This window comes from Callospermophilus lateralis, chromosome 10, assembly GCF_048772815.1.
Source record: "Callospermophilus lateralis isolate mCalLat2 chromosome 10, mCalLat2.hap1, whole genome shotgun sequence".
Classification (NCBI taxonomy): domain Eukaryota; kingdom Metazoa; phylum Chordata; class Mammalia; order Rodentia; family Sciuridae; genus Callospermophilus; species Callospermophilus lateralis.
Window position 1 is genome coordinate 105419269 of NC_135314.1, and position 70660 is coordinate 105489928.

Here is a 70660-nt window from a genome sequence, read left to right on the forward strand (position 1 = left end):
AGCCGGATTGAATCCAAGTGTTCCCACCCGGAAGCCGAACTCCTTCTCTCGAAGGTCCTGCCTGAGAGTGGCCCCTTCCTGCCCACGCCCACGTGGAAGGCCTCACCTTGCGCGTGACCGCCCCCAGCCACGCCCCCAGCCACGCCCCCTGCCGCTGTTGCAGGGATGCTTACTCCACCAATGTGCCCCACCCCCTCCGTCACTGCAGTTTGACTGCAGCCCACTCAGCACGTCCTCTCCGACTAAGGTCCCCGTGACGCCTCTGTTGCTTAACCGCATGGACATTTCGTAGCCATCATGTCACAGATGACCTCTTGGCACTTCCAGTAATGGGGCTCACACCTGCTGGGAATTCCTCCCTCTGGCTTGGAGACTGCTCCCTCTCTCCTCCTGCCTCTCCACTGTCTGCTGTCTGATCCTCCTCTCTCCAGGCCCCTTCTCTCCTGATTCCATACCTTTTCCCCAAGTAAGCTCACTGCCACCCATTTACCATCTATACCTTCGACAGAACGACTGGAGTGGCCTGGCTGACTGTGGCAGCAAGATGCTGGCCAGTCTTCTCTTGAGGCCACACCTCCGGTCTGTGGCCACTCAGTGGGGGAGAGGCTGAGGTGCTGGAACTCAGGGGCACCACCTCCCTGGACCAGGTTTCTGCAGCATTGCAAAATAAGCAAAAGAAGACAGCGCCAATCTGACCCCTGCCATTTCACCTCCTGACCCAAGACCCGAACAGTGCCGTTGTACTGCCCTGGGTGGTCCTGGTTGTGGTCCCTGCACCCTCTGGCCTGCTCCTGCTCCTCCAGCCTCCCTTCCCTGGTCTACATGCTGCAGCCACACTGGCCAGCTGACTGTCCCTCACACCTGCCCAGCTTCCTATGTCACCTGATCCCCACACACCAGCGCCTATGGCACCCCACCCCCTGACCACGGACACAGCCTGTCCCTCTCCCCTTGGACTTCTCTTCCCCTGAGAAGACTTCCTGAGCCCCCGGCAAAGCCAGGACTGTTCGTCTCAGAGCCTGTGTTGCAGCTCCTTCACATGATTCTACTATTCAACTATGTCAACAGTTGCTTAAAGTCATTCTATGGACAGAAGCTTAGCCTCCTGACGACGGAGAATGCCCCTGTGTGGCTCTGCCTGTCCCAGCACCAGCAGTCTCTTGGCTCTAACAGACGCTTGAGTGAAAGAACTAATGTCCTGCTGTCCCTCAAAACCTCCAATGATTCTTCTCTTCTGATTTGCCTTCCTCTGATTTCATCTGAGGCATTCAGAATACTAATAAAAGGAGAGTAGTTTAGAGTAGTTGATGCTAATGTGGCCTGTGTGGCTCTGTGTCACCAGCATCAGAAAGAAGTGATCTTACACCATGAGGTTCTCAGCGTCAGTAACTGACAAGGAGGCACTGAACAGAAACACTGGGAAAGGCTCCTTCATGTTAAGATGGCTGCAGGAAAAAAGACAGGCGAGGAGCCAGGAAAGAGGGCTGCGGTGGCTTTGGATCACAGTGGCGGTCCCTCTGTATTAAAGACCGAGTCACCACGGGACCCAGCAATGCCACTGCAGTCCCACCCGAGTAAAATGAAGATGCAGGTCCACACAAAACCTGTGCGTGAGCGTCCACCAGCATCCATCGTGATGGTGAGAATGTACCACGACTCAGCTGTCTTCCACCGACTGACGGCTACCCGGAATGGGGCATGTCATTCAGTGGGATGTCATTTGGCAATAAAAAGTAAGCTCTCACACATGCTGCATCATGTGGAAACTTGAGAGCATTGAGCCACACGGAGGCGGCCAGCCCCAGAGGACTCCATGGTATGAATTATGCATCAATAAAGCTGTTTTTAAAACAGGCAGTGGTTTACTTGTGAGGGCACACCGAAGACAGACCACCAGGCAATCCTGACAACTAACAGGCGGCTTGGACCCTCCTTAGCAGGTGTTCTTGCTTTCAATGATCTTCTCTGTAGAGCACAGTGCCCCTTGAATTTGCTTTGTTCTGATGTGATCTTTTTTTTTTTTTTTTTTTTTTTTTTTTAACTCTGCCCCTCCTTGAATGGTCAGGCACTGCAAGAGCTCAGGGCAACTGACAGTTCCCTGCTTAGGACTGCTGGGAGGATTAAGGGATTTAGCCCATGTAATGCACTTTAGCATCGTGCCTGGCGCATGGTAAGGAAGTGTTAGCAACTGTCCTGACCAAAAATCAACTATCTTTTTTTATTTGTTTGTTTCAGGAAAACAATAAGAGCTATGGACTATTTTGTAATGTAAGTCGCTACTACTTTTGACAGTTCCACCACATGTCCAATCCCTTTCCTTTCCCTTTGTGGACTGGGACCTCCCTCCACTCCACCCTGCACAACAGAGTGTGACAATGTAGGTCAACACTAGGGGGCAGCACGGAATTGCAAGAGAAAACCCAGCACATTGGAAACCCAGGCCAGAAGGCGTGAGCGTGAGACCGTGGGTCGCCTTCCCTTAGCGCGGGGTCTCGGGCACTCTCCCGTAGGAAGCGAGCTGCGAGGGCGTTGCTTCTGTAAGCAAAGCTGCAGCTTCCTGGGTTTCTCCCTGCACGCGCCGCAGAAAGGAGTGCGCACGGCCGTCTCTCTGCGCTCTCGCGCTGCTCGCGCTGCACGCCGGTTCCCTGAGGGACACGTAGCTGCTGCGTGAGTTTCTGCGGCGACAGCCCTGATGGGAGGCGTTTGCAAGCCTTCCTTCGCACCTGCGTTTTCACAGGTAGCGGCTCTGGGAGCCTAGAGTGGCCCGAGGAGCTCCAGTGTCCGCCGGCGGAGCGCAAGGGCAGGGACCACCCCACCTCCCCTACGCCCCTGCAGTCCCTGGGCGCGCCCTGGTGAAGTGGACTGGCCTGTGCTGGGCTAAGCTGAAGCCGGAGAACCGGGACGGGGCTTCACAGTCAGGATCTCCTAGTGGGTTGTCCTTATTATTTTTCTACACTATAAAAGTAGAAATATATAAAAGTCCAGAATATTTAAAATACTTATAATCCCACCTATCCAGTATTAACTAGGGGAATACCAAATATGTCATTGTGTGTTTACCTTTATGGCAACATGGGACACAGTATTCCAGTATACGATGATACTATCTTATGTAGCTAATCTCCCTCTTTTGTGAAGTTAGGCTATTTCTAAGTTTTTTATTTTTTTTAGTTTTAGGTGAACCCAATATTTTTATGTGGTGCTGAGGATGGAACTCGGTGCCTCATGTGTGCTAGGTGAGCTCTACCACTTAAGCCACAACCCAGTCCCCTATTTCTAAATTTAAAAAAAAAATTTTTAGTTGTTGATAGATTTATTTTATTTTATTTATTTATATGCGGTGCTGAGAATGGAATCCAGTGCCTCACACATGCCAGGCAAGTGTACTACCACTGAGCCACAGTCCCATACTCTATTTCTAAATTTTTTAAAAAATATTTTTAGTTGTAGATGGACACAGTATCTTTAATTAATTAATTAATTAGTTTTTTCTGTGGTGCTGAGGATAGAACCCAGTGCCTCACACATGGTAGGTAAGCTCTTTACCACTGAGCCACAACCCCAGCCCTATTTCTATATATGTATATTTTTTTCTCATTTAAAAAACAGTCTGGTGAAAACCCTTGTAGCTAGGTCTTAGCCCACACTCAGTAAGAGTGCCTTAGGGTAAATCGCACAGAACTTCTGGGTGATGGGTAATTTACTTTGTCACTAACAGTGACAGTGCCCTTGATCAGATGATAAGTTTTAATTAAACATCACACCAGAACTCTATAATTTTGTCTCTGCACTGTCATCCCAGCTCAAAACATTTGGTGAACTCTGTGTTTGGTGATCCAGGCTATGACTCACCAAGAAAATAAACCTTAATCTCACATCGTGCCTTTGATCTTTGCTCAGAGAAATCTCATTTACCACGAAAGGATGAAGAAAGCAACATGGAGAATATTCATATAAAGATGCCACTCCTCTGGAAGTAGGAGAGAAGCACTGTTCTGTTGGGGTTAGGGACACAGCAGAGAAGCAGCAGGTGACCTGAGGGTCAGCTCCAGTTGCTTGTGTCCTGATAGAATGTGTAAAATGTGACACCCCAGCCCCCTGGACTCTCAAGGTTCTGCTCTTGATTCTTTCATGATTTGAAGGGCCTTCTTTTTTCCTCCTGCCTATTTTTCTAAGCCTTTTTGGAAATTAGAGTTGAACTTCCCCATCATCTGAAGACCTGTTGGGGGTTATGATAGGAGGGCCCTTTCCACAGGTGTCTTAAGGTATCCCAAGCTCCTCTTCCTTCCTTCCTTCCTTCCTTCCTCCCTTCCTTCCTTCCTTCCTTCCTTTCTTCTTTATTTTTTTTTAAAAAATAGAAACAGATTAGTCTGGCGGCCTAGGGGGCATGTCACCCACAGGAGGGTGCCCTCTGGGCCTGTCAGCAAGTGCCTCTCCTGCTGGTGCTGACCTGGCTCTTTGAGGGAAGCACCCTGTAGTGGGTCTGTCTTTCTGCTGACCCCCGTGTTGGGCAACTGTGCGGCTCTTCCTGGGGGACTTACAGCCCCAGCCATTGGTGAAGGTTTAAAATTAAAGGTCACTCAGAGGACCAGGCCACAGCGGCCGGGATAAGAGGAGAGGTGAGAGAAGCCAGTGCGGCGGTGGCTGGGGAAGCAGGAAATGTGGCTGGGTCACAGGTGGGGGCACAGCACCCGACACTGGGCTCCACCCAGCCAGGCTCGAGGGCCCTTCGTTTCTTACCGCCTTCCAGACCCTTCTAGACTGTCCAGAGGGCTTAGGGTTGTACTTCCTGAAGGCAAAAATAGGCGCACCCTTCCCCAGGCCCACGCACACCTGCTGGGGGGTGGAGTCAGGGGCAGCTCCATGGCCCGGCCATCGTTGCGGGGACCCAGGCAGGGCATTGCCACCCATGTGCAGACTCGGGCAGGGCATATACAATAACTGGACTGCTTGCAGCTGTTCCTGTGGCTGTGAAGGCTCCTTATAGACCACCACAGGGGCTTCTGTGCATGCTGAGTGCCCCAGGACCAGGGCCTTGCCACCAAGGGCTCCTTGGGTCTGTAGCTGGAGGAACCCCTGAGGGGTGCCAGTGCCTAGGAGAGCCGGCTCCTGCAGCATACAGGAGTGGAGCTGCACTGGGACCTTGGGGAGCTGCTGCCTTAAGAGGAGCTGGGCTCTGAGTGGTCACAGAGCAGACTGCGTGTCACTGGGTACGGTAAACACTTGTTGGCAGCCGGGAGCAGAGGGCATTGTGGTTTAGGTCAGGAGGTGCCTGGCCCAGAGCCCCCCTTTCCTTAGTCTCCATTTAAGCCAAGCTCTGGGCTTCCCTAAATCTCCTTGGCTCTTGTGGCAACCCCTGGAACAGGCCACTAGGGCTGCACATGTTACTGGCAGCGTCTGGGTTTGAGTCCAGGTGCAGGTTCCGGAGCCTGAGTTCTTACCTGAGTTGGCGTTTTCATCTTCCCGGCCACCATTAGGATTTGTGTCCCTTCTGTTACTTCCTGACTTATTATTTACCTGATATTTTTCTTGAAATTGCCCTTTTGTATTTTACGCAATTCTGCTTGAAAAGGGAGCTCTTTCCACCACACATGATACCTAGACTCACCTATTGCAGATAGAAGTACCATCAATACAAATAAAAGGAAGACCCTGGCTGCAGCTGGCTCCAGACCCTGAATAACTCCAGCCCTAAACTGCTTGCCTTCTGCTGTCTGGGCCTCAGGTCTGGAGAGTTGGATTTGAAATGGGATGCAGTTAGAGGGGTGCTGGTGACCACTTAGCTACCAGCTCTACCAAACACGAATAGATGTATTTTCTTCCTCTACACACACATGTGCACACACACACACATGCACATGCATGCACACACACACAGAATTTCTAGAAAAATTATATGGCTGTAAAGGAACAGTGTGGCACATGATTACAAGTAATAGTAAGATAAATGCTGTTATTTGTTGTAAGGTCTATGTATCTGCTTGGTTCTTGCAGAATGTTTTCAGGGCTTTTTGCTGAACCTGGTGTTGCCAGCCAGCTTGAGGCTGAAGTGACAAGCGGGAGTCTCCAGGTCCTGAATGTCGGCTTCTCCAGGAAGATTAATGTGAGGCAACTTCAACCTGGAGGAGTTTCTCAGAAGCTCATTACCTGGGGCTGGGCTGGGGCTCGGTGGCAGAGCGCTTGCCTGGCACGTGTGAGGCACTGGGTTCCATCCTCAGCACCACATAAAATAAATAAACAAAATAAATTGTGTCCATGTAGAACTAAGAAAAATTAAAAAAAAAAAAAGAAAGAATTTCACTACGTCATTGATGCCATCAATGATGTGAGTGGCTTTTTTTTTTTTTCTTCTGAATTGGGTGATACTTTTGACTACTGGACAAATATTTCCTCAGTTTTTCCCCCTTCTTTTTGCAATGATTGATTCCCAGTCTGACACACTTTTTAAGTTAAAGCTCTACTATTAACATTTTCTCCTGGTCTTTGTGAAGTCTAGACACCCCCAACAAAACAAAATAAAACAGAAGCCAAGCCTCAGTTGCTGTGTCCCAGGCTGGTGCCAGCTGCCATGGAGCCCTCGCTGCACACGGCCATTAAGTTATAAATCTATATAATTCCTTTTTCAATACTAGCCAATACCAGCTGTGTTTACAGCCGGCTATCAGGTTCCTGTGAATGTGACTCTTGCAGGTTGGGATACCACTGATTACAGCCCTTATCTGAGACCAGGCAAGCTGCATGTGCCATATGCAGAATCATGTCTGCTACCCCGAGATGTGCGTACTCCATTCTGCTGTGCTTCACTAAAACAGAGAGAGCTTATCTCTCTTAGGCTGTGCCCTCTTCCCCTCCTCCTCTCCTCCTTTCCTTCTTGCTAACTCTGCTCCCTACATACTCCTTGAACACACCACACATGTCACCTCAGGGCCTTTGCACATGTGATTTCCCTACATGGCTGATGCCTCACCTTCTTCAGGTCTTTGCTCCAATGGCACCTTCTCATGAAGCCTTCCCAACCACCCTACTCATAGCTGCTCCCCTCTTCTCCTCTGTTCCCCCACTGACCATCCCTCTTCCCTGTTTTATTTTTCCCCATAGTGTTGATTATCCTCAGTGTATACTACACTGTGTAGAATACTTTTGATTATTTTTTTATTACCTGTCTCCCTTCTAAGACTGTAAGCAACACAAAGCTTACATTTTGGGATCTGTTTTGCTGGACCTTCGAGGTATAGAAAGTGCCTGGCACACCACAGGTAGTCAGGACACAGTGTTGAATAAACTGAAAGATTAAACAGCAGAAGTCTAATGTGTGTGTGTTGAATGAACCAAAGGACGAGTGAAGTGTTGCCTCAAGTCCTGGAGGCACCGGGTTACTTTGGTGAGATTTCCTTTGACCTATACATAAGATATAATTCATATACATGGAACTCACCACTTTGAAGTGTATGTCTCGGTGGTTTCTGGAATATTCAGAATTGTGCCGTCATCACTAAAATCATTTGTACTACTCAAAAGAACCCTGTGCCCATAGCGTTACTCCAGCCCTGCAGTCTGACTGCCCTAAGGGCTCCTTAACTCCCCTGCCCGGGAGACTTGCTTATTCCCCGAAGCTCATGGGAATGGAGCCGTAGAAGAGCCAGCAGTCCCCACCTGGCTTCTTTCAACTAACATAACGGTTTCAAGGTTCGTCTCTGTGGTAGACTATACCAGTGCTTCATTTCCCTTTAATGGTAATGAGATTCCATTATAAGGACACAGCGCATCTTATGGGTGCCTCAAGTGGTGAAAATCTGGGCCATTGCTACTTTTGACCATTGTGAATAATGCCGATAAGAACATGACAGATGGGTTTTGTGTGCTCCAGTCTCTCCCTTGGTGTACAATGGCTGGGTAATATGACCACTCTGCTTCTCTTTTGGGGAACCGCCAGACTGTTCTCAGAAGCAGCTGCACCAGTTCCTATCCCACCACAAGCCTGAGGCCAGGCCTCCCTACCTCTAGCCAGTCCTGTTGGTATCTGCCCTCTGGTGCAGCACCGGTGGGCATGCAACGAGCCTTCTCTCCCTGTGAATTGGTTTGTGTTTCTCTGAGGACTCATGATGGACGTCTTCAGAGTGCTTATTGGCACATGCATTTCTTCTTTGGAGTAATATCTCTTAGACCTTTTGCCAATTTTTAAGTTTGGGTTGTGAGTCTTTGTTGCATTGAAGAGTTCTGTATATATTCTGAAACTAGACCCTTATAAGATATTTTGTTTGTAAAAATGTGTTGTTTTTTTAATACAAAGTTTATTCTAGACATTCAAAGGATGATTGTACTAGTTTTTTAAATATTTATTTTTTTAGTTGTAGGTGGACACAGTATCTTTATTTCATTTTTATGTGGTGCTGAGGATCGAACCCAGTGCCCCGTGCATGCTAGGCGAGCGCTCTACCCCTGAGCCCCAGCGCCAGCCCCTGCAAAAACGTTTTGAGCATGTTGTCCCTTTCTTTCTTAATGGTGTCCTTTGAAGCACACGAGCTTTTGATTTTGATGTGGCCATATTTACCTCATTTTTTTCTTTGCTATTTGTGCTTTTGTTGTTATATCTCACAAATAATTACCTAACCTAAGGTCACAAAGATTTATGCCTACGTTTTCTTTTTAAGAGTTTAAGTTTTTCCTCTTACATTTGTCTCTGACACTTTTTAAAACTTCATGCATAGTGTGAGGTTGGGATCAACCTTCACTCTTTTGCATATAAATATCCATTTTCCCCCCCAGCACTATTTGTTTAAAAACGATTTTTTTTTCCTTATTGAATTGTCTTGGTTGGAACCCTTGTCTAAAAAAGGGGGTGGATTTTTTTGGGGGGGAGGGGATTTTAAATCAGATTTGTGTGGTTAGATTTTCTTCCTTGTTGATATATTTTGGTAGAATCATCAAAAATTCTAGTCTAAGTCTATCACCTACATGGTGGAAAGTCCAATCAACTGGATCAGGTGGGCATAAGGGGAACCCCAAAACCTACACTTTTTTTTTTTTTTTTTTGTACCAGGGACTGAACCCAGGGGCACTTTACCACTGAGCCACGTCCCCAGCCCTTTTGATTTTTTGAGTCAGGGTCTTGCCAAGTTGCTGAGGCTCTTGCTAAATTGCCCTGGCTGGCCTTGAACTCAGAATCCTCCTCCCTCAGCCTCCTCAGCCACTGGGATTACAGGCATGCGCCCCTGCACCCGACTCATAATGATATTTTAACAAATGCTACCTTATTGGTTACTTTGTGGGGTGCTAGGGAACTACCTCATTATTTTGAAAACCAAAAAGGAAAATACGGAAGTGTCTATCACACCTTTCCCCCGTGAGACGTCCCTTGGGGTGACTCAGTAAATGAAAGGGGAAGTTTCTCACTGTGGAAGTTTCCGGGTAATAGAGCTCGCAGACATATCTCTGCAGCCCTGGTAGATGATGTCAGTGGCTGATGACACCCCGAGAGAGGGAAGCTGGGAGACGGAGAGGCACGTGTCCCTTGTTGGGAGCACGCATGGCCACTCACTCCAGTGAGTTGGAAGACTCCCATCCTCTGTGACGGCTCCCGTCCTCTGTGACCCACAGAAGCAGCCGGATCCCAGGTGACACTGGTGTGCAGCGGAGCCGTGCGATCTCTAGCCATCGCAGACCTGGGTTCCTGCACATTGGTTTCCAAAAAGGAAGGAGATGGAGTGCCACAGTCTGGCTGGGCACAAATCACGAGCCACTGAAGCAGGAACAAACTTTATTTCTGAACTCTACCAGCACACTCTACACACGCTCCCCGGAGCTCCCCCAAACGCCACGCGGCTCCTCCTGGAACCAGCAACCGGAAATATCCCTCCTCCGGCACTTCCCCAACCAATGCGAACTCTCCAGGAATCCCCACGAGAACTCCAAAGTAGCGGGTGGAGGCGGGTAGTAATGGCTCGCCTCTCAACCAAAACTGTTGGCAAAATGCCAGGGGCCATTCCGACTCGGCTATGGCTCTCAGCAATGGAGGGCGAGTGTGTGGATTCAGAGTGACCTGCCTGTCACCAGTGGTCCCGAAGGACCTTCAGAGGATCTCAGTTCAAACCGACTGAGTTATTTGCAGGGCTGTGAGTGCTGTAGGGGTTTGCTCGCACTGAGGTGTCAGGACTGATGGATGGAGCGGGTGTTGAGTGCGGTTGTGTGTGTGCTCTAAACATTCTGCACTAATACGTGTGCAGGTGAGGTCCCGGGACTTCAAGAGAGCCACCTGCGGGTGTTGGTGAAGGTTGACAGCGAGGGTGCCCGAGAGTGGCCACCTGCAGGTTCTTTGTATTATCCCCCTTCCTCCTTTTATCCCCCATGTTTTGGGGGCATTAAGATCACATCTAGGATGGGGTTTGCTGCTTCGTATTCCTGCACACAATGTGACATAGCTTGACCGATCCCTTCCTTCTTTTGAAAACTTAGATAATAGAAGAGATTAAGAAACGCTGTGCTCTGGCCATAATAAAATAGACTCAAACCACAGGGGCTGGGGGAGCCTACTGGGGAGGGATCATAAACACAGGGGAAGGAACCGGGAAGGGCCACCAGGCCCCGCCAAGTCCCCCCAAGACAGGAGAGCCCTTGGAGGGGACTGGCAGCTGAGGGGTGGGGGCTGCTCTCGCCCTCCCTCCTTCTCCCTCCCTCCTTGGCACCCCCTGACCTTCCAGGCCCTGGGAGTTGGGGACCTGCCATCGACTGTCTTGGACTCTCTAGGAGGGAGGGATCGGCCTGCCCTGGTTGGCTCAGTCAGCCGTGGACCCTTGGTGACTTGGATTAGGGAGGTGTGCCGGGTCGGGCGGTGGATTTCCATTCCCAACACATGACGAGACTGATGCTCGGAGGCTGAGGACTGGGTTTCTGCGACTGTGAAGTCCTTGTCTCTAGAAGGAGCCGTGAGTCATGGACAGGGTGGTGGTGGCATCTAGCTGGCATGGGGGTGATGGCGGCTAGAGAGGCCAGAACCCAGGCTGCACTGTGGACCGGGGTTCCAACCTCGTGCAGGAGCACAGGACGCTCCGGGGTGGGAGCTGCGGAGGCCACAGTAGGTGACAGGGCTGGGCTGGGCATGGAGCCCAGAGAGCTTCTCCAGGAGAGGCGGCTCCTTCCTGGCACCTGCTGCGACACTTGCCCCGCAGGTCCTGCCCGCCTGGGGCACGCGCTGCCCCTTCCCCCACGCCTTCCCTTCCTGTCCTCCTCTGGCCTCCACAGCTGAGCATGTTCTCTTCTCACCTCAGCTGCCCTGAGAAAGCAGACTTGATCATTTCCTTATTTTCTGTTACTGCATGTTACCTTTCTGTCTCTGCTTGTAGATTTCTGCTGGACTCCAAAGTCCTTGTCCTCATCACATTTGCAGGCAGGACAGTAGGAAGGGCCACAGTCCTGGCTTTAAATCCCATTCTCTTGCTTATGCACTGTGTGGCTTTGGGGCCAACCTGGCACTGCTCTTGGCGCCGGGAGGCCTCTGTCCCACCTGGCAGCCTGAGCCTCACCCTGGGCCTTCCTGGCTGTGAAGAGCCCACCCCTGCCTCCTGCCTTTCCTTTCCCAGTGTTTCCGGGTGGACATTCCCCTTTCTGAGCAACCCATAGTTTCCTGAGTTTTATTCCCAAGCCTATTCTGTTCTTCTTACTGTGCAGCTGGAAGCGTGGAGCTCATGCACCCCAATTGTGCTGAGTTGGTTTATTGATTATTTCAAGCTGAGAACAATGGGGAGACTGTAGCTGCATAAAGGCTTCCTGACCCTGCGCTTCTTACAGCAAGCCACAGAGGCTCCTTCAGAAGGAGGCCGTCCCACACTGGGACAAGGAGTCCACAGCACTGGGGCTGGAAGTTGGTACCTCAGTGCACCTGAACAAACTCAAAGAGTGACTTCTCTTCCATTAGCTCACACCCCGTGACTCCCCTAGAATCACCATCCCTAGCCTAGACACCTTTGTCCTGCGATTCTTCACGAATTTATCATTCTTTGTCTAGGAAGTGGAAACGCTCCTGCTTTGGCTATTTCTTCAGATCTCTACTTCCTTGCAAGGGGACCCATTTATTTTAGTTCATTTTCTGTGGCTGTAAGAAAATATCGGATGCTGGAAAATATATGAAGAAAAGAGGTTTAGCCAGGTGCAGTGACACATGCCTATAATCCCATCAATTTGGGAGGCTCAGGCAGGAGGATTGCAGATTCAAGGCCAGTCTCAGCAACTTAGTGAGACTCTGTCCTAAGAAATACAAAGGACTGGGGATGTAGCTCAGCAACAGAACACCTCCAGGTCCAATCCTTACTACTGAGGGAGAAAAAAAAAAAAAAAGAAAGAAAAAGAGGTTTATTTGTCTTACAGTTTTGGAGGTTCAAGATGCAGTGTCTGCTCAGCTCTGGTGAGGATCCCTTGGCTTGGCTGAGCCACAATGTGGAGGATGGTATCATGGTAAGAGCTTGGGTGAGAGGAGAGACCCCTGACAGACAGGAAGCAAGAGGGATTCAAGGCTTGTTCTTATGACATCCTGGCTCTGGGGAAAGATAGGTCCCTGAGAGGTGCGCTCCGGGACATACCCACCTCTTACAGGCTCTGCCACCTCCGCAGCCTTCAGCCTGTGAGCCTCGGGGGGCAATCACAATCCACACCCAGGCCACCCCTGGGGGGCACCCACAATCCACACCCAGGCCACCCCCAGGCCCAGGGGATCAAGCCTGCATGCTCTTGTCCTGCGAATCTGCCTTGTGTTGATTTGGTTCCCAGACCCAGCTGGAGAGCCACCTGCAAACCCAGAAGGGCAAGGTGATTAGTGGTCTCCCACTCCCACTAATGCCAGGGACGTGTGCAGAGGGAGTCTGCCAGCTTCCAGACGCATGTGTAACCCCCTTCTCTGTTTTCTCTCCCAGCGCCATACCCCCGTCCCGGGGACACCGTGACAGTAAGCGCGTGGGTGTGTGAAGAATTGGGCAAGAAGGTTGAAGTGTATCCACGGTTATGTCTGGGAGAGGTCTGCGTTTTCCGTATTAGACCTTTTGATAATAGCTCACCGTTAATTCTATAGTAACTTTTTTTCTTAGAGAAATGAGCGTGGCCTTTGGAATCCTGCAGACTAGATGTGGCTTCTCTGTGACTGTGACTTAGGGCTCTGGGCCCTGACCTCAGCTGCCCCCTCTGTGAAGCACAGGTGTGACACCACCTCCTTCACAGGGCTGCTGAGAGCACAGGAGACCTGACACAGGACGGCCACCAAATGCTCTGCTTCTGGGAAGGACGCACAAGGGCCCGGGCTCCTCTCCAGCTCGTTCCTGTTTACACGGGGAACTCCCAGCACTGCAGATGCGAAGCTAGTGTATATGCACGTGTGTGCAAGGAGACGAGGGAAGGGAGGCTAGTGTGTGTGTATGTGCGTGCAAGGAGATGAGGGAGGCTAGTGTACGTGCATGTGTGTGCAAGGAGACAAGAGAAGGGAGGCTAGTGTATGTGCTTGTGTGTGCAAGGAGATAGGGAAGGGAGAGGAAACTCCAGCAGACGCCTGGCTAGCTGACTGCATGTCCTGCCCTGAATGTGCCTTCTCGGTGGCCCAATGGCACACTTTACCACCAAAAAACAGACAAAAAAACAAACCATGAGAAAACCAAAACAACTTCAAGGAACGCGTCTCAGGGAGGAGGGGAGTATCTCTCCTTGCCGCAGGCTCCGGGCCTCAGCCTTCTACTACGCGGTGCAGGAACCACTTGGGCTGTTTTAAAAGGTGCCACCGTGGTTATGCATCCTCTGCCACGGGCACAGCTGGTTCCTGGCAGGGCAGCGAGCTGGGGAAAGCTGGAGATGGGGACATGGAAGGGGAGCCCTTCCGACTTCCTGAGGGCCTTAGGGCCTGTCCCCGGCCACTTCCTCTGGCCTCTCTTCCTCAGCCCTGTTGCCTGAGCAGGTTCTCTGCAGTTGTGGAAGAGGGAGGGACGTGGCATGCAGCCCCAGGCTCCTCCCGCAGCCTCTGCTCCTGCCTGGGTGTTCTGACCCTGCCACTGATCAGGGGCTTCCCGTGAGCGGACGCTCTCTCTCCATGCTCTGCGTAAATGTTCCTCACAGTGGGCCTCCATGTGGGTGGTGTTACGTCCATTTGACAAGTGGCCCTGGAGGCCAGTGGCTTGCAGGCTTCCTACCCAGGTACAGCCAGAGGCTGAGCTGGGATCCAGATTTGACCTGTGAATCTCTGAAGTCCACCCTCCCCGTGGTCCTGGGTAGGCCTCTCCTCTTTCTTTAGTTGCAGGATAAAACTGGGCAAAACCAAGAGGAAGGTGGTGGGGTCTATTGGCGTCTCCTGGGAAGCTCTGCAAGGCACAGGGAGCTCCGCCTTACTGCCAGCCACGTCTAGGTCCCGTGTGCAGAGGGACACGGGGCTGAGCCCCTTGTCTAGACCAGGCTCTGCAGACTTGAACACGTGTCCACATTGCCTGCACCTTGGGTCCGAGTGCAGATCCCCCTCAGTAGGTCTGGTGCGGGCGGACGCTGTGCTCCTAAGCAGCTCCTGGGTGATGCTGAGGTGCTCAGGAGGACGGCACCTTGTGCAGAGAGGGTCTGAATGAGCCCTAGGTGTGCGGCTCCTGTGGATGCTGTGGCGGTGCAGGAAGCAAATCTGAGGCACAGGTGTTCCCTGCACCCGAGACCCTGCCCACCCGCATCTGTGACGTACAGCAGCATTTCTGTTGGTGGTGAGAATGTGTGAAAGGCCGACCAGATGACCTTGGGCCGTGAGATCTGGCTTTCTCCACTCCATAATGGGGAACGTGAACCCTGCGTACCTCACCGGGAGGACTGAACAGGTTCACCCAGACAAAGCCCAGGCGCACCCAGGCTCTCAGCGTGTGACCTCAGCAGACTTTGAAGCTCATCTCAAGCCCCAGCTCCTTGCAGGCTGGAAAGCCGTGTGCTGGGCAGGGTCTGCTGGAGTCTGACACCAGGTGCCTGACCACAGATGAGACGTCAAGGCCTGGAGCCCTCACCAGAGATTCTGTCCTTGCTGACAGGGTGACGGGGCAGAGGAGCCGGCTGTGCCCTCCCTCTCTGCACCACTAGATGATCTCTTTTTCCCTACCTACCTGCGGCAATTTTCCCAGTGACTTTTGGCACCAAAACAGAGAATGTTAAGTCTTAGGATATTGGTTTAAGTGCTGCTTTGAGACAAGGTCATTAGTAGTAGTTTGTTCAGTCAGATCTTAGTTCAGTGCTTGGTGCCAGAGGTCCAGGGTTGCAGGGAGACCTCACCATCTACTACCAGGTGTTGAGCAGATGGATGTGGTGGCCGTCGTGCTGAGCGCCGTTGGAGAATAGGCTGTCTGACCCGGGTGTGAGGAGCTGAGACGCCTGGGACTCCACTCAAGGGCTTTCTGATGGCCTGCATCCCATGCACTGGAGCAGGAGGGACAAGGGCTAGGGGCTCTGATGTGGTCTGGACCCAGGCGGGGGCAGTGAGAGGGGGGAGAAGTTGGCGGGTCCTGGAGGGGAGCGGGGTCCCTCTATTTCCCTTATTATGAATTGGCGCCTGGCACGTCATAACCCCCCCCCCCCCCTTTTTCTCAGTACAGAAGACACCATGCGACACCATGCGTCAGCCTAGACTATTCCAGCCAGCTGCGGGGTTTTGAGGCAGCGACTTCCTCTTTTATAGAGCTTTTGATTCCTCAAATGGCAGTGGGAGTGCACGTTGGGGTCAGTGGGATCCCAAGCTGTTCCTGCCTCGCCATCTGGGGACTCCCGACCACAGTATTAGCAGAAGGAGATTTTAAGCTTCGAGTAAGCAGCAGAAGCAGAAGGGTCAACAATAGAGAAGAATCTCCCATCCTTGAAGCATCCGTGCCCTTTCACAGGGTGGTGGAGTCACAGTCACCCTGTTATAGTGGCAGAGGCCATATGGATCAGGAACCCCTTAGGACACAGCCACAAAGCAGACCTGGTCTCTGGGACAGACCCCGCCCAGCTCCAGCCAGGGGAAGCAGAGAGGTGGCTCACCTGCCGACACACACTAGGTCAGGTGTCCGGTTCCGGGGACACTGATTGGACACACAACTCAACTTTCAATGGCTTGTTGTTTCCAGAAATTAGCACTGAAGTATGAACATCTAGAAAGCAAACCTCCTGAATTTGCAAGTCAGGAAACAGGACCAGAGGCCATCTGGTGGACTTGGAGTCCTGTGGCTGGCTACCTGGAAGTCCCAAAGCCTGAAGGGGTCTGTGCAGGGACAGCTTCCTCAGGAGGGTCCCTGGGGTGGTGGCACAAGGCAGTTGCTGATGCTGTCAAGCAGACTCGTGGCCAGGAGCTGGGGTGCCCTGGATGACCGCAGGTGCTTCCTGAAGGAGCTCCCGGGGGCAGGGGCCTCAGTGGCTCTTCTCTGAAGTCTCCTAGCATTTCCACGGGGCAGTTCACCCTGAGAACTGTCCCCTCTCAGTCCTCCAGTCTTTGGGACTCAGGGAGAAGACTGATTCTTCCCCTCCAGGAACTGGGAACCCGTTCTCAAGGTTGGTTGGTTTTTAAAAAATTGGTGACCATCCACATTTTCTCTTGAGGTTCTCTGAGCTACTTTTTTCCTTTAAAATGACTCCAGCATCACAAGACATGGTTGAATCTACCATCTTGTTTGAGCAGTCAGACTTTTATCAAATTAGAATATTGAACGAGGACAGGAAGGGGGAAGAGATTTTCATTGTTTTATTTTTAGAAACATGATACTTATGTGAATCACGTGACCAGTTTTGACAAAAGCCTCTTTGGGTTTAAAAGTGCATTTGCAATTAAAACTATATAAAAATAGCACATAAATCCACATGCTTTTTTTTTTTTTTTCACTTCCTTTTAAAACAGGGAATAACCTGGGGATTTTTTTGTGTTTTCCGGCAGAAACTTCAGGTTTTTCAAGGAGGTCAGAGAGTGAAGGTCAAGATTGATGACTTCTGGGGACAGGTTAAAGGGAGCTACATGGAGCTGGGCTGCTCCTGTGTGGGAAGCTCTGGAGATGCAGAACGAGTGTGAACGGGCGTTGAGAGGCTGGACACAGGTCCTTCTGCCGCCTGTGCCCTGTGGCACCCTCATGGTTCCTCTGGGGGCTGAAGGATCTCGCCTTCAGTGCTCTCTCCCTCCTCAGGCTCTCTGTTCAGAGCTGTGCCCTTTGGGGCACTGCTGACCCTCAGTCCCAATTCCCACCATCCCATGTGACCAGGAGGAGAGCCGCGGACACACGGACGCTGTGGCCTGCTGGCTTTCGCTCACCCTGCTGCCGGGGCCAAAGGCAGGCGCTGGATGCCATCTGGGAGCAGCCCTGAGGGGGTCAGCGTCCACCTGCTCCAGGGTCCTCCGGGATTGAGATGTGCCTCTCCTGGTGGTCATGGCTGTGGCTGTATCCTATGGATGTGCGGCGCACACCCGCAACTAGCAGCCTGGAGTCACCGCAGCGCTCCCCTCCCGCCAGATCCCTAGGCAGCCTGAGACTCAATGCGGCAGTGTATTTGGAAAACAGACAGCTCCAAGCCACGCTCCTGCCTGGTGCTGTCCTGATGCCCCCAGGCCACCGAGGTAGGCAATCGGAAGTCCCTGTGTAGCATTCGGGGCTCTTTTGAATTCTTTTGAGAGTCCAGGGCTGGACTGAGGGAGTGTGACCGTCACTGTTGGCATCAGTCTGGCCCTGGGCATCAGCCCAGCCTCTTCCTCTGACTCTGGACACCGAGAGCCCTACTCTTCTTGCACGAGAGCCGGCAGTCAGAAAATGCAGCCTGAGGAGACCCGCAGCACCATGTCGGCCCATAGCACAGAGATGTAGGTTGGGCCCCAGGGCCACCCGGGACCTGCACCATGACCTTGAGACATGGCTGCTTCCTCCCCTAGAAACAGGGACACTCCAATCCTAGAGGTGGTAGTGAAGCTTCTGGCACCTGCACACAGTAGGAGCTCAATAAACACCTACTGCTCAACCAGGAAAATGAAGCACAACATTCATTTTTGAAAAATATTTATTAAAAAACTAAAATGAATGTGGCAAAAAAACAAAAACAAAACAACCATACAACCAACACATACCTATAAATAGCAAGCATAAGACCCAGTGGTAGCACTTTCCAACCGCAGACCTAGTCTTTCAACCAGCTAGTCTAGGAAGGAGGCAGAGGGAAGCCGGGTGTGTGTGTGTGAGAGAGAGAGAGAGGGAGAGAGAGAGAGAAGGGGAGGGGGAGGGAGGGTCATTTGCACTAGTGGTGAGCGGAAAGTGAGAACTACCAACGGCAATGACCTGCTTTCCTACAGGATGCCCAACCTGGGGTCAGGAGGGGACTCCTGTGGCCTGTCCTGGCTTTAATTGGCGGTGGGGGCTGAAACAGTAAAAAGACAGGCAGCATCAGGAGAGGGCAACCTTAAAGCACCTTTTAAATATGGACCCTTCTGTGATTCGAGCCAGTAATTCTCAAACTTAATTGTTGAAAAGAACCACCCGGGGAGACTGAGAGCTCAGGGACCTCCAAACCTGCATTTCTAGGACAGTCCTCCCAGGGATCCCGGGATTCCACCTAGACTGGTCAGTCCTCCCAGGGATCCTAAGATTCCACCTAGACTGGTCAGTCCTCCGGGTTGAGAGACGCTGTTGAAAATGTGAAAATGCATTAAGACATTTCCTGTCCCCTAAAAGCATAAGGGGCGTGCTGACCATCCCCCAGCTCTGGTCAGCACAGGGGACCAATGCAGGGAGGCAGGCGGGAGGGAGCCGCCCATCCTAACCCAGCCTCCAGGGCCCTGAGCAACCTGTCAAGTGTTCAGGAAGTAAGTACAATTTAACAAGAGAGTTGGTTTTAGGGGGCAGGATAGCCTCCGGTGGCCGCCAGGCAGCCCGTTCACCCAGTGGGATGAGCTGGCCGGGCCGGTGGGAAGGCGCAGCTCCAAGAGAAGCGGGGTGATTGTGGGTCCTGACCTGTGAAGACACAGCGAATAAAACATCTATAAAAATTTTATTAAACACAGCGCACGCTGCCAGCGGCCTCGGCGGCTGTGGGGCTCACGGTGCTTCACGGACAGCACGTCGAGATAGTCACATTGATTCCTAGGTTCCCATTATCCGCAAAGAGATGTGCGATGGCCGTGTCGAAGACCAGGCAGTCGCTGTTCACGATGGCCGCGGCCACGCCGTCGTGGATGGACCGGGGCGTGGCCTCCCAGGTCAGTCTCCGACGATTGCCGTTTAGCTCCAGCCGGTAGGCGAAGTTCTCGGCCTGCTTGCGGGTGCCAATGAGCAGCACGATGGCGAAGAATTGCTGGTGGCCCTCGTACTTCTCCTGCTTCTCCAGCACCAGCATGAAGTGGTGGCCGAAGCAGGACTGCATCATCACCCAGTCCACGGCCCCCGGCAGGTTGATGTCCGTGGCCAGGAAGACGATGTCCTCCCCCTGCAGGGTGGTGATGCTCTTGTGGGCGTGCATGAGGTGGGACATCACAGCTTCCAGCGACCCCTGCCACTTGCAGGAAGCTCCGGGACACGGGCAGGAGTAGGGACGGTATTCACAGATGTCCTCGTGTTCCGGCTTCTCCGTGTGGTGCAGGGTCAGGGAGCAGCCCGTGGTGGCATACTGCAGAGACAGAGAGAAGCACACAGGTCACCACACCTTCTTCAGCATCTGCTGGCACAACCCCCTGAGCCCTTGCCCCCATCGGGTTTCCTGCCTTGCCTGCACTCCTGTCTCCACTGCCGGGTTGGCACGAGTGCATACAGGAGGCCACATACTCGGTTCCCACATGTCACCAACAGTGTTAAGCACCAGGGCCTTTCCTGAGCCAGGAATGTCCTGCTCCCCAGGCCCACCCCCATTCCAATGCTACTAAAAGATGAGAATTAATGTTCTTTTACTACAGTGAACACATTGAGAAGCCAACCTGGCTTTCCCCTTATTGTTTATGAATCTGTTGTTTGTTTTTATATCAAGGATTGAGCCCGGGGGTGCTTAACCACTGAGCCCCAGCCCCAGCCCTTTTATTATTTACTAAGAGACAGGGTCTCCTGACGTTGCGTAGGACCTCACTAAGGTGCCGAGGCTGGCACTGAACTTGTGATCGTCCTGCCTCAGCCTCCTGCTCTGTTGGGATCACAGGGCACCACTGCGCCAGGCTTCCCCCCACCCCCACCCCCACCCCACCGGGATTGCTTTGTGGGGAGCATTGGCATTAGACTAGTTTTCACATCATGACACATCATTTCTGTGACTCCCTCTATCCCTTCCTGGCTTGAACTGGTGACTGGCAGGCGGGCAGTGTGTAAGGCTACCCTCTGGGCACTGCAGGCCTGACCAGGCTAGGGCAGAGGAAGGCGGAGACCCTCCACACCTCGCCTTCCTATCTGCACCCTTCCCCGGGGCACTCTGTCCCTTCTCTTTGGGTGTAAAGAAAGCCCAGCTGAGCACTCCTTGGATATCACAGAAGACAGCTCATTGCAGGGTCCCAGCCAGGAGCGGCCCACTGCCCAGCCTGCCTGCCCAGGGCCAAGGGCCCTCGTCTCTAAGAGGGGCAGGGCAGCACCCGCAACAGGCCCCGGGAGCGGGGATCAAGGAGCTGACTGTCACCACTGCCCTGGGACCAGCCTCACAGGGTGGAATTAGAGTGACTCCTCCCTCACACTCGGGTGACATTTCCAGGAGGTAGGTCACCCCATCCTAGGAAGACCTCTCTGAAGGGAATTATACTTCTGCTCCCAACCTTTCCAGGAACGACGAAGCAACTCCTAGACACCAGAGGAGAGTCAGCCTGCAAGAGACACTGCAGAGGACTGTCCTGTTGTCACACAAGAAAGAAGAAGCCAGAGTCACCCTGCAGGTGAGCCCAGGGCCTGGCCTCAGACCTCGGGGTAGAGCGCAGGTGAAGGTGAGGAGCCTGGCTGCGACCTGGGGACGCATTCACGGGGATGCGCCGGCCGGCTCCAAGCAGGGGCAGAGCCAGGCCATCTTCTAAGATGCTGTGTCTGATTGCTCACAGAACAGCACCCTCCTGTGTCAGCCTCTCCCTACCCCACGTTACGAAGTGGCCCCTTACAAACTGGGAGTAGGTCAAATTCAAAGCTTTGTGGTTTGAACGTTGTCACCAGAAACATGGAAGTTTTGAGCCCTGTCTCTGTGCAGGAGGCCAAGCTACAACCCCCGAGAGGGTAGGCGCGAAGCCCACAGTCCCACTGCTGGGTGTCCAGTCTCCTCAAACCAGCAAAGAGGATTCCAGAAGACAGTCGGCTCCTTCCGCCCACCACTACCTCCCCATTACTTCACACAGATTATAGCCTTCAACAGGGACCGGCAGAAAGAACCCGCTGTTACCTGCTTTGTTGATAGGGTCTGCTTGTTCATGTTTTGGAACCATAAACTAATTTTAAAAGCCTGGATATAAATTAAAAAAAAAAAAAAAAACAGAAGGACAAACAAATTTACCCATGTATATTTACACACTGTGTTACTAACTTTGTAAAGCTCAAAAAAACAAGTCCCTGTTAACTGTGTTTTTAAACCTGGGGCGCGGCTGGGAGTCCGGAGTTCTCGGATGTCCCTATGTGAGTGGCGGGCGAGGCCCTTCTGTCCAGAGCCTGGTGTGGCTCAGGCTGAAACAGGCCCTCGGTATTTGGATGCAAAGACGTGTCAGCATGGGCTGTTGACCACAGCTGCCCAGGAATAACCCAGGAGTGAGAGGGACGCTGCCGGGGGCACCCAGAAATTCCCCCAGGCCTCCCCCACTTCACGTTAGGGTCTCACCATTCGCCACAGATATTGACCCCTGGTGATGGTTTCAGAACTTTCCCCACCCAAGCAGGAGTATTTACATTCTGAATTATGGTTTTGCCTTAAAAGTTGCACATTCAACTATTCTTTGAACCCAAATATAGACAGCAGGGGACCTCCCCTAATGACACAAATAGAGAAAGCATTACCTTGCATTTGTGAGGACAATGACCCTATGAAAAAAGACCTTGCTACAGCGCTCTTCTCTTAGACAAACATACTTCTAAAGGCCTGTGCTTACTCTGCTTTTTCTAAACAAGCAGACCTTTAATCCATTTCTCCTCTCCATGGTGGGGGAGGGCATGTCTCAGGACCCCCGGGGGCCACTTTAATGACAACTGGATTAGAGCTGTTGTGTCAAAGGGAAGCCCAAACCTGCACACTCACACGGGCCACGTTTCTGACTGAGGCTTGGAGCCACGCTGGAACCGTCTAGAGCATGCCAGATCCCCTCCACTGGGGTGCCCACCCAGGGATCTCAGAGGAGTTGAGGGGCCTGTGGATTCTCTGAGACTGCATGTAAAACTGCCTAGGTGCCTCTGAGCAGTCAGCCCAAATCTCCTGGGGCCCTGGCCTGGGGTTTGTGTTTTCTTGAAAAACTTCAAGGATTTCTGAGGGTTGCCAGGGCTCTGAACCTCTATGGCATGCAGTGGGAATAAGCTGTGTATCCTCCATTAGTGGTATTTCCAGTAGGAAAGGACCATATGCTCCAAGAATAAAGAATTCAAAGACAGTTGTCCCCCTTTATCTGTAGTTTTGCTTTCTGTGGTTTTGTTACTTGCAGTCAGTTGTCCAAAATTATTAAATGGAAAAGTTCCAGAAATATAAACTCATAAGTTTAAATTGTGCACATTTCTGAGCAGCATAATGAAATATAGCATGATCATGCCATCATTCAGGGTATCCACGCTGTATATACTATCCGCCCAACACTGTCAGGCTTAGTGATCCAGGATCACGTGAAGTAGATAATCTTCCTCCTGATGTATTTTCAGAAGATCAAAAGTAGCCTGATGGGGCTGGGGTTGTGGATCAGCAGTAGAGTGCCCACCTAGCACATGTGAGGCCCTGGGTTTGATCCTCAGCACCACATAAAAATAAATAAATAAAATAAATGTATTGTGTCCAACTACAACTAAAAAAATAAATATTAAAAAAATAGCCTAATGTAAAGTCACAATCTCTCTGCCATTTACCTCACTTTATCTAAAGTACTGTATCATCTGAAATCACTACAAGAAGCATGAGAACAGCATAGTAGGCTTCATTCACATATTTTTTGACAGTATATTGCTGTAACTGTTCTATTTGATATTTAGTTATCAATCTTCCACTATACCTAATTGATAATTGAATTTTACTATGGGTATGTATATATAGGATAAGACAGAAATGCAGAACCCTCGTGACACTACCTCCCCGGCCTCCCCTAGGGGTGTGGGATGTGTTCCTAGAGGATAAGCAGCGGGGGAAGACAGTACATCATAAATACTGTCCAACACAGGAAGACTGAGCAGGGCAGGCGGCGGGTTGTCTCAGGCGGGATGGGGTGAGGAGGGCTGTAAGGAACGCGTAGCTGTGGACAAAGAGCACGGAGCGGTTCTACCTATTTCTGGGCAGAGGGAGCGGTAGCAGGGGGACAAAGCTTGACGCAGGTCAGGCTGGACACACAGCTGGTTCATTTAGGTTTTCTCTGATAGCACCATGGGTGCACTATGGGATGGGATGGTTTGCAGCATCCCTGGTCTTTATCCATTAGATGTCAGTAGCAACTTCTCTCTGCCCCTCAGCTGTGGCAACCAGGAGTGTCCCCAGGCGTGGCTCTATGTCCCTAGTGGGCAGGCCTGCCCCAGCTGAGAACCACCGATTTCACTGAGAACACTGATCTCTTCTGATGAACAACAACACCTGGCTTCGGAGAAGCCCCCTTCACCGCTTCAGGAGGAGCCCATGCCAGAAACCAGGTTGGGCTGGTCTCCACTGACCAATGGGCACCCCAGGGCCCCTGGGGAATGCCAGCCCTGGCTGCAGAGCAGGATTGCTTCCCAAGCAAGGGGGTGGCCAGGGAGCAGGTTCTGCCTGTTTTTCAGACGAGACACAGGAGGCTCAAGAATGTGGTCACTTGTGGTCATACTAGAGCATAGCCCAGCATGCCCATGCTCGTCCAGTGCACCTCCTTCGCACACACCAGCTTGGGAGTCAAAGAAGCAACATTTTGGGAAAAAGGAACAGAACTGATGTGCATCTGCCTTCACCTTCTGCTGGGACCAGCACACACCCAACCTGGGGCCCACAGATGTGCTCCTCCTGGGTCTGCAGGACAGGCCCTGGGAGCTGTATGGTGGGAGCCCCAGGCCCTCCAGCCTTCTCCTGCATCTGGCAAGAAAGTCCCTCCTCCCTCCCCCATGCTGGGTTGGGTTTGCCCCACCTCATGAGAGGCCAGAGGCCTCCTGCACTTGGGCTCAGGAGGGTTTCCTCTGGGAGCCCGTTCCTCGCTGTGCCTCTTGTCACTGAGAGAAAGTAACTGGGTTGCAGAGGGCTGTGTATCCTGGGACACAATGCAGCTAGAACGAGCTCTCTCCCTAGGGAACCAGCACTTGTTCCCCTGGGGAGGGGGCTGGTTTTAAGTAAAGCCCCCAAAAGAGAAAAAAGAAAAGGAAGAAAAGGAAGATGGATGGATCAGGAAGGGCGAGAGAGCAAGGAGGAGAGGCTCAAAGAATCAGCAACGCCACTGAACCCACAGAGACGTCCCGGGTGCAGTGGCTCCGAGGCCCTGGGCAGCATCCTGCCAGGGAATGGCACTGCATGACCTGGGGCCTCATTTAAGTCTCTTCAGGGGGCAGTAGTTCCATGCTCTTCCTGGGCATGGGGCCTGCAGGTCCTGTTCAACCTGGAGTGTGGGGAGAGCTTGTCCCTTCACACACAAATACACATAACGAGGCCCTTCAGAACAGTCGGCATGGGCACCTGTTATTTATCTAAAAAACAGTCACAGCACATTTGTTTATGAAATGAGCACAAAGCAACATGGCCCTTCTTAGCTGGAGTAAAGGTCATGGTGCTGAGGGCGCAGGACAAGTCATTCAGTGACTCGGATTCCATGCAGTTCAGGAACAACTGGCTGAACTCCAACAGCCAACACTCCACCAGGAGGTGCCAGCTCCGGAGCGTCTCTGGGGATTGTGAGGTAACCACCTGCTCACCTCCTAGGAAACAGCTGAAGGATCAGCAAACCTGCCAGGGCCTCAAAAGAGAATGTGTTTTTCTCCTAGGAGAAAACAAAACCAAAAAAACCAAAGCACAATTGATATTTTGTTTCTGATGCCCATAAATTTTTGAATTAAATCCAAGAAATGACCTTGGACGAGGCAAAAGCAAACAGAGCTTCCCTCTGATCTAAATAAGCGGTAATGACCACAAAAAGGCACATCAGTGTCTGAATGCAATGTATGACCCTGGCCTAGGAAGCCAACGGCACTAAAGGACACACTAAAGGACGTAACTGGGCTGAAATGGGACATGACTGTGGATCACACGATCAAGTGTCTACTCTGTGTCAATTTCCCTGTTTTGATAACTGCTATAATTACATAAGAAAATGTCTTTGTTTTTAGGAGAAAAACAGGGAAGGATTTAGGGGCAAAAGGGCAGGATGCTTATGATTTACACCCAAATGGTTTAAAAATATGTATATGAGCAGAGAGCCCACAGACCATAAAGCCAAGGCAGCAAAAAGGAAATAACTGGTGAATCTGGATAAAGGCTATTTGGGAATTTTTGGTACTATTATTGCCACTTTCCTATAAGTCTGCAATCATATCAAAGTAAAAATGTATCAGAGAATTCAGGGACTAAGTCAGCAATTTATACTTCATGGGATAAAGGTCTGTTGGTTCAATGAATTCAGCTTTCCCATCTTTTTTAGTTTTTAAAGAGAAAATATACTTTTAACTACATGTCCATGTGTAAATGCAATCAGAGTTAACAGTTTTTCTTTTGCTAGAGGTTCTCTGGGGTTCATTTTAGAAATCGAAACAGCTTTGCAGCGAAGACACACATTGTTACAATAAGCAACCCTTCTTTGGTCCTCGCAGAGCACAGGCATTGCCACTGTCCTGGGATCCTGCCAAGGGGCTGTAGGCAACTGGCCGGTCTGCGGCCCGGGCAGATCCTCTGGTAGCAGTTTCACTTCCTGCCACCCCTTGTATCCCAAGGTAAATTCCGGCTCCATTCTGTCCTCATCTGATCGGTGAGCTCTGGAGGTCAAATGGAGCATTCAGAAATGAAAGTGGGGCTGTGAACTGAGGGTGGACGGGAGACTGGGCTCCTCACAGTTCACTTATCACGTGCGACCAGCAGGGAGCAGGGGAGCCTGGTGGGGCCTCCATCTTCTCCACTTCCTGCAGATGCTTGCAGCTGGGTGGCTGCTAACCCGTTGGGACTCACGTTATCACATGTTAAACTTACAGCTCGCCGCTTCTGAAAGCCAAGCTAGAGCTTCTGTGGCTGAGAATGTCCACCTGCCTCTTGCTATCATGGGTTTTCCTCCCATTGTTTATGGATCTATTAACTTTGCTTAGATTCGGTGTGACTTACAGACGGATTGCTTCTCGCCCACCCAATATTTGTTGACAGAGGAACACTACGTTTATCTGATGATGACAAAGAGTTCACCATGTTAATTCTCCTTTATTAAGTCTCACTCCAGAACTCAGCATTTAAAAAATCCAATATCCCGTGGGGAGTGGAGAAGACTGCTTACTTTTTATTTAGATTTCAGACACAACAGGTTTGTCTGTCCCCCCTCAATAAAGGGGCTTCACATTTTATTGACATGGCCTCTTGGTGTTTACAGCTCTTCTGAAAACTTACAGGGACCAGGGACACCAGCACTGCTCTTCTCTTGATGGCTCTGTGCTCCTCAGCTTTCTGCAGAGCCGCGAGAACCCAGGAAAAGCCATGATCAGAACCCACTATCCTCTGTGACCTTGAGCCCCCCTCTGTAGCTCACCCTTGACTCCTATGAACAGTGGAAGACCCATGGCCTCAGGTCAGCCAGTCTGACCTGGGCAACAGGAGAAAGTCAAACCTCTCGAGTGACTTGATTGTGATACTGGGCCTGCAGCCTCCCACCTAGGACCCCAGCACATCTTCATCTCACTCACTGTGAAGTCCTCACCTCCACTCCGAGGCCACTCGGGGAGATGACTATCTACCTGTGGCACAGCAACTGTTTTACAGATAATAATAGGAGAGGACGATATTACTCAGCACCAGGACATGACTCTCACCCCGCAGTGGTGAGAGTCATGTACTGATAACTCAGAATTTTCTTCTTGGGAAAGTAATCAAATTAAAATATTGGGCTCAAAAATTTACCCAAGAACATCGACGTCCCAGGAGCAGCAGACAACCTTCTTACTGAAGGGGGTGTTGGTGGAAGGCCTGGGACTGACTACTATCACAGACACTGGAGAACACCTTGTCACGGGGGCAGGGTGCCTGTGGCCTCACAGAGACTCTCAGGATGGCAGGGGTTTATTTTTAATCTTTGCAACTGTAAACAAAAGTTGACTTTTGACGATGCAGGTTTCTCATTTGACCCACAGCCAGAGTTAGCAACACCCACACATTGTCTTGGGAAACCAGTTTTTTGAGGTCCCTTCTGAGAGCACGCTCCAGCAAAGGAAAGGAATGGCTGGGTTCAAGGGCTTTCTGCTGAGCCACCAGAACCCTGCCCACCCCACATGCCAGGCTCCCACTCGCACGGTCACTTAACTGCCCTGACATGTCTTCCAACAGCGCCCTTCCTCCGCAGTCCTTCCTTCTTGACTGAGCAGTGAATTCCCCAGAAGACTTCAATGGTAGGGTTGTCACATTTGCAAATAAAATGACAAGATGTCCAGCATCTGCCAGGCAATGTCTGGGATATGCTTGTTCCTCCCCGTTTATGTGTTGCTTATTTGGAACTCAAATTTAACCAGCACTTTGTGTTTTACCTGGCAACACTTATAATTATAAGAGGGCCCTTCTGATACCATAGCCAGCTGTCCCTGCGAAGCCACCACCTGAGTCTGGAACGGAAGGGTGAGTGGGCAGCAGGTGAGTGGGCAGTAGGAAAGGCTTGAAGCAGAAAAGACATTGTAAGCCAGGTATAGTGGCCACACTTGTAATCCCAGCCGCTCTGAAGGCTGAGGCAGGGGGATCAGGAGGTCAAAGCAAGCCTAATCAACTTAGGGGGGCCCTAAGCAACTCAGTGAGACCCTGTCTTTAAATAAAATATAAAATAGGGCTCCAAATGTAGCTTAGTGGTTAAGGTCCCTGGGTTCAATCCCCAATACAAAAAAAAAAAAAAGACATTGTATATATAGTTGAAAGATCCAGATTGGTGTTTCTGGTCCCGAAATTTAGAAACTGTATGGGTTTGGGCAGATCTCTAAGGGGCACACTAAAGGCCTCCTACATCCTTTACACTGTGCCTGGGAGACAGCAGGAAACAGTGCGCCTATCCAGGCCTCCTGAGAGCAAGGCACACAACATCCCACAGCAACCAGCCAGCTCCTCCACGTCACCCACCAGGACCCTCCACCCTTTCTTCATGGCAAACTCCTGCTCAACCTTCGGATGGGGCTGGCACCACCACTGCAGAGAGACCTCCAGGCACCTCTGCTCCTTCCCTCTGGAAAAGTTCTGCTGCCCCGTTGGCACATCTACTGCCACCTCAGGCACAAAGTTTTGGGAGGACAAGGCAGCTGAACAGAAGCACTGGCTGGCGAGGCACGTGGGCCGCCGGGCTTCCCAGGCAGGGGTGGGTTTGGTTAAAAGGTGGTGGGGCTGGGTGTAGCTTAGGGCATGGCACTTGCTCAGTATGCACAAGACCCTGGGTTCCATATCCAGCTCCAGGGAAAGATATATGGGTAATGAGCAGCCCCCAATTCTGGCCTGAGGACAACACCAGCAGTGGGGGGTTGGGAAGCCACCTGCACTCGACAGAACCATAAAGAAACCTGCTTCACTCCCCAGAGCGTAGGTTCTGCATGTGCCCTGCAGGTCCACCCTAATTCCAGGAATTTGTCCTTAGGAAATGTTTATTTTCTTGTGCACAATGATTCTGTTATTGTGGAACTTTTTTTCTCAATCACAGTAAAAAAAAAAAAAAAAATAGAATGACTTATGTGACCTCAAATGTACCTTGATTAAATAATTCTGGTGCCGTTATGGAATTCTGGAATTGCAGCATCACATAACCATTAGACACGGCCTTAAAGATTTTCTATCACTGTAGAACAGCAGTCACAATGTATAAGATGAAAAAAAACAGGCTATGAAACAACAGTACGTTAGGAGTCTTCATTTTACTGCTTTTTGTTATTGTTTGTTGGGAAAACTTCACTGACACACAAGTTTGCAGGACATATGTGAAGTGCTATAGTGGTTTTTTTTTTCTTGACAGGGGAGGGCACTTATAAAGAATTTTAAGTTTACATTACTTTCTATATATCCTACATTTAAAAATAATGTCATGACTTTAAAAAGCATATGCTATAATGTGTGAAATCAGATATACAGAGTGTAATACATGCATTTTTAAAACCTGGTTAATCAAACCAGGCTTTCCCTTTTAGGAGTATTAGAGAAATGAGGTACAGTCTCGACGGCAACCATCCAATGCCAGGGGCCAACCTACCTAGCTCTGTGGAAGCCCTTGAGGATGAGGAGGAGGGACAGGAAGTCCGGGGGCAGAAATAAGAAATGAGCCTGGGCCTGACCTCAGGCATTAGCCACTCTCCCCCTACGAGTTTCTAACTGCGCATGTGCACTGCATGCCAGGGCTGTGCTGGGCACTCTGCAAGGCTTCCACCACACTGGTCCTCACAACAACCCTATCGCAACCCCATTTTACCAGTGAGGCACTGAGGCTGAGAGGCCACCAGATAGCTTGAGGGGCTGGAACAGAAGGCAGGAGCAGGACCTGTAAGCAGGGAACCAGTGACCAAGACACCACCTCTGTTGAGTGAAAGTTTGAAAGAGTGGGTCTCTACAAGGCAGAGAAACTTGGGCCCCACAGATGCTACAGTCTAAGGAATCGTGACGTAAAATGTTCACCAAACTGGGAATGAGGGGATTGCAGTTTCGTGGTTTTCAAGGAATAGAGAAAGACCCGGGCCTCTGGGGTGACAGTGACGAAACCCTGCTGGAGTTTGCAGTGTCTCTCCTGAGCCTTGGAAAGTACACACTGAACATAAAGCAGTCTTTGATCAGGAAAACGTCCTAATTTTCCCTTTTCTGGAACCACAGTCTGGTCACACAGTGTGTGTGTGTGTGACCAGGCCCTGCACAAGCCGTCAGCAATATACGTGGCTCTGAAGACTGGCTTTCAGCGTAGCCAGTGTGCACCTACTGTGTGCTCCTTTCAAGGAGTGAGGACCTTGCGGGTTTTAATAAGAAATGCTATTTATTGTAAATTTTGTCAGAGGCACAAATGTGTCCCTTAAGCCGCTGGCCCTGAGGTTTTCTACAGTCACACAGTGCTTTCTAGGGGCTTTTAAAAAGGGCTCTGGTGCAGAAGCAGGGAGCACCTAACACACACTCAGGCTGGCACTTTCCAGGCCAGACTGGCTAGTCAGACGTTTTGGTTCCTCTCCATCTTGCTTGTAGGAAGGATCAACTGTAATGCAAATTCACTCCAGCTCCAGGTCCTGGAGACCTGTGAAGTCTCTGGCCCACGATGTGTTGATGTGTCGAGTTACATTTTACTCTGATACATAATATTCTTGTGCTTCTGTTCTCAATTTTGAATGCCACATTGCCAGTTTTGCTCTTTAAAACCTTGAACCTTGGTGCTAATGTGGCTCTTCGTCCTGACAGCACATTCCATGCACTCTTACGGGCGACCTGTCAATTTCAAGCAGCAGTGAGGGCCGCAGGGCCAGTCTCCTAAGTGTCTGTGCCTTTGGGGGCCTTCTGAGGTTAAGAAGAGATCTTGGAGACTGTTTTGACTCACCACTATCTCCTCAGACTTTGAGGTGATCACCCATCACCTCACCAGTACCCTAACTTCACCCTCCCTCCTGTGATCAGGGAGGCCGAGGCCCTGGACAGCATTTCTGATCTGGCCTCAGAGCACCCAGCGCCAGGTAGGATCACCCTTCTTTACCACAATGAAGGAACAGGCTCAGGCTCAGGCTCAGGCAGTCTGTGACTGGACAAAATCAGACAAAGCCAGGACCTAGAGAAGCCAGCTCCTGTCTGCTGTCTGGGACCCTTATTAGATTCCAGAACTTTAGAGTGAGAAAGAACCTTGATATCATCATTTAGCTCTTCTCCTAAAGACCCTTGGGTGCAAAAAATAAACTGGCTGTCTAAAGTCAAACATCCAGTCATCAAGACAACAGCTGAAGACTCTGGATGGCCAAGACGAACATTCTCTTGGCCAGGAAGGAAAAAAGAAAACAAGAAATAAAACCCCAATTTTCAGTTCCAAAGTTCACGTATGATAAGAATCGGAGGAGAAGCTGTAGACTCAGTGAATGCTTTCTAGAAGACCAATGGGAGCTTGTCCTCGGCAGCTGGAATTTGGCCTGCAGACATGGTTAGTTTGGGCAGCAATGGCAGGCAGGTGCTGGCTCTACCTGTGGATTTGGCCCATGCTGGTAAAAAAATTTAAAAATATTTAACATAAGAGTTCAGATTTCTGGGCTTTTGGTGAAAAATTATTAAAAATTATAAAGGTCTGGCATGGTTCCATTCACATCCCCAGGTGAGGGAGGGCTGCCCTCTGGGTGGGAGTTTCTGTGACGGCGGGGTCTTACTGTGTTGACCAGACGGTTTGGAACTTGTGGGCTTGACTGATCTCCAGTGATCTCGCCTCAACCTAGGGTTATCCTCCTTGGAGGCACAAATTCTCTGGCTCCCCACCACCTGTACTGCTCCTTGAGGTCCCCTGCCCTGAGGCCATGTGTCACACACCTCTCCCAGGCACACCCTTTCCCTTCCAGCACTCTCAGTTGCTCTCTACTGGACCAGTGTTGGCCCTCACTGAGGGCCTGGAAGCATTCAGCCAGGTTGAGTGACCCTGTATGGCTTCTTTTTTTTTTTTTTTTTTTTTTAACAATACCACCACAATCTAACTACGGGGCAGAGTTGTCTGGCTGAGGCATCCATATTCAATACTTTGAAGACATGCTACCAGAAACCTTTAAAGAGGACAGAGAAACAGTGGAAAGACGCGTGGGGAGGCACGTGGGCTGGGGTGTGCAGAGAAGCCCAGGCCCACGGCGGGAGGCACGGTGGAGCATGCTGAGCTGTAGGCAGACACGTCGCCCTTCACTTTCCTACACCCCACCCACACCCACAGAGGGGGAGCTTCCTATGGAATGGGTTGTCAACACTCTTAGTCACAGAGTGCACTGTGGCCACCCAGGGGGAAGCTGGCTGACAGACACCGTTTTTGAAAAGCGGACACCAGCTAACAAGGCAGGTGGCACCCTGTCTCAAAGGTGTGGCTACACTTGAGCCTTTACTTAAGTGGCTCCACACCAAGGTATTTGGCAACACGTCCATTTTTTGGCCATTGGAAGCACAACCAGCAGGGAACTGTGTTGGACCAGGCCGTCAGAGGCCTCTCTGGGGATCTTATCCACCAGATAGTTTTGTTACTACTATCAACCTGGAGTTGTGATTTGGACACTTGGGGTGTAAATTCAGATTCAACATTTCTATGTTTGATTCAAAATTTCTATTCAGTAAGGAGTAAAGTGCATTCCTGTGTGGGGAGACCACAGGGCCAGTGGCTCATGTGTGACATGACAAGTCAGTCCACCTAAGCACTCTGCAGGCATGAGTCTTCTCACGTGAGAGAAAAAAAAGCAAATTCATGAAAGTTGCCACATGCAAAGCTGGCCCATGGAAGGTGCCTAGAGGCTGCCCGTAGCTCCCCTCTCTCCATGGATTGCTGGCCACACTTAGAAGTCCAGCAGTCAGGTATCTCCTTTAATAGTGAGGAAAGCAAGGACCCCAGAGGGGGGCTTTCAGGCAAACCGGGGCAAAACCATGTAGTTTTGGAGACCTGGGCTCTGCTACTTTACCCAACACTGGTAAAGGTGGGTAAATGGAATAAGCTGGCTCCTAAGGGAAATTTCAAGTGCAGGTGGGGGCAGTGACAAGGCAGTCCCTAGGATTTCCAGGAGCTTGGCACTGCAGGCTGAAGGGTTTTCAGTTTGACACAGACCTTCGTCCTTTCCTGGCCCACCCTTACCAAAGTATATCTCTTTGCTCGTTGCTGGGCCTATTATACACTCAGATTTGGCTTCTCCATACTAACTGAGAGCTGCCCTGCTAACCAGAGGTGAGGCACGCACACTTCACCTTCACAAATCTCACACATCTGCACACACGAGATTGACCCCAAGGTCCATTCTAAGCGTGGCTCCTGGTCTGTAGATGACAAGATGACCCTTTAAAGTTTCAGCTGGCAAAGTTGAAGCTGTGCCCAGCTGCATTCTTACAAAGACTTGCAAGATCACTGCTGCATACACAGGACTCTCCCTGATTCCAAAGAGGACACTTTTCAAGAACGTTTTAGGACGGAACACGTGCTTCCCAGGAACCAGAGCCCTAGGTACTCCCAGTGCAGCTCCACACTCCACAGGGCTCGACCGTTCCCCTCCCTTGCTCTTATGAGATTGTGTTTCAGAAATAAGTCATGGAATGCTGGCGGGTGCCAAGTGCTCACCTGGGAACGGTAGAAGGCCATTTTTCTTCCAGGTAAGCAGTATAGGAGGAGGGCTTGAAAGCAGAGGAATTCACTAAGGGTGTCTGAAACCCCGCAGTCCAAACATGGATTCAAACCCTTATTTGAATATTCTATTTTAAACCTGGTTGGTGGCAGGGCAGAAGACCGAATTAATTCACTCATTGTACTAACTTAAGTCTCAGGCCTGAATTCTCTGGTGAATTATTTTTAATTTAAAAACAGACTCTTGCCCTATTTAAAAAAAAAAAAAAAAGCAGCACTGACGAGAAACACAAGAGGCTAAATGGCTCCAAAGGCAGAAGTCACTTGTACAAGAGAAACTCATGTGTCTCCATGACAGTCTTTCCACCTCCAGGTTCAGGAAGTGACCTCTGCAGTGCAGCTGTGTTCTAAGGAGGCAAGAGACAGGTCAGTCTGTGCCACTGCTCCTGAGGAATTCTAAGTTGCGGATGGAGGTAAACAGATGTTACAATATAATCACATAATGTAATCACAAAATGTAATATTAGGCCACCGTTTAAAATATGACGAGGTTCTACTAGGTTTGATATAAAAGAAAATATATCAATTTAAAAAGCAAGTTGCACAAGGTATTTTTGGAGGAAAACTTATGTCTATGTATGGGTATAAAAAACCTTCAGACACACTGACATCCACCATCTATATTTAGCCTCAAGGGTGCAATGTACACAGGGCTCTAAGAGTCTGTGGAGACACACTTCACAGTGACAGGGGGGAGCAGGAGATTTTTAGTCTTCTCGCTGTACTTTTCTTGTCTTTGGGGTCTTCATTTCTCACAAGGGCACTGGTAATAGGTGACAATTTAAACTAAAGAATAAAGTGACTGGCTTTAGAGAATGCTAAGGGTGGCTCCTGTGTGTCCCTGTTAAATGCCTGTGCTGACCCTCTGTGCTGACCCAGGGGGGACAAACGTGAGCCCTTGGAAGGCCTGGGACAGGGAAAGGCGTGGCTGGCAGGGTTCTCTCTTTGCTGGAGGAAAACAGGCTCCAGGCACCCCCCCCCCACACACACACACACACTCACCACCACCACATTTTTTAAAGCTACACTCCCTAGAGCTCCCACGTGTCCGGGTGCGCAGCCAGTGGAAGCAGGATCCAGGAGGAACCCACTACCAGCCGAGCGCCGGTGAAGGGTGAACCGAGTCGGCCCATCTCCCTTCTCAACCAGCTTCCCAGCGTAGAGCCAGCCCCGTGGAGCACACCCGGGCACAGGTCTGCGGAGGTCGCAGGCTCTGGGCTGGGGGAGCTGCGCTGTGTTCCAACAACCAGCTAGAGCCAATTAATCTGGGATCAGTGCTCAGACAAATGTCAACCCAGAGCAACTCCCCAAGTGGACAGGTGGTCACAGGGAGGGTGGACAAAGTGTAAACAGTTTTGGTCTTGTTTTTTTAAAAAAGAGATACCATCCACCTCTTAGGGCCTAGGAGAGGGCTGGAGGACGGAGTTTCGGAAGCTTGCGGGGCAGAAGTGCTCGGGCTGTCCCTGGGCTTACCTTGCAGGGAAACAGGACTGCCGAGGCCACTTTCTCCATAGCCAGATTCCTGATGCTGGGCGTCAGCGCGCCCCTGCACGTCGGGCAGCAGCTCAACTTCTGGCGGCATTGGTTACACACCAGGTGCCCGGCCTGGCACTGCAGGATGGGGGGCAGGACATAGTCAAAGCAGACCGGGCACTCGAAGAGCGAGGTCAGCTCGTGGTGCTGCGGGGACACCGGGCCGGCCCCGCCGCCGCCGCCAGGGCCTGAGATCACCGCTGCCGCGGCGGGCACCGCGGACGAGCCGGGGCCCGCAGCCGAGATGGTGGCGGCGGCTGGGGGCGCAGCCGGGGACTGAGCGTGCTGGGTCTGCGGCGGCGGCTGCTTGCTGCAGGGTTTGTTAGCGCTGGGGCCGGTGGAGGACGGGCGGCTCATCGCGCTCTGAACCAACCATGGAACTGCGGGCGCCTGCCTGCCGCGGGGCCGCCCGGGTCAAGGCGGTGCGCGCCCCGCGGGCGGCGGGCTCCGGGGCAACGCCACGGCGCCCAGCCGGGGACCGGGTGCGGGGACGATCGACCCAGGAAGGCGGAGTCTGGACTGCGCTGACGCTCTCTGCGGCCCCGGCGCTACTAACGCCCCTCCGCCTCCGACCCCTCGCGGTGTCCTGCTCTCGGTGGCCTTCGGCCCCGAACCCGAGCGGTGCGGAGAGCCCCGGCCCACCAGCTTCTGGAGCGGCAGCTGACGCAAGCCCCGGGGGCGCGCGCGGACGTGACGCCTGGACACGTGTGCGACCGCCCAGGCGCGCGGGGACTGGCAGAGCCACCCTGCGCCTGGGCGCGGGCTCCGCCCGGCTCCAGCTGGCAGCGCAGGGGCCGCCTAGCGCCGGCGCTTCCTGCTCGAGCGGCCGCCCGGCCCGCCCCAGAGCGCGAGTCGCCTTTCCGGGCTGGGCAGGGGGCCGCCCTCGGGGAAGGCGTCGCCCAAGTCCTCTGGCCACACCCCGGGGAGCCTTGGCGACGCGTAGCCGCGGCTCAAACCAGAAGGGCAACTTGAGGCCGAGCGGGGGCGTGGCGGTGGGCGGGCCGGGACGCGAGCGGGCGCCGGCGCGGGCGTCCCCGGACAGGTCGCTACCCCCAGGGGCGGCTTTTTTCCCTTCTGAGTCACTGGGGGCGCGGGAGACGCGTGCGACACGGCAGCCGGGCCCTTGGTTTGGTCTGGACGCGCCGTACGACTGGACGCAAGCTGAGCGAGGGACTCGGGACCTAGTTCTGAGCTGGTGGAATGACGCCGGGCCACGCCTTGGTCCTCCCCGCGGGGCTGGTGGAGGTAGAGGCCGCTCCTACCACCGCGAGCCTGGCCGAGGCTTCCTGGAATCGCGCGCCCGGCCTGCCTACCCGGCCGGGGAGGGAATCACGAACTGCCTGGTCTAGGAGAGGTCGAGATCCCTTGGATGCGGGAGCGTGGGTTGGGTTGAGGCCCAAGCCTCTAGCGGAACTCGCTGTGACCTCCCGGTGGATCTCGCCCAAGTGCAGGCTTTGAGCGAGGCGTGGCGTTCGCCCTGCGCGCCGCGCGGAGGCGCTGGAGAGGGCGCGAGAGCCAGGGGCGCACGTGCTCCGGAGGGTACGACTCCCACTAAGCTGCCTGTCAGAAAGTCTGCGCGAGCCTGGGCACTGAAGCTGGGAAGGGCTTCCTATGGGGATTCATTTCTTTATGGGAAAAACGAAGGCGAGGAGCGACCCCGTCAGCATGACTGGGTTGAAAGTGTGCCCTTCACATGTCATCTGTGTGACTTTGAGCAAGTTCTTCAACTTCTCCGGGTCTCGTTTTCTCATCTGCAAAAGTGAATTAAAACACCTGTCTTATAGGTGGGGTAGTGAGGATTAAATGCGCTTTTATATTGTCAAGCTCTTAGAACTCACCCGTCTCCGGGTTGTTTAAACGTTAACTGTTAAGAAAATAGTAGTAAACATTTAATATTAATATTAATTAACATCAGCATAGAATCTGACCAAGATACAGCAGTTAGAGCCCAGAAGAAATAAAGTTTAGTTTTATAAAAGATCTACAAAGACTCCATGCATGGAATTGGTGGAATTTGAGCTGAAACTTGAAAAAATAGTATAGATGTCACTTAATCATCCAGTAAGTTTCCTGAGCGTTTATTATGTGCCAGCTACTGTTCAAACTTGAGGATGGTTCTCCTTCAGTTTACCTTCTTAGGAAGCAGGCCACTAACGTCATGGGGAGAATTTCGGATGTGTGGGGGAAATGGGGGTGGGACATGCCGGGAAAGTGGGGGCGCTGAAGCACCCTGAGGGTGCCGGGCAGGTGTCCTGGCCCTGGCGGAGGTGCTGGGAGTGCAGGGGTGTTCCGCCAGCGCGTGGGCAGCTTCAATTGGCTGCACATGACGTTTACTTCAATGATACAGGCAAGTGCAGTGAACTTTTAAAAGCCCTGTTACATGGCTGAACTTGAACTTTTGGATGGGTGCGGAGGGAAGGGTGAAATAGCAATGGCTGACATTTATTGAGTGTGCAATGGCTGACATTTATTGAGTGTGCAGGTGGTTCTAGGGTTTTGCAGCCACCCTGCACTGCAGGTCCTGTTGTTGGGTCCCTGTGTGCTGAGGAGAGGGAGAGGAAGGGCGGCTAGTTTGCTCAGGGTCACACAGCTGAGAAGAGGGGCACTGCTGGCCCTCCCCTAGGCCACCCCTGCTCTCAGTCCCCCAAGGCCTTCAGGTAATACTGCACACAGGACCTTCACAGAGGCTCAACGAAACCCTGCATTTTTGTGGGCAAATTTCACGTAAATTCTTTCCTTAGCTGGTCTTGAGAAAAAGTAAATCACTTTCTGTTTATTCCATTTTCACCTTTTTTGTAAGAACATAATAGCAGTGACAGGAAAAGTGTCACATATAGTTTCACTTTTATTGGAGAAAATGTGACATTTTCCACTCAATTCAAAACCTGAGCAGTTGGGAGCTTTTACTGGAGTGTGTTCTTTCCCTTCTCTGGCCCCCTGGTGCGGGCACCCCCATGCTCAGGGTGTACTGACTCTCATTGAAGAAGTGGGGTCCTCTTGTATATTGACATGAGCATTCAGTGTCCAGCCAGACAGGCCCTGGGCATTCACCCAACAGTTTGGTTCTTCAGGGGGAGTGTTGAAACAAAGAACAGGAAAAGCAATTCTGTGCAGAGAGAGTTTGGTTTATTTTTCTAAAAATACAGCTGACCCATCCACTCTTAACCCTGGCAGATGCCTCCTGTGGTTCAGAGACTGTTCTTTTTGCTTCCTCTTTCAGATCCTTGCAATGCTGATTAAGTTGACTAGGGTGATTAGAAAACAAAAACCCTGGGCAATTGTAGGCAGTGGGCAAGAGAAGAGTGGACAGGCTTGCTGGGTGAAGCTGGCCTTTCCAGTTCCCCCTTCTTTGTCTTCCTTCCCTGGGGTGTGTGAATCAGAGAAAGGTGACCTTTGCACCTTGGGCATCATGAGCTAGAGCTCCTCTATCAGGAGGGTAGTCCACTAGAGCGCCACAGAGCTCCAACTCAGTGGGGATTCATGTGTGTGGAATTGAGTTGTTTGGGGGTCTATTTGCTCCTGATAGTGTTGCTGTTTCTGGGCCTCTGTTTAATGGGTGACTTTGTGGCCTGGGGGAGGGGAGTTCACTCTTTGTAACCTCCTGATTCATGATTCATTTCTCACGCCTGCTGACTGAGAGGTTAACCTCCTTTTTCCTCCCACTGAGCTGTGGATTGCACTATGTCAGGCAGGACATCTTAACCTGACTCTGCTCTGTGCTCAACTTTAAAACTGGGGGCGTATTGAGTAATCCTTTCTTTCCTTAAAATCCAGGGTGAGTTGTGTTGAAGAACTCACAGGCAGGTGCCTCATTGCCCCTCAGTTGCTGAGCCCAGCCTCCGACTGGGCAGGCCTGCGCTTGCCCTTCTTTCTGTTACTTACAAATTGTGTGGTTTTGCAAATTGGGCAACTTCTGCAGTTAGGCAAATGGTTCGTACTTGCAGAGCAAAATGTGCTCGACTTTTTCTGTTTAGACTTAGAGATGACTCACATGTGAATTGGGCATTTCTGGTAAGGGGAAAGTTATGGGAAGTTTGGAGGTGACTCTGAAGTCCCCTGGAAATTATTATTATTATTATTTTAAATAATTTATTTTTTAGTTATAGGTGTACACAATATCTTCATTTTATTTTTATGTGGTGCTGAGGATCGAACCCCGTGCTTCATGCTTGCTAGGCAAGAGCTCTGCCTCTGAGCCACAACCCCAGCCCCCCAATTTTTTTTTTTTTTTAATATGGTGCTGAGGATCGAACCTGGGTCCCGCCCGTGCTAGGCAAGCGCTCTACCGCTGAGCCACAATCCCAGCCCCATCCCCTGGCAATTATGATAGCTGTACAAGGTGCTGTTATCTTCGTAGAGTACTGCTGTTTCTGAGGTAACTTCACATGCTCAAAGTTCTTTTGAATAATTGTGGGTCATCAATTCAAGCCCTTGATGGAGGATCCCTTGGGCGTGGCGCCTGGCTGCCTGGACCCAGCCCATGGATTTGAATCACTTTCCCTCCACACTAAGCTAAGCTTCCTGAGGCCCACCTTGTGCCAGGTGCTGCTAAAAGCACTTTACGTATTTCAGTTTTTTAAATCCTCATGATGTCTTTTATGAGGTCAGTGTTGCAGATGACAAAATTGAGGTGCACTTGTGATAAGTAGCCACTAAGGGGGCTCCAGTGGCCCCTGTTGGTGCTGTTCTTGCTTTCAACGAGTATGATGGGGCCAGCATGATAGCCCGTCACTTCTGAGATTAGGTTACAAAAAGACTAGGATTTCTGTTTTGCTCTCTGTCCTTTGTCTCAGCTTGAAACAAAACACCACAGACTGAGTGGTACGGACAGCAAACATTTGGAAGTCCAAGATCAAGGTCGCGTGGGATTTGATGTCTGCTAAGGGCCTGGTTCAGTCCTTCAGGGTGTTCTGAGGTGACAAGGTGGGAGGCACACGCTCTGGGCTTCTTGTGAGGACCTAATCCATTGGTGAGGGCTCCACCCTCATGACCTCATCTTATCCCAAGAGCCTGGCTCCCGATAGCCATCACAGTAGGGGCAGAGTGTGGTCATTTAGCCCAGGGTACCCGTAAGCACCAATGGCAGAGTCTGGAGGGCAAGGGTGGGAAGTAGACCTGAACGGCGGAATCTATTGTCAAACACCTGATGTGGCTCATTTGCGGGCAGAAAATGGTGATAGGCTAAAAGCAAGGGTCTGAGATTTACAGGCTTCATTTAGGGTGGGGCAGGAGGGTAGTCCCTGGGGTCCATTATATCAGGGTCCATTAGGGTGAGGCAGGAGTGTGGACAGGGAATTTCCTGGGGCTTATTGTACTGGGGTCAGCTGACCCATTAGGGTGGGGGGGGGGTCAGGTGCCAGTCTGGTAAGTTCCTTTTGTATTCTCCCCATTCTATCTTCCTGCCCTCCCTCTGGCTGAGACCTGGGCTTTGAATGACAAAAGCTTCCATTTGACCCCAGACAAGGGGGTTGGGGAACAGCTGCAGATAGGGGAAATGTCCTGGGACCTATTTTCCTGTATCCTCCAGTACTCTTGAGTCTTCTCTGGCGGTGAAGCCAGCTTCTGAGTTGGGAATAGCTCTAGAAAATGCCAATCTGGCAGGGAACTGAAGTCTCTGGCCACTGCCAGCAAGGACCCCAGGCCTGCCCCGGGGTGACTTTGCAAGTGGATTCCACCGCAGCTGAGCCTCCTGAGATTGCAGAGCTGGGGGACAGTTGGTTGCACCCTTAACCAGTGACTCAGCTGAGCCAACACAGACACTGTGAGGTAAGGACTGTTGTGTGAAACCACCAACTTCTGGGGTAATTTGTTACACAGCAATAGGAAACGCATACACCTGCCCAAGGTCACAGAGCTTGTATGTGAAAAGAAATGCAAAGAGTAGACCCTCTGCTTTTGCTCCCTGAAGTGATTTTTATCATAATGCTGCTTAAATAGAATAAATCTAGGAATCCAATCTTTGTGGACATTGTTGTATGTAGCTATAAAAAACCAGAATGCCAACAACTCCAGAGTTCATGTTCTTATTTTGATTTAAATTCATACCTTCAAAATGGTAATTTAATGTGATGGAAGATGAAATTTAATGTGATCAAATGAAATCATGTAGTTTGGAAACAACCTCAGTGTCCATCCACAGAAAAATACACTAGGCAAAGCCATGGCACAGAACCCTCTACAGTGTGGAAAAGGTCTAAGACAGTTGTTGCATGGAAGTTCCAAATTGTAGCCAGAAAACCCAGAATGATCCTCACTATGCAAAAAGAAATGTGCTAACAGAACGTCCGCCTCTTTAACTGTTGTTCAACAGGGCAGAGAGGAGCCTGGGAGACAGTAACTGATGACAGTGATTGGCATGCATGTGTGTGTGGGGTGGGGGGTGAGAGAGAGAGAGAGGGAGGGAGGGAGGGAGGAGGATGTGGAGATGTGGAGGAGTTTTTCTGTTTTCTGTACTTTTGGAGTTTCCCCTTATTCTTCTTTTTCCTTTTTATACAATGAGAATTTATTCATGTGGTTTTTTTTTTTATGTTATTAAAAAAAAAAAAAAAAAGGAAAAGTGTTGTCCTTACCAATTTGGGTGCAGGATCCATTTGTATCTTGGATTGATGCCAGTTGCCATGGACTGGACCAGGGTTTCAGCCAGGTCTCGGGGTCTGGGAGGGGACTTGCTGAATTGGTATTTTAATAAGAGTAATTCAGAGGCAGTTTGCTAGTAGAATCTGGAGACCCTGCAGAGAAAGAAGTTGACTGCTGGGCTGGGGGTCTGGAGGGCTGGGGGACTGGTGGGGGGGCTGGAGGGCTGGGGTGCTAGAGGGCTGGAGGGCTGGGCCCCCCAGGTGCAGTGGGCAGGGTGGAGCTGTAAGCCCTGTTGTGGCTGCTGGTCAGCTGAGCCAAGTACAAAGATCTGTTCAGCCAAGTGTCACATTTCAAGGCCACATAAACCCCAAGGTAGGTGTGGCCTCCCAGGCTGGGGACTGCCTGAGGGCAGTAATGGTGTGATGGCCAACTCTCCCAGGGCCTGTCCCTCTGGTGCCCTTCTAACCTGTGATGGTTGGTCCCAGTGAGAGCCCATCAGGCATGCGCCATCACCCCACTTTATAGATCAGAGAAGACAGGCCCCTGGAGGGTCAGCTCCTTGCGGCCCCCTCACAGCGGGTCAGGGGCTGACCCAGTCTGGAAGCAGGCTGGGCCCTAACCACTTGGCTGCTCTGCCAAATCCCTTTTGAAAATCAAATGCAATGTTGTTACGGAGCCGGGGCCTTCCGAGAAACTGAGGCAACGCAGAGACCCATCTTCAAACCCTGACTCTTGTGATCAAGTCAGACTTCAGACATGTCACTCAGAGTAACAGGAATGAGTTTATTGAAGGACTAGGAAAGGGGACCCTCGAGGGAGAGAGTGAGTCCTCTGAGAGAGGAGAGGGACCGTGTCCTTTCCTGCAGTCCAGCTTTATGGGGGATCCCAGAGAAGTTTCCAGAGAGACCTGCCCAGATCCACCTCTTGACTTTTGATGGACAGCAGGACAGCAGGGTGATATCAGGCTTTCAAATCCCCACTGCCATGGCCCCTCTAGGTCACCGAGGCCCATGTTGACTGTTCTAATTGGATTCCTCACACACATTCTTAGAGATTTTATGGGGAAGAGGAACTATCCTTATCTCTGAGAATTTCAAGATCTGGTCCCCAAAGTCTCCTCTTTCAGGGTAACTTTGATCCTCTTATTGACATGATTTGGGGCCTGCATTTCTCCTGCAGTGAACAGGTAGTTTGCTGAGGAATGTGACATGTCCTGTCCACTGAGGCCAGGCGGGGCTGCAGGTCAGTTGCTTCTTGGAAAAGAAAGCATGTGGGGGTCCGCCCAGTGGGCCTACTTTCTAGAACTACTCCCTTCACTTGTGTTCCCAGCATTGTCCTGTCCCCTAATGAGGTGACTGAGGGCCAGGAGAGAGTTGGGAAGGAGAAGAGGGTGAGAGTCAGCACTTCCTGGACAGTGTGAGTGAGGAGTCCCACAAGGCCTTGAAGCAGGGCCTGGAGTGAGGACCCCCGCCCAGAGCCAGGGGGCTGTGCGTGAAGAGCGGGAGCCCTGGACTTCGCCTGACCTCGGCAGGAGTCCTCTCCTCTCTCTTCTGGGCCAGCTTGATCCTGCCTGGCTGTCCTCCCCTCTCCGAACCTGCCGGAAGGTGGGTTGCAGGCAGGTGTCTCTGCGGGACTGCTTGTTCTCAGAACTCTGCCCTCTGCCTCTGTCTTCCCAGAGAGATGGAGAGGGGCTGAGTGAGGGCTCCCTCTTCTCCAGCCTCAGGGGGCTGGGCCCTGGCTGAGATTCCCCAGATGGCTGCTTCCAGGAGGCCCAGCCCGACACAGAATGCGGATCGCAGGGCAGAGGCAAAATGGCATGGCCTTGAAGCCTCAACTAATACATTCCTCTCCTTCCACATCAATTTCATCAGATTAGAAATCCAGTGGCAGGCTGTCATTGAGTCTGAGAAAAGAAGTGGTAATGAAAGGGAGGATCGAATTCCATAGTGGGGAGTGGGTGATTTAAAAATTGGTTTCTGCGGCTCTCTGTGCTTCAGAGATTCAGGAAAGGTTGGAAAGCCCTGCAAGTGCCTTTCCCCAGACATACGTGTCCAGCATGGTGTTGCCTCCACAGCCTCCTGCACACCTGGCCCTCCACACTATCCCTGCTGCTCCTGCCAGGGCCCTGCAGCTCTCCTGGGCTCTGCTGCCCACCACTCCCACAGTCTGCCTTTTATCAGGAGCGCAGAAAAATAATTCTGGCGAATGAATAGCTGGATACCACGTGCTATGGCTCCAGTGTGGTTTGTCCCACCTGAAACTCACATCCCTTCCTGTCGGTGCCCAGATCCGTGATGCTGAAGCGCTTTATAAACAGTGGCACACTGCACACCTATGCCCATCCTCCACGTGCTTTGAGCCATCCCTAGGTGGCCTGTCGTACCAAAGATATGGCAAATGGTCTCTAAACGGTTCTTCGGCTCTATTCGTTGGGGACTGTTGACAAGAAAAAAATGTTGGTACACCTTCAGCACAAAAGCAGCTTGTTTTCCAAATACCCCCATCTGTGAGTGCTTGGGCCCATAGATGCAAAACCTGGAGCCAGGGAGGGCCCACTATGTTGTCGTAGCAACTGGGCGAGGGGTGCCACAGCTGAGTACCGAGGTGGTACCGCTGGCCTGCTGGTGGGTCTGCCAGCGTGAGTGTTTCCTCTGGGCCTGGGCTGGGTCTGCTCCATGTCCTTTTGATTGCGGAAGGTGGAACTCGCTTCAGACTAATTTGGGAGGTCCCGGGTGGACCCAAGGAAAGGCAGGGCCAGCAGGAATGGGAACTTGGAAACCATCAGGAGTGGAGAACGCCAGTGAGCAGGTGACTTGTGCCTCTTTCTCCTGAAGTCGACCCAGGTCCTCCTCTCCCACAGACTGGCCCTGGCCACCCTCCAAGCACAGGGTTGTGAAACAGGCAGCCTGCAGTTTTGGAGTCCTCGCCCCTCTTCCAGCCCCTTTTCCTGAGAGATGAGGCACTCCTGGATCTCAGACTCAAGCCCCCGGCTCAGGAGAGAACCAGGCCAGCCTCGGTCAGGTGGCTGCTCAAGGCCCAGCAGCTGAGGCCCGGCAGGCAGGCTGTCCCTGCAGACGGAGCTATCAGTGCCTACCCTGTCGGGGGCGAAGAAAGTTCTCGGGGGGATTTAGGGCTGACCAGATGCTCCAGTAGTTGTCTGTGGTGTGTTTGGGGAGAGACATGACCCCCCCCCCCGCCGTGCCCCGTTGGGGACATTGGGTGGTGAGTTGGGGTTACTGCACACAGTAGGAGATGCTTGATTTTTTTTTTATATTTATTTTTCAGTTGTAGATGGACACAACACAATGCCTTTATTTTTATGTGGTCCTGGGGATCAAACCCGGGTCCCGCCCGTGCTAGGCAAGTGCTCTACCGCTGAGCCACAAGCCCAGTCCCGAGATGCTTGATTTATGTGGAAAGGATGTGGAGTTCATCATGGAAGATACGGACTTTGCAGAAGCAGATGGCTTTGAGGGCTACAGGGAAAGGCTACTTCAAATGAGGATGGAGGGTGGTGGGTTCCTAAAGGAGCCAGTGCCTGGAGGGTCACAGGTGCCCCACAGGAGCGAGAAAGGCAGTGACACTGTCCTCAGGGTGCATTGCATGTCTGCTGTGCGAGTGGAGTTGGACTAGCTGGCCAGGTGTGACCCTTCCTTGGGCGGCATTGAATGCTGAACCAAGAGGCTCAGACGGACGTGATCAGCACAGGGGACAGGTGGTCAGAGGAAACTGGGTGTGTGCGAGTTGTGTGGACGTGGGTCTGAGTCTGTCCTCTCCTGTACGTCACCAGCGGGCAAGTTCGTGGCTTCAGAATCTCACGCCCTTGTGTAGAGAACAGCGATGATGGAACGGCAGTGGGGGCCGTGGTGGACGCTGTCTGCACGGCATGTCCTTCCTGCGGGCAGGCTGGCTCTGGGAACCACTGTGGTTGGGCAAGACTGACTTCACCTCCTGGCTGGAGATGGGATGCGTGACCCTGGCCAGGGACATCTGTCGTCATTGCCCTCAGGACTCGTCACTTCCATCTGCTGGGATGGTGGCAGGACATCCGCAGCACATGATGTATAGGGCGTGGATGGGACCTCTCCACATCCACATGCTTTGTGTACTACACAAGCTGCCCAGTTAAACAAAGCTGCCCTGACACTGGCCAGTGAGAACAGTCAGGGAAGGGGGGTGACCCCTACCAAGGTCAATAGGAGGTAATATAACCCCACAAAAGGTTCTGCTGAGAGTAATGTTAAGACAGAGGAAACAGGACAGGAGAATGACATAAATGCACCACGGGAGGTCCTTGATCCAGCCATGCCTGAAGCTGCAGGTAGCTCTGGAATTGTATCAGCTGTGTTACTAATAATTGTTTAGAGATAGTCCCTGTGTCTGCCTCTCATTTCTGTTCAAGAACGAAAGGTCCTGACCACTCTTTATGGGGCCATTTCCATTTCCATTATGTTTGCAGCTGTGAGGAATGAGGTGACGTCTCCCTCCAGGACATCACCTCTGAGATGACACGATGCCCTCTCCCTAATGCTTGCGTGCATTTCACAAGCTCAGTATTACTCAGCTACGGTGCAGACCCACTGTGTGCAAATCTCAGACCCACCTGAATGACATCGTGTCACTCCAAAGGACTTGGGGTCAGGGGAGCCAACGGAGGTGTGCAGAGCTCAAGCTGCCTGTTGGGCCATGAGTGCAAGTCCTTGATCTCTGGTCCAGGGGTCTGTGTCTTCTGCCAGCCTCCGTGGAACGGGGCTGACTTGGCTTATAGGGAGGGTAAAATTGAATGCCGTGGTCTTTCCCCATTTTTGTTTCTTAGACCAGAAGGACTTGAGGTTCTTTTGCTTACGACAGGTAAGTTCTAACAAGTTTCAGCCACTGAGATAACATCTGTGAAGACGTCTTATCTATACTGGTTCCCACACGTGTGCGGCCTTGTAGTAGATTGTTTTGTTAAACAGCTCTATTGAGGTTTGACTGACGTTGAAAATGTACCATCTGAGGAGTTTGCTGTCCACATGTATACAGTGAAACTTCACCACAATTAATAAACATCATGTGTGTGTTACTGAGCGCCGGAGGTCCACCATTTGGGGAATTAGTTAGTGGTCATTTACGACCCTGTGGAACTGGGCTTACTAATCCAACCATCTCCTGAAGCCCTTCTACAAACAGGCCCAGGCTCGCTTGGTCAGTAGAGCAGTTTGCTAGGGATGCCATTAAAAGGTGCCTCCAACTGCTGCCTTAAAGGGCCCCTTCGCCGCTGTCCCCCAGCTCTGGGTGCTGGACACCCAGACCAAGGTGGGGGCGAGGGCTGGTTCCTTCCCTAGCTTCTGGTGATTTTTCTGGCAATCCTCATGTTCCTTGGTTTGAGTTGCTTCACCCTGATCTCTGTCTCGTGTTCCCTGGATGTCCTCCTGTGTCTGTCTCCAATGTCCTTTTTGTAGGGACACCCGTCACTGGGTTGGATCACACTCAAGTCATCTCATTTTAATCTGATTACTTCTGGGAAGATCCTGTTTCCAAATAAGGTCAGCACATGAATCGGGGGCAGGCACCGTTCAACCCACAAGAGTCCACAGCTCTCAGGATCGGTGGGTGTCCCAGCCACCAGCTTTACAGGTGAGTGACCCTGGTACCTCCCGATGGTCTCACTACAGCTAGGTCAGGTTCACAGAGGCTCCCACTAGGTTCTACACCAGATGGCCACTTATTAAATGAGCTTTAGTAAATGGGTCCAAGAAGAGTCCTCAGAGCTGCCCAGGCCCCTCCCTGTAGGGCCCTGAGCCACCTGACTAGGGGGTAACCTGGGTCCCACACCCATCTCCCTGCAGGGTCCAGTTTAACCTGTGCAGGGATCAGCCAGGGGGAATCTTCTGAAATCAGGGCTGGACGTAGGATCGCTGCTGATTCTGGCCCTGGTGCCATCCTGATGGGCAAAGATGAAGGGCTCACGGACAGTAAAGGGGCCTCTCCTGAGCCCCGCACACGGAGCACTGCTAGCCTTGCACGGCCAACCATTTATACTATCCCTTGGGCTAACTCACAGACATCAGTTTTACCAATATAGGCCTATTAATAACATTTATTGTAATTAGCAAAGCTTCTGGTGTTGATTGACGGGAGCTGAGCCTGGTGATAGTCCTCTCTGGTGGGTGGCATTTTGATTAAATGTTAGCTGTGAATTCTTGATTAGGGCAACCAACTGTCCCTAGGGTGTGGATTAAGATCAGCAAACACATATTTATATCACACCGGCAGAGCTGGAGTATTTAGAGGTAAATTACAGACATCACAGCCAAGCTACACTCTTTGCAGAGAGTACCTGGGAGGAAGCAAAAGAAGTAGAAGCTCACTGGAGTGTAGACCCCGGGATGGGGATCAAGTATGCTGTTATCAGCTGTCTTTGTGACCTCGTGCAAATTGTTTAGACCTTTTGGGTTTCAAGAGCTTCATCCCTGAAATTGAAGTCCTGTGTTCGATAGTCATTTACATTCCTTCCGGCACTTATTCTACTCTTCAATTCCAATAACTAATATATCTGCCTGTGTAAAAGACATAACGCGGACAGGACCCGTGAGTGCTCAGAGAAAGGGTTAGGAAGTGAGATCAAATTGGTTGAGAAAGACAGGGAAGTCCGCAGTGAATCATTGCACACGATGACATTCGTGTGTGCACACATGGTGTGTGCGTGTGTGCATGTGTGCATGTGTGTCTATATACACAGATGTAGGTGAGCCATTGAGCTGTGTAGATCAAAGCTATCCTTGGTACTTCAAGGCTCAGTGTGGAGATGCTAGGTATCATCAAAGGTGACTTTGTGGCTTTAGAATTGGATTGTGAGGAGGCAGGGTGTTGGTTTTGCTGGCCCGTAGGTGACGCGCATCATGAGTGCCAACCTGGGTGCCGGCTTCCAGTTCAGAGCAGCCACGTGACCTCCCAGGAAGCCTGGGCCTGCTCCTGAGACTTCTACTGAAGGGCTGTTTGTAGGAATGCAGGCTGAAGAGAGATGGCGCGTTCTTTGATGTTCGGACAGCAAAAGGAAGAACGGCTGATTTCGAAGACCCCGATTAAGGTGGTTCTCACATCCTCCCCATCCCCACGGGCAAAGATTCAAGTGAACACCACGGGCAGATTTTCTGTGATTCATCTGACAGTGTAGGCTGCACTGTTGTTCCCAGGCCTCCTGCCCAGGGATGCCAGAAGGGATAGAGCAGCTTCCGGTCACCTGGCCACCTAGGAGGTGGACAAACCAAAACGTCCACAGAGTTGGGCAAGTGAAGTTGGTGGACCCCATGGGGCTGGGACCAGTGGCCAGACCTGTGCACCCTGCAGATGGGACTGTTCCTCTAGGGGGCTGGACGTTCCAGCATTTCCATAGTCGCCCTGGACCACAGCTTTGTCTTCCTCGAAAGCTGGAATTCCAGGCTTTTTAAATTTTTATATTTTTTAGTTGTAGGTGGACATAATATCTTTATTTCATGTTTATATGGTGCTGAGGATTGAACCTAACACCTCATGCGAGCGAGGGGAGCGCTCTACCACTGACTACAGCCAGCCCTGGAATTCCAGGTTTTTATGAGACTATTCTTGATTATCCAATGTTTGTGATGAATTCAAACTTTTTATCAAGCTGTGTAGGCAAAACCTCAGCAGCCTGTCGAATGTGGACTTTCAGACCATGGGTTGTTCGTGGAACAAACAATGGATTCGGACAGCTGGGACGAAGGCCAGCAAAGCCACTTACTGGCTTGGCACCATGGGGTGAGTGTTTAAGAAACTTAACCTTTATTTCTTTGTAAATGAAGAGGAGGGTATTTGCACCATCTGGAAGGTCATCATGAACACAGAAGGGCAGCAGTGTTGGGGTGGGCAAAGAACCTGGCACCTGGTTAGGGGGTGCAGTGCTCACGGGTGGTTTCTGGCCCCCCTGCAGGCGATGGTTATAAACTGGGTCCCCGTGGGTCACCCCCGGCCCACAGTTCCTATTCCTTTCCTATTTCCTATTCCTGGCAGCTGCAGTGGTCTGGAGAGGAGCACCGCGTCCTAGGTTGAAAGGAAGCTCGAGCACTTTGGTTGGTCACCGTCCCACCTGTCTGCTGGAGTCAGTCTTGCCATCGGCCTGAACCTGGGCCTTTGGAGCTGGTGACAAAGCAGTCAGGATCTGCACGCGGTGTGAGCAGGACTCTGTGTTTCCACCCCCTACTGCGTGGAGGTGCTATCCATAGTGAGAAGCTTGAGGTGCCAACTGGGGAGACCTGTGGGGACGGAGCACCCACGCGGCTGGCCTGAGCATGAGACTGCGGGCTCCACAGGCACGTGGCCAGCCTTGTCTGTGATGCACAAATAACCGTGGATTTCCCTGGCCTCACTCCTTCGTGGCACGGACACCAGATCCTCATGTTCACCTGTGCCTAGTGCTAAAAGCTTGACAGAAAAACCCTCCATCGAATGGTAATGACAAGGTCATGTCTTGGGGCTTGGAAACAGCCTAGCTTCCCCAGGAATGTCTGGGAAGCGGGTTCTTGTAGCCTGCCGGTAGTCAGTATGGAAATAAATGCAGCAGCCATGAAAAAGTGCCCATCCCAGATCCTGGCCCTCAGAAGGAATATGATGGGCGCCTGGTGGGCCTTAACATCCTCCAGCTTGGGAAACCGCCATCTGGGGAGTTGTAGGCAGATGCTGCTTTCCAGACAGAGCTGCCGTTTCTCTTTGGGGCCACATCAGTTAGACTCCTTTGGTGCATCAACGGGGACACTGGCTGTTAGCGGGAGGATTCCACTGGGAGGAAGAGGGGTAGCTCGAGGAACAGGAATGGAGGCTCTTTGGCAGAACTAGAGAGCAGGTGGCAAGCACTTCCAGACAGGCTTTCGGGGGCTGCTTTTAGGATGAGTGATGGTTTTGATCAGCCTTGTTGAAACCAGGTCTGGATTCTAGGGAAGCGCCTATCTGATTCTTCATCTTGGGAGGAAGGATCCTTTGGATGACAATTCGGCATGACTGGCGGCCAGGGGCGGGGGGTCAAATAAAATTCTGATGCTGGTTTCAGAAGATGGGGTCCCATTGCCCAGAGGCAGCTGCCAGGGAAGACCTCCCCTTTGCCCTGGGGTGGGCGAGGGGTGGCTTCCCAGACCTCTTGGTTCAGTAGCTCTAAGGCAGGGGGTAGGGTTCACCAGGCCTACTCAGACTCCCAGTGCAAGGCCTCTGACTGCCTGGGGTTGGGGCAGTGTGCCGTCTTGGTCTAGGGTGAGTGCTCTGAGCAGCTTGTTACCAAACAGGTAAAACGGGTCATTTAAAAAGCTGGGGGCAAGTTTTTGTCAATGGTAATAAACCGAGTGGATTTTCAATCCTGGTAGGGGCCCAAATTCACTCTTCTAAGGGTGAGGACAAAGGATTTTGTTGTTGAGATGGAGAGAGAGATGGACATGCGTGGTGGTTCACCTCCCTTCCCCTTTGGAAGCCAGTCGACAGGCAGCAAAGGCCCTTAGAGAGAAGGCCTCAGAGCCCTGGGCGTCCCCGGAACCTTTCGGGATCAGCAAGACCAGAAGAATCTTCACAGTGGTACTGAAATATGATCTGCCCTTTCTGGGCTGGACTTGGCACCGATGGTGCATGACCAGAGGGGAGGGGAACAGTTCCAAGGCAGACACCAGATGGCACTTCAAGGACTCTTGACGGCCACACAGGCAGAAGCAAAGCAAACCCAAACACTTTGGGAGCATCCTGGATGAGCGCGTCTGTTTCACTCACCCGCTGCCCGAGGCAGGGCCAGCCCTGCGTGTGCTGGAGTCTCAGCTCAGCCCAATTCTCCCTCCAGACCCCCTTTTACCTAAAGAGTGGCTGGCACACTGTGGCTTTTCACACAGGAGCAGCTGTGGTCGTTTTCTCTGAAGAAGTGACTGTCACTTCAAGGTAACCAACTACCAGTATTGGTTGCTAATGATAAAATTTGTGCTTACAAGCAAAACTTTGAATTTTAGAAACTGGTATCCACCATCATAGACTTAACGGCTTCCACTACTTGAAGATGTTTCTGGTGATACCAGTGGTAACAGTGATCTATATAGTCTTTGAGGGGGATTGAACCCAGGAGCATTTAACCACGGAGCCATATCCCCAGACCCTTTCTAAAAAATATTTAAAATTTGAGACAGGGTCTCACTAGGTTGCTTACAGATCTGCTAAGTTGCTGAGGCTGGCTTCAAATCTGTGTTCCTCCTGCCTCAGCCTCCCAAGCTGCAGGGATGACAGGTGCGGCCACTGAGCGCCGATGGCATGCTCAGTTTTGAATGCTGTACATTGAAGTCTGCTAACCTTGGAAGACCTACTTAACAGTTTGTTTGAAACAATACTTTCCAAATTGAATGTATAATGTTATAAAGATTCATTCAAACTGTAAATTAGAGGATTTTAATGTAACAGAGCTTGAAAAGTTCATTGATATGCTTTCATATTCCATGCTATAAAACCTTTAGAAATGATCAGTAGTTGAGTTTTGATGTGGTATCAAAGCAAAATATCTGCAATTATCTGGCAGTATTAAAATATCTCTCCTTTTCCAAAGATATGTCTGTGTGAGGCTGGATTTTTCTTCACATGCTTCAACCAAAGCAATACCTTGTAACACACTGAACCCAGCTGTTTTTGATTAAGACAGACATTAAGGTTGTAAAGGTATAAAGCTACTCCAAAAAATTGGAAAATAACTGTTTTGTATAAAAATGTCCTTTAAGAGCTGGGCGCAGTGTTGCATGCCTGTAAGCCCAGCAGTTTGGGAGGCCGAGACGGGAGGATAGTGAGTTCAAAGCCAGCCTCAGCAAAAGCAAGGCACTAAGCAACTCAGTGAGACCCTGTCTCTAAATAAAATACATGGGCCTCAGTGGTTAAGTGCCCCTGAGTTCAATCCCTGGTACAAAAAAAAAAAAAAAAAAATGTTCTTTATGTTAATACTTAATGGGTCACTATTTTAAAATGAATTAACGCATGAATGTTTAGCGTGTATCAGTTTTAGCTTCTTATGTGGTGGACAGCTGTGGATGTGAGACAGAGTCACGTCCTCTTCTGGGATCCTTGGCAATCTCTAGGTCAGGCCATGAGGTGAAGCAGCATGCGAGCTGCAGAGCAGCGGATTCTTTCACCAGGAAGAGACAGACTTGGGGAAGGGATCCCCTCCTTAGCACGTGGGCCTGACCCAGGGGCTGCTCTGGATGGTACTGCACCACAGAGAGTCCTTCACGTCCTACTGCAGAGGCCGAGAAGGCAAGTATTTACTTTCTCGACCTCTTTATAACCAGCAGGAGCCACACCACCTAGTTCGGGGCCATCAGATTGCAGAAGGTGCTGACGGTGGCCAGGCCAGCTCTCCTATACGGGGCAGAAGTCCTCCCAGCTGTGTGACGTACCAGGAGCCCTGGGTGCTTCTTGCATGGGGAAGACTCAGAGGCTGAGCCACACACCTGGGAAGCCTGCTGCCAGGGCTGGCCGGCTCAGGGCTTGAAGGCCAGAGCCCCTTGCCTCAGTAGCAGTGACTCCAGACCGGGCTGGGCTGTTTCAGCTGAGTCCATCTTTGCCTAGACTTTTCCCTGCACTGCTTTGCTGACTGTAAAAGGAGTTTCCCTGAAAGCAGTCTGCCAACTCGTCACCTGTGTGGGGGCCTCCATTCAACTTCTGGAGAACCCGCTAAGACAGACCCACGCAGAAGTCCAGGTGGTCCTCCCGGGCAGGCCTGGGCTCCCTTGATTAAAAAGGGGAAGAGGAGGGCTGGGCTGGGGCTCAGTGGCAGAGCCACCTGCACGAGGCACTGGGTTCCATCCTGGCACCACAGAAAAATAAGCAAAATAAAGGTATTGTGTCCATCTACAGCTAAAAAAATATTTTTAAAAGGTGTGGGGGGGGGTGGTTGGAGAGGAAACATGTTAAGGCATCCCATGCTTCCTCTTTTCTGGCCCTGAACATGGCTGCAATGTCTGGAGATACAACTCCCACCTTGTGACCAAAAGGCAGCAGGAGGGAATGGGCAAGAGCGTCCAGTGCCAGCACCGGCAGCTCCTGCCTACAGAGAGTTCAACAGGGTGTAAGTCACCGTGAGTCAGTTGTCTGCTGCGTGTGGCTGGACGCGCACTGTAGGGTGCATTGTTGTGAGAATGTACTGGAAAGTGTGGGGCTTAACACACGGCAGGCCCCACCCTGGGTGACTTTTTTCCTCTGTGTCTCCCTGGATTAATGTTCTTAGACGAGGCCATGTTAGATGCCACTTCTTCTGCTCCTTGTCTTTCCAGGTCAGCTCCTTCTGAGCTGCTTCTATCTTTGAACTAATGTCTGACTAAGAGGGGTCACTGCCCCATGTGGTGGATCCCAGGGACTCTGGGGGCTGGGAAGGGGACCAAGGTCCACCTGGGCAACTCAGTGAGACCCTGTCTCAAAATAAAAAAAACACAACAGGCTGGGGTGCAGCTCAGAGGCAGAGCACCCCTCGGTTCCACTCCAATACCACGTGCATGTACACACCCCTCAAAAAAATAAATCAATAAAATTTTTAAAAGAACAGAAGAGTAAGAGAGGGCCAGTGATGGGAGGCAGTGGACCCTCGCCTCGCCCTCTGACTAGCTTTGTGTAGCTGTGACCAGACCACCTGATGTGAGCAACCAGCACGGGATGTCCATTTTGGCTCAGGGTTCCAGAAGTCCAGTCGGTGGTGGGCCGAGTCCACTGCCTGGGCCCGAGGGTAGGCAGCACATCTAGGGAATGGGCCAGTAGAGGACAGCTGCTCAGCTAATGGTGGGTCAGGAAACAGAGAGAGAGAAGGGGGTTGGGCCACAGGGAAGATGCCCCCTTCCAGGGCAGCCCCCATGAACTCCCTCTTCCAGCCAACCCCACCTGCCCACCGTCTCCACCCAGTCAGTCCACTCAATCTAGGATGGATGGGTGAGGTCGCAGCCCCACAGTCCAGTCACCTCTCCTCTGGCTGCTCCTGCACTGGACAGGTGAGGTCACAGCCCCAGCCCAGTCACCGCTCCTCTGGCTGCTCCTGTACTGACAGGCACGTTGGGCCCCGTGTCCACAGCCCCCTCCTGCCCCTCACCACATGGCCACCTGGTGTGTTGAGCGAGTTGTCCAGGCACCTGCTTTACTGTCTCAGAACAGACTTTTCCATTATGTAAAAATGTGTTGCGTTTGAGGCTCACGTTGGCCAACCCCTCGGGTTTACCTGCCACCAGGACAGCCCCCAAGAGAAGCGTGTGGAGGAGCATCCTGGACCTCATCCCGTGTTCCTGTCACAGCGTCTCTCGTCCCTTTGACATTCTTGCTCTGGGCAGAGGCATCTCATTATTCACACAGTCAAAGCTGGTCTTTGCGGGAGCAAGCTGGTGTGGGAGCCGGCTGTACGTACGCGACACGCCAAGCGCCCAGGTCCTTGGCTGTGACTGCGCAGTTCCACCAGGTTTAGCAGGTATCCATCAGGTGCCCGCAGGGTGGGAGGGCTGTGGCCCCCTTCCCAGGGGCAAGGTCTGCTGAGCTCTGTGGACCTGAGGAGAGGGGTCAGCTCAGGGTCTGGTAAACATTGAAGTGGCCAGACGTAAGCCATGGCCTGTCTGTACTTGTTATTTTGTCCATCTCCTGATCCTCACCCTGGCTACAGCATCAAGCCCTCTCAGGTTGACTCACTCAAACAATCCTTAACCTACTGTGGTTGGGATCGTCACGTAAGTATGTCCACAAGGAGGTGAGCTGAGATTCGATGGGTATTAGGCACACGTCTGCTGTTGAGACGAAGAGCCCAGGACTTCTAATCCAGGTCCAGCTCCTCCTCTGGACAGGTATTCTGTATGGTCTACATGTGGTTCTTACTTTAGGTTGGGTATTAGAACCTCCTGAGGTTTCCAAAAATCCCCACGTGCAAGCTATACCCAGACCAGGCAGACTAAGAGCAGGACCTAGGTATTGGTGTTTTGCTTTATTTTTAAAAATTAATTTTCATAATAACATAAATTTCACCCTCCTCCCCATTTTGAGTGCGATTGCATGTTCAGTGGCATTGACGACAGTGACGTTGCTGGGCCACCGTCACCACCAGCCTTCTCCAGCACTGGAGCTCCGTACCCACCAGACACCGGCTCCACTTTCTGCCAGCCCCTGCTGACCACGACTCTACCTTCCACAGCTGTGAACCTGACGGGGGGGGGGGGTTCCTACAGGGCTGTGTCTGTGCGGGCTTCCTTCCCTGAGCATGCTTTCCTCAAGGTTCTTGTGTGCCAAGGCAGGTGTCCGTGTTCCCCTCCTCTTTAGGGCCTAATCATTTCCCGGCACGTGAATATGGCCCCTTGTTCACTGTCCACCCGTAGGTGGATACTCGGCTGGTGTCCGTCTTTTGGCATTTGCGGGTGATGCTGCCGGGCATGAGGGTGTACATACATCTCTTTAGGACCTCACGTTCAGTCACCGTGGGGACGTGTCCAGAGGGGAATTGCTAGACCGTGTGGTAGTTCTATCTTTCATTTTTTTGGAGGAAGCGCCGAGGTATTTTCCACAGTTCCCAACATACAGATAAATGGAATCACCATAGGATGGGGTCACCCACAGGGCCTGGGCAGAAAAGAGAAGACGGTCTAGTTCTGGTCCTGAGAAAGGCCCTTCCTTCAGGGTCAGAGAGGCAGGATGGAGTGTAGATTCCCGTGTCATGGAAGCCCAGAGGAGCGATTAGTCAAGGGCAGAGGCTGAGAGGCTAGGGATAGCAAGACCAGTGCTCAGAACTGGACCTGGACGTGGGTATCTCCCAGAGGCACTGTTGAAGCCCCCTGTGTGGTGGTATTTAGAGGCAGGGCCTTTAGGAGGTAGGTTTAGATGGGGTCATGGGGGCGAGGTCCTCACAAGGGGATCGGGGCCTTTTTAAAAAAAGAGAGACCCACCGGGGCACGCTCTCTGCCCATCAGCACACAGCGAGCAGGCTGCAGTCTGCGGTCAGGAAGAGAGCCCTCACCAGACACAGCCCCCAGCAACCGCATCTGGGATTTCCAGCCCGAGACCATCCTTCGAGCCACCTGGTCTCCAGCATTTATGATAGCAACCCAGTGACCAGGACAGTTGCTCGCCATGGAGGGCCCTCCAGGGGAGCGGGGTCGTGGGGGCCAGACTGGTAGGCTGAAGAAAGGAGGCGCGGAGCTGGGCTGTGGGCAGATGTGGCTCACATGAAGTCGGGTGGATGGTGGGAAGATTGATATTCAGAGCAGAACCTGATGGGGGACGAGGAAGGGTTCTTTCTGAACGTGTGGCCCTGGAGCAGGCCTAGAGGTCCTTTTAGATAAGACGCGGGTTCATGTGAGGGGATAACCTGTAGAATCCGGTCTCCAGAAAGGTCAGAGGTGGCTCTGGTCCCAGGGACCTGGTCTGGAGGCCAGGCAGAGGCTGGGTGCAGATGCAGGGATGCTGGTCACTGTGACGGGGGCCTGCACCTCTGCCTCTGGCTTCCTTTCCCAGAGCTGGAGAGCAGGGTTCTGCCGGCAGGGAGTCTGGCCACAGGCTTGGGGAGGACACAGCCAGCCGGCGTGAGACAGGCACTCAAGGGTGCCAGTCCTCCTAGGTGCCAGGTTCCTAGGAAACACTGAGAGTTGGAATTGACCTGTTTTATAGATGAGAAATCTGGGGCTCCAGAGGTCAAGATTCTGCCCACAGGATGTAACATGGGAGTGCCCAGGCAGGACTGCAGCCCCATCAGCGTAACCCTGGCCCTGCCCTCCAAGCCACCCTGACTGGCCTCCTGGGTCCCCGGGCTTCCCACCCGTGTCTGTGATGCCCTAGCTTGGCTTTGTCTGAGTGCGGGGCACAGCACAGGAGAACCCAGGGTCCCTGCCTGCTCTCCCCTCTACCTTGACTGGACCCCCCTTCCTGAGAAGCCCAGTCCCAGGGTCATTGCTGCCTGGCGAGGGGTGGGTGGGCATCTGCACACCTTCCTGAGCTGGTGGCCCACTGGATGGCAGATGCTCCTCTATTCCCAAATGGCTTAAGTTTGAAACGCAGCCCGAGATCCATCTGCATAAAGCTGAACTAGACAGTGTTCGGCAAGCCACGCCGGGCCTGCAGAGGGAGAATTTTCTTTGGGGTGTGGTCTTGCTTCTGTCCAGGAAAGACCCAGGGTTGAGAGCGTTTCATTCCTTCCAGCCACTTGCGGCGGCCTCCCTAGGAGAGTTCTGGAATGTTCCACCCTCCTCCTTTGCTGTTTCCACCCACACCTTAGTGTCCCTGTGAGAGTTAAGCAGTATAGATCAGCGTCCTGGGAACTTGCCCAGCTGACCCTGCCCGCCCCGCTCCGGCCATAGTGTGCCTCCGTTTCTCTGACTTTTCGTGGACGCAAGTGACTCGTTGCTGAGATTGCACGGGGCCTCATGCTGGGAGGGGCTGCAGAGCTGTGGTGATGGTGTGTGAACTGCTCGCCATCTGCCAGGCCACGAGGCGGTCTCTGTGGGAAACACTGGCGTGTCTAGGGACACGTTCTCTTCTCATCAGAGATGTTTGCACTGAGCTAATTCCCTCATGTTTATGCTGGGCTTCTTTTAGGTTGGTTGTGGGAAGTACCAGGTGGCCGAGCCCTAAAATAAGAGGCGACCAATAATCAAAGACCTCAGAAAGGAAAGCGTTTCAGTGAGTGAGTGCGTTTCAACCCCTCCTGGGAGCCCCTCCTTGGAGCCCCTCCTGGTGGTAGAGGATCATGGCCATCCTGCCTGGCCCTGCACCAGGGTCTCCTGGTTGCCAGACTCTCAGGGCTAACACCCAGAATATCCTGGGCAAACAAAAAACAGTCACATTATACTTGGAAAGTAAGTTTTCTTCCTTCCTTCCTTCCTTCCTTCCTTCCGATGATTTTGCACTTAGAGGAAAATCCAGATAGAACAGAGGATTCCTACGTACGTTCAGCTCCTCCTGCTATGACTATCTTGCATTAGCCTGGCACATTTGTCACTGTCAACCAATATTAGCACACTGTCATTACACAAAGCCCATGCTTGGGTCAGTTTCCCTTCGTCTACAGCTGGCACCATCCTGCTCCAGGGCCTGCTGACAGCCATCTCACAGTTAGCTGCCGCATCTCCCTGGGCTCCACCTGGCTGTGACGGTGCCTCAAACTCTCGGTGGCTTTGATGACCTGGGCATCTTTGAGGAGCACTGCTCAGGCCTCTGTAGAACGTCCCCACCTGGGATTTGTCTGGTGTGTGGGGTAGAGTGGCATTCTTGTCACATTGTTTCCTGGGGACGGTAATGGCCATGGCTGGCTGCCTGTGCTGCCTCCTCTACCTGCCGCAGTGGATGTTGACAGGCTCCTGGTCTGCAAAGTGGCCTCGGTCCCCTCTCTCTCTACACTACTCTTTTCAGGTTGTCACTGGGGCACTTACGGAGCAGAAGCCCTGCCGCCTCCTCCCCAGGGGGTGCTCATGTCACTATGGGGGATCTCGTGCACGGGACATCTCTGGTCTTCCTGGATTCTGTGTTCCATATGGACTTCACTTTGGGTTTATGATTTAATCTGATACCATGTTATTGGTCATGTTGTGATTCCCTAAGGACAAATGACAGGCAACAGCTTGACATTTTCTTATTTGCCATCTGTGTGGGTTTTTTTTTTTTTTTTTGCGGGGGGGGGGGCGGCCAGAACCTTTGCCCTTTTTAAAATTGGGAGTTGCCCTACCTCTGAGAGTGCCCTGGGCCTGGAGGCCAGCAGTGGGTGTGTGTATCAGAGGAGGAGGGTCCAGCCGGTCCTGCACTCCTGCAGCTGCGGCTCAGTCCATTCAGTCCCTGAATCAGCTCTGTCAGGGCAGGGCGTGGCGTGGAGGGTGCCGGGGAGGACTCGGGTGTGGCTCTATCAGAGCCAGTTGCTCCTGTTTTCAACTACATTCCCCTCTTGGCTGGCGCTTCATGAAACAGACTAGAATTAATGTCTCTCACCTGCATTTCCAACTGCCTTTCAGGGTCATTGAGGATGAATTTAGATGACGTCAGGCACGAGGCATGGGAACTCGGCGAGCCTGTGAAGTTACCCTGGTGTCTGGGCTTTCCTGTTTCCTAGGGTTGAGCAAGGAGGTTGGGCGGGTGTGAGGACACCTGGACGCTCCCAGTCCTGGAGCCATGCTCTGCTCCTCAGACAGAGCCCAAGGCTCTGTGACTGGGGTGACCATCATGGGAGAAAATTGCTGTGGGAAAACCTCATGGCCTGTGTCCTGTGACGGGGCTCGCGCATGTTCTCTGGTGTGTGGTCCTCTCTGTCCTAAACTTCTCTGAAGTTTTCCTTTTTGGAAGATGTTCTCCAAGTCAAAGACCCATTTTCTATCTACTCTGGTAGCATACACATGCCAGCTTTTTAAAGAAAATGCTCTTTATCATCAGCCAATGACATTTTGATAGGTCGGCAGATACAGGAAGCTCATGGGTGCTGCTGGAGGCACTGCCACCACTAGGGGTCAGGCGATGTCCTGATAAAGAGGAGCATTACTGGGCCAACAGGGGAAAGGGGCGGACAAACCTGCAGGATTCCGGCAGGCAGCTGCGATGCAGGCAGCCTAAGCTGTGGCAATAAGAGGTTTTTAAATATATATTTCTGTATTTTTAAATTGTTCTGGCTGAATGCTAATTCCCTGAAGAGAACCGGAGATTTTGTGTCTTTCATTTTGCCTAGGAATTCTCTTCTTTGCAGATTTTCAACTGTCATTTAATTTCTCCCTCACCAGCCCTGTTTGGCAGTTCCGGGTAGAGGCAGGATGGAAGTCTCAGTGTTCTCTTTGATTCCCACATTTTTACTCCAGGGAATCCTGCATGAGAGGAAGCAGGTGGGAGCAGGGGAGGCTGGGGAGGAGGAAGGAGGATCCCAAGGCTCCCCTGCCGCCTTCGCGAGAAGCACAAGGAGGGGCGGGTGACCAGGGGACTCCCTTCCTCCCAGCTGGACCAAAGGGCTTTTTGGCATCTCTGGGCCCCAGCTGCCAATTTCTCCCCCTTCTAGTCTGGGGGCAATGTCAGGGTTCCCACCTGGTGTGTGTCCCCTACACTCTTGTGACAGACTCACCTGGTCAGTGACCGAGCACTTCTCAACTCTGTGCTCCAGGGGGTCACCATCTGCCTTGTCCCGTTCCAGCCTGGCCATGCCAGGGTGTCACGACAAGCTGAACCTGCCACTCGTGTCCCCTGCCTCTGTGGTGGGGGATGTGGTTTGCAATTAGACATTCCCAGAGGTTTGTGGAGGGTCCTCCTTAAGACGTGGCCGAGGCGTCTTGACACAGTGACAAGCCGCTGGTGGCTGTCGGGCACTACGTGGCAGTTCCTCTACCGGGAACTGCCAAACAGTTCCTGGCTGATGTGACATCCAGGTAACAGGTCCCATGGGCTGGCTAGCCAGGGTCAGCAGCTTTTCTAACCTACAACCAGCGTTGTTGTTGACCAATGCAAACCAGTCAGTGTGAGACGCCCTTTCCCTCTAGTGGCAAAAGTTGAAAAGACTGATGATGACAAACAGTGTTTGGTGGGGTGTGGCAAACAAGTCCCAGACCGAATCTTTACTGTCTTTGGCAAGAGCAGAGCATTAGCTATTAAAATCTTTAAAAATTATTATTCTTTTTGCCCAGATCCTCTTTTGAGGAGTTTATATTTCAGACATAAAAGCTGTCTGCCATAAAAAAAAGGTATAACCAAGGATGCTTTCTGCACACTTTTAGTGACAAAATGAAATTGAGACACTCTTTCAACGCCTGATGCTCGGACATATTTTGATATAAATATAGCTTGAAATTAGGAACCTAATTTCGATTTAAATGAGTGCATGTGGCTGAGTTAGATCTCTGAGTCGCTCCAGGAGGTGACACAGTCCTTTCACACCGAGTGTGGAGCGAGCGCCGAGCACAGTGCGATCTGCTTTGGTGAGAACAAGACCCTCCGTGGAGGCATACGTGCTGTCCAGGGCCTGGTGTCACACACAGGAGGGCTCTCCCTGGACTTCTGTCCCCGAGGTCCCTGGGGGAGTGGTAGGAGTGTCATGTATCTGCATGGGTGGGGGGATTAGAAGTTTTTAATGAACTTTCAACAAAAAATGCTTACTAATACTCTTAGAATTTAAAAATCACTGGTTTAGAAATATGGTCTCAAGTGGCCTTTGGCCAAGGTGTGAATGCTGGCCTGCCATGGCGACTGCGGAGTCCCCTACCTGTGCTTACTCCTGGGCCTGGCTTGCTATCAAAAGACACAAAACCAAATGAAGCTGGCAAACTGGATCCTGTGTGGTTGGTGTCTCTGACCCCACCCCCGCAGGGAGAGCTCCTGGCCCACCATGTGCCCACCCTGACCTCAGGAGCACTTTCTTCCCTACTGGTGAGTCACCCCCAGGACTGGTCAGCCAGCTAAGGCCATCCCCAGAGGACAGGGTTGAGGGGGCCACGGGACTCGTGCGTTTGCCCACTGCCCAGTGGAGACACTTTCCTAGTCTGCCGGGTTTTCAGAAGCCAGCACTTCATGTCATTTCTAGCCTGACACAAAGTCTCTGTGTCCTTGGGGTTCTGAGAAATCTAATCTCACCTGCGACCTTCCTTTCACACTGCACTTTCCAAAGACTTTGTGGAAGCTCCGCTGCTCAGTTTGGGTTTTCGCTCAGCTTACTGGGTCCAGTAACCTGCGGAGTAACCTTCTGAGTAGTTCTTCATTTAATCTGGGGAGAGACTGTTGTCCACCGAATGGAACGCATTGCTGAAGCCGTGAGTATTTCTTTTTATTCCCGTGGAAATATTTTTTATTTCCTGGCTTTCTTGACCTCTGTCAAGAGATATGGAGAACTAGACAGTGTGGATCTGGCCTGAGGGGCTGAGAGTGGCAAGCAGCAGAACCCACCTGCCCCGAGCGCTGCACGTCCGAATCCTGAAACCTGTGAGCGCCTGACCTCACTCAGCAGATGGGAGCCAGTAAGGGCTTTGTGATAGGGAGCCCATCCCCTTTGGGGAGGACCCAGTCTACTTAGATGGGTCTTTAAAAGCAGACATGCTTTGCCAGGTGTGGTGGTGAACACCTGTAATCCCAGAAATGCGGGAGGCCGAGGCAGGAAGAGTGCAGATTTGAGGCCAGCCTCAGCAACTTAGTGAAACCCTGGCTCAAAATAAAAAAAAATAAAAAGGGCTGGGGTTGTTGCGCAGTAATGGAGCACCCCGGGATTGGGTCCCAGGACTCCGGACGTGGGGATAAAGCAGAGGCCCTGTTCTGATCATAGTGAGAGGTGCCTGTCATAGAATGGCCAGAGACGCAGCACCGCTGGGTGTTTAAAAGAAGAAAGCCGGTTTTCTCCTGGACCCTCCAGCAGGCGGGTAGCGCTGTGGCCTCGTGGTGGTAGCTCAGGGTGCGCCATGCTGCACCTTACGGCAGGGTGAGCAGGTGCTGCCACAGGGCTCTGGCCCCACTCTCCTCCCGTGGGTCCCTCCTCCCGACTCTCTCCTGCAGCTTCGAGGTGAAGCCCTTTCCTCCTTCCATGGGCAGACTGTTCTCTGATCAGGGCAGACTGGATCAGATGCCCCTCCTGGAAGTGCCAGGTTCGTGCCTGGGTTCCAAGCAGCTGCAGGAATGGCTATGCTGGGTCCCCACAGACACGGGGAGCCCAGAGGAGAGGCAGGAGGGGCTGGGACCTCCCCGTGCCTCTGGGTCACTGCCGCTCCGAGGCTCACTCCTGGGTCTCTCTCAGTTGTTGCCAAGAGCCTCTGTCCTGTGGTATCTCCACGGGCACAGCGCAGGCCCTCCTGCAGCTTCGTGGTCCCCTGGGACTTCTTGATTCCCGCACCTCTCAGCCAACACCTTGTACAACTTTGCTGTCACGAGCCAGCTCGGCTGGGGCTGGCGGTGCCCCGCATGCCCCTTGGCTACCTGTTCCTGTCCCCTCGCTAACATGGCAGCTGATCCTTGTCCCCTGTGAACTGTGTTTCCCTTGTGGCCTCACAATGCTCCGTACCCCAGTCTTGGCGGCCAGGACTGGTGGAGGGGCCAGCATGGGCCGGAGCCACATCTATGTGGCTGCCAGGCCATAGAGGGCGCAGCTTCGTCCCTCCTGGGGGTGTAGCTCCACCTTGGACACCTGGCCCCCACCTGATTGCAAACCTACCTGGCCTCCCTTGGCCTGTGCCTTGCCCGTTCATCTTGAGATGAGGCCCAGTTAAATGCTCAGGCCTCCTGCCCTCCCTCGCCCCTTGGTGCTTAGGCTGGCGGGGCTTGGTCTGTAGGTGTCCAGAGGTGCCTGGGCCAGCTGCTAGTGCTACCCTTGATCCCTGCCCCTAGTGCTGGCCTTGAACTCTCCTGGCTCAGCCCCTGGTGCTACCCTTGAGGTTCCCTGGCCCAGCCCCTAGTGCTGGCCTTGAGTTCCCCTGGCCCAGCCCCTAGTGCTACCCCTGAGCTCCCCTGGCCCAGCCCCTAGAGCTGGCCTTGAGTCCCCCAGGCCCATCCCCTAGTGCTGGCCTTGAGCCCCCCGTCTCAGTCCCTAGTGCTCCCCTTGAGCCCCCTGCTCCATTGCCACCAGATGTCAAGTATTCTTTAGGGCTCTCTGCCTGACTCCTAGCTTTATTTCTAGTGTGGAGGATGGAAACCCAAGTCCCACCTGTGGTAGGAAGCACTCTGCTGCTCTGCTCCTGAGTCACACCCCAGTCCTTTTTATTTTAGTTTGAGACAGGGTCTTGTTGAGTGGCCCAGGCTGGCTGCAGACATGCAATCGTCCTGCCTCAGCCTTCTGTGTCGCCCCTGGAAACCTTGTCTTTTGGGGTATGATTTACATTTCTAAAGGGAACTTAACTGTCCAGAAGCCCCCACAATGACAGAGTGTTGCTTCCTAGGACACAGGAAGCACTGAGGCGGACGGCAGTCCAGGGAGGGGCGTCCAGGCCAGGAACCTTGAGGAGGAGGAGAGGCAGGGCAGCATGGACGAGGAGGGGTCTGTGAGGAGGCTCCCTGCTGCCCACGTGGCTCTGCCCTAGGACTCCCCACTGGCCTCCTCCCAAGGCCCCTAAAGGCCTGACTCTTCCCTGTGCTGCCCAAGGTGAGCTTGGGTTCTTCTGAGTAGCCCCTTGTGGGTCCACCGGTGGGGACGCAGGGCTCAGCTGCATTCAGGCTACGGTGCGTTTCACGGTGTTTTCTTTTAGCAGCTCCAGGCTCTCATTCTGTGTCCCCTGGCTGACTTTTGTTGCCTTGCACCACCTCGTTTTTAGCTCATGGGGACACTTCCCTGAGCTGTCTTTCTTCTTCCTTGTCCACTGCTATAACAAGGTGCCATGGTCCAGCAGCTTACCACGGGCAGAAATCCATTCAGACAGCTCTGGACGGCGGGAAGTCCAAGGTGGAGGCGCCAGCCGTCAGAGGCTGCTTCACAGATGGTGCCCTCCGCGTCCGCCTCTGAGTCCCTGCCAGGGGCCTGCCCTGTCCTCGGGGGTCACTCACCTCCTACGTGGCACTGCTGAGCGGGTCTTGAGGGGTCTTGAGCGCACGGGTCTCAGGACAGACCTCAGTCTGCAGCGTGAGCTGACGTCCATCTCACCCGTGGTCCCTCGCTCTCTCCTGGCTCCTCGCTCCGTTTTCCTGCGTGCTTTCGTCTCTGTAGTCTCTCTCATGGTTCAAGCTCACATCTCTCTCCCTGTTGCTGAGTTTCCACCCTGGCCTGCTCCGAGGCCAGCAGGCTGGAGTGGCCCCTCGCTCCTGAAGACCTTCTGGTTGCTGCTGCTGATCCCAAACTCTGCTCCTCGCCCGTTAGGGCTGGGAGGTCGGCGCCTCCCCCCAGAGTTTAGTCGACATGTCTTCCCCAGCCCGACAGTCTTAGGAGGCAGGGCCTCCGGGGAGTGATGGGCCCTCCCGACAGTCAGCGACCTCGAGCAGGGGCTGGAGAGAGCTGCCAGGCCATAGAGGGCGCAGCTTCGTCCCTCCTGGGGGTGTAGCTCCACCTTGGACACCTGGCCCCCACCTGACTGCAAACCTACCAGCATTTTGTTCCTGAGCTTCTCAAGCCTCTCAGCCTCCAGACACATGAAAAATAAATTTATATCCTTTTAAAATTACCCAGCCTCAGCTGTTTTATCATAGCAGCACAGAAGGACCAAAACAGCCCTGTTAACACTTTGATCTGGAAATCCAGGGGGCTCCCCCTCCTCCCTCACCCGACCTGGTGTAGATGCCTGTCAATCTCCGGGGCATCCATGTCAGATCAGTGCCCTCCTGTCCATGCAAGTGGAGCTGACCTAGGTGTTTGGAAGGAGGTGGCTGTCACCGGTAGAACCCCAAGTTGTAAGGAAAGAAAAGGCAGAAACCATGGGTGCTAGGCAGTTTCCTGTCACTGTGGCAAAGTACCTGAGGTCATCGACTTCGGGAGGAGAGGCTGACCCTGGTCAGGGCTTCAGATGTTTTGGGGCCCTGGCTGCCTGGCACCGCCAGCTTGGGCCTGAGATGGTGTAATACGTCATGGTGGGAGGGTAAGGCAGAGGAGGGCGGCTCTTCTCAGGGTGCCTGGGGCAAAGAGAGAGAGAAAGGAAGCAGGTGGGGTCAGTATGTCCCCCCCAGGGCACGCCCCGTGACCTCCCACAGCCTCCACAGCCTCCAGCTGGAGCCTCCTACAGTCTCCGGTTCCTACAGGATCCTCCCCCTCCCAGAGCACCACAGGCTGTGACCAGGCCCTGAACACGTGGGCCTTGGGGACTTCCAGATCTGTGAATTACCTTCATAGCAACACTCAGGTTAGAGTTGGGGTCACAGCTGTAGCTGGGCCACCCTGACCCACAAAACCCGCCCCAGCCACGGTGGCATCATGCTTAGGTAGGACAACATCTTTGTTCCTAGAAGATGCATGTTGGTGAGATATTTAAGGTGACAGGATTATTAGGGTCATAGAAGATCTCCTCCGTGGCTTCTGTCCTGTTCAGATGACCCCATTGATAAATGACCAGTAACCAAGGCCCTTCTTGAGGTGAGCAGAAGCTGACTGGTACAGGAAATGCTACCTGAGCAGCCAGGGTTTCTGTGTGGAGTTACAAGTATACACCAGCTGGGCGACTGCGGGCAGACTGCTTGCCTACTCTGAGCCCGTTTCCTCACCTGGAAATGGGGATAACCAGGCTTGTTTTACATCTTAATTGTTCAGAGGAATAAATTTGACCTTGGTTTGGAATTGCCCTGTGTACAGAGAGCTGCCGAGGAGTTCAGCGCCCAGATCTGAGCTCCGTGTTTTGCACAGGTAACACTGATTGGCGGGTCCTCTAGCGGGTGGTGCGTTGGCGGTGTTTTCTTGTTGTTTATGGGTGGTGTCTGAGACAAGGGTGGCGTCTCAGGCTTGACATGAGGGCAAAGGGCTTGCTAACCCCTTCAAACCTCTTCTTCCTCTTTGCAGGGGACAAAAGCACTTTAAACAGCTGCTATGAAGATGTAAAAGGTCAGTGTGAAGGAAATGGAGAGCAGTCCCCAGGGAGACAGGAGCACCGTGGGTGTGGGGGCAGGCATCTCTGGACTTCCACTATTTCCCAGCAACAACTAACTAACTGCTTCCCCTGACGGCCCAACCCAGGATGCAGTCTGCTGTGATTAAGGTCTCACTTAGACCCTATAAAAAATCAGACCCCTCTTGTAACCGGTTGCCATTTTCTCTCCTGAAAATGGGCCATTCCACTGCTTAATAAAGACAGCTTTGCTGATCTGTTGGGGTCTGTCCCCGGTTCGGTTATTTTTGCTTTCAAAGTGTGCATTTGTGCACTTAGTAGGTGCTTGATCAACAGCCCCAGTGCAACAGTCCTGTGCCCCGTGAAGAACTGCTGCTTAGCATAGGACTTTTGCAGTTTCCAAGTCCTGCCCATAGACGGCACCTTGGCCATCCTGTTCTTGAAGAAGAAGATAAACAACACCTATTTTAGTTTGGAAAAAATTCCTAAATTAAGGCCAGGTGATTGCTTGGAGTTTGGGGCTAAACAATTAGGCCTGAATACATCAGAGAATCAAAACCGTTTTTTTTTAACTTGGGTGCCCACTGCCTGCAGGCGGGCACTGTTTTCACCGCTGTCTTTCAAGGGTGTCCCTGGGACTCTCAGATAGGACCTCAGAGGGCAGCTGTGAGTGGCAGGAGAGCTCACCTGGGGGCAGCACCTGGAGGGACACCCTCCTCCCTGGACCTCCACACGGAGGTAACCGAGCTGAGGCCTCTGGCTGCCAGGAGCCAGGGCTGGTGGACAGGCTGGGGCAGGAAAGGCTTTTATTTTTGTTGACCTGCAGCGAGAGGACTTGATTTGCGTGGTCCCTGCTGTGGTCCTGCTAAGTGCTTCTGACTACCAGGCAGTGGACATCCTGCTGCCACTGCCCCAGCCTGTCCCTCGGAACCAAGGCCTCTGGGTGGGGGAGGGGGGAGGGGGGAGGCCAAGAAAGCATCGGCAGGAAGGCGGAGCCGGGAGAAAGGAGTCCTGGGTGGTGGCCAGGAGCGGGGACACGCCCACAGGGCCTGGCACGCACCCACAGGGCTTGGCAAGCTTCTGCGTGGAGCCCCCGGTGCCAGAGCGCCTTCTTTATGGCTCCTTCCTTCCCACACCATCTCTAGGGTTTGCTGACTTTTCGTTTTGGAATAATTTCACCTACTAAAAAAGTGACGAAAACAGTATGAGGAATTTCCATATGCTCTTCATAGATTCTCCAAATGGCAACATCTGATGGAACCAAAAATTTTAGAAGTTTTTTTTTTGTTTTTGTTTTTTTTTTTTTACAGATAACACATCACCTGGCTGAAAATGGAGACAACTTGAGACTGGCCATGGGAAGTCCCCGCCTCGCCTGTCCTCATTCACATCCTCTTCATTGTTCTTTTACAGGCCCCACGCTGGTGGCCTTTCACCGTTAGGTTGGACTTGTGCAGATCCAACCAATGGGCATCTGTACAAACAGACACTCTGTGGTCATTATTCTCCAAACCATGCAGTACAGTAGGTGTCTACGTGGCGTTTATGTGGGTATTATAGGTCACCTAGGGATGAGTTTGACTCTACGGGAGGGTGTGGACCTGTGTGAATAGACCTGCCATCTTGTCCAAGGGACAGGCCTGCAGAGCTGGGTGGGGGAGGGTGTCCTGCCACTCTTGGATACTGAGGGATGACGGTATGCACCTCCCCCTTTCTTTCAAAAGGGTCAACATTGGATAAACTGGACCACAGCTACCTTTCCTCAGTAACCTTATGGGCCGGAGACATTTTCTCGTCAGTATGTAGTATCTCCGTGCCTTTTATCAGCTATGTAACTGCCATGGTGAGCATGTACCTCTGTGTGCCTGTTTATTGGTGCTGGGGATGGAACGCAGGTCTGGCACGTACTGGGCAAGTGCTCCACCATGATCGACACCCCCAGCCCCGCCTCTGTTCATTTAACTGGTTCCCTATCATAGATGTTGCTGTGTGGCAGACTTTTGTTGTGATTGTCTTGTTTTATTTTTAAAATTATTTGCAATCAAAGGCATTTTAAGTGCTACGCCAATCAGCAGAGGGCTGAGAGTGGGAGGGAAGCCCTCCCCACGAGAGCCCTTGGCCCTGGGATGAATCTCAGCAGCACCTTTGGTTTGGAGCTGTGGGTGATCTTGTTCTGACTGCTGGCTGGTCATAGGCCGGGGTGACAGAAGGCAGGGTATGGGACCCACAGAGGGGTGTCCCATACCTAGTTGACTGGTCAGAATCCCATTGCAAAGGAATGAGTCCATTTCTCTCCTAGGGAAGAGTCCTGAATTCCCATACGGGAATCCAGATATGGAACGGGGGAAGAAGACTCCAACCCTGCAGAACGGCAGGTTTCTCAGAGAAAAGTGTCATGGCCTTCTATGCGTCAGATCAGACCCCAGAGGGATGGGGGCTGAGAGAGAGACTGCCTGGCCCGGACCCCTGACTGAGGAAGAATTGTCTTATATTCCTCACGTTCACAGAGGAAGCGGTCAAGAAGCCTCAAAATCTGGGGCCAATCACCTCCTGCAGGGGGTAGTAAGAGGAAGTGGGAAGGGCCCGGACCCCCAGCCTGCAGCACCCCGGGGGCTCTCCTGTTCAGGGTGCAGGCTGACGGCATCTTGTAGGCTTCGGAGTGGGCAGGAGGGCCCAGCAGGGAGGGCAGATGTGGGGCACCGCCGGCTTGTGGGGTGTGTGTCTGTTCCTACCCAACTCTAACGCCCAGGCAATGAACCCCAGGGGATCGCGTTCTCTTAGTCTTGACCCTCGAGGTCCCTCTCTAGGACCCTGGAGATGACACTAGGCCTGCCTGGATAATCCGGGAATATCTCTCCGCCTCAGGTTTCTTGATTCAACTACATCTGCAAAGCCTCTCCACCCATGCGAGGCAGCCAATTCACGGGTCTCATTCTGGAACTCATATGGACATTGGGGGCCACCCCAGCTCATGATAGTCACAGTTCCCTGAGTGATAGCAACTGAGCAGGGCACTTGCTACAGTGCCTGGAATCTCCCTGAGCAGGGCCAGTGGGAATCAGAGGGAGACGGTGGGCTGAGGGGGCTGGGGGTAGACGCCCTGGCTGGTGGGTGGATATGTGAGTGTTCTGGGGGGGGCAGAGAGACCCCATCTGGTGGGGGCACCCCAGACACCAGAGGCACTTGGCAAGACCTCTAGGGACAGGATCCAGGTGCTCCAAATCAGGGGACTCTCTGAGGGGGGGACCGAGCAGACTCCCTCCCCCGTGGCCACCCCTGAAGCCATAGCCTGGCTGGATTTCAAGAGATTTCATCCAACACAGGTGGGAGGTACAAACTGCCGGGACCTTTAAAACAACTCAACAGCTTGAAGGTGGGACCTGCCCAAGATGTCATGCCCCCTGGGTGAGGACGCGGGCAGAGTCGGTGTTTGACAGTCAGGGGTTGTGACGAAGCGGAGCTTCATGTGTTCTAGGAGGCTGGGCTCCTCAGTGGACTCCTGGTGGTCCATGATGTCAGGCCTGCCTCAGTGACAGAGAGAACAAAGCTCCACAGCAAGACTGTCACAGCA

The 70660-nt window shown here is 52.4% G+C and overlaps 1 protein-coding gene across 1 annotated transcript; it reads right to left on the reverse strand.

The window, feature by feature from the left end:
- Nucleotides 1-18962: 18962 nt before the first annotated feature.
- Nucleotides 18963-35874, reverse strand: Siah2 (siah E3 ubiquitin protein ligase 2). The gene is made up of 2 exons (XM_076868514.2): nucleotides 35051-35874; nucleotides 18963-19596 (listed from the first exon to the last, which is right to left on the reverse strand). Exons 1-2 carry the CDS (start codon nucleotides 35465-35467, stop codon nucleotides 19039-19041), a joined length of 975 nt encoding a protein of 324 aa, XP_076724629.1. The 5' UTR covers nucleotides 35468-35874; the 3' UTR covers nucleotides 18963-19038.
- Nucleotides 35875-70660: the final 34786 nt, after the last annotated feature.

Excerpts from the sequence above, each read along its gene's own strand:
- Siah2 (XM_076868514.2), bottom strand. The coding sequence starts at position 35,467 with ATGAGCCGCCCGTCCTCCACCGGCCCCAGCGCTAACAAACCCTGCAGC. Across the intron at positions 19,597-35,050 it reads CAGTCCTGTTTCCCTGCAAG|TATGCCACCACGGGCTGCTC; the intron begins GTAAGCCCAGGG and ends CTGTCTCTGCAG.